At 43.6% G+C, this 72,089-nt stretch overlaps 3 pseudogenes; 2 read left to right on the top strand and 1 right to left on the bottom strand.

The window, feature by feature from the left end:
- Window positions 1–47,384: 47,384 nt before the first annotated feature.
- Window positions 47,385–47,503, bottom strand: LOC134948724 (5S ribosomal RNA; annotated as a pseudogene).
- A 3,258-nt stretch (window positions 47,504–50,761) lies between these two features.
- Window positions 50,762–50,880, top strand: LOC134946620 (5S ribosomal RNA; annotated as a pseudogene).
- Window positions 50,881–57,504: 6,624 nt separating this feature from the next.
- LOC134939481 (5S ribosomal RNA) lies at window positions 57,505–57,623 on the top strand (annotated as a pseudogene).
- Window positions 57,624–72,089: the final 14,466 nt, after the last annotated feature.

Below are 72,089 nucleotides of genomic sequence, written 5' to 3'. Positions count from 1 at the left end.
GAAAAAAAAATACCACGGTTAGGTGGTATATAATTATACAATTATGGATGGACGGACTGCCTGCCGAATGCCGACTGCCGACACAGAGGTAGCCACAGCCGTGAACTACCGCACTGTACTGTGTCTGCTGCTAATATAGACTGGTTGATAAAGAGATAGTATACAACAATATACTACTATACTGGTGGTCAGGCACTGGTCACCACTAGTCACACTGGCAGTGGCACTCCTGCAGCAAAAGTGTGCACTGTTTAATTTTAAATTAATATAATATTATGTACTCCTGGCTCCTGCTATAACAACCTGCAGTGCTCCCCAGTCTCCCCCACAATTATTATAAGCTTTTATACATTGATGTGCAGCACACTGGGCTGAGCTGAGTGCACACAGACTGAGTCACACTGTGTGACTGCTGTGTATCGTTTTTTTCAGGCAGAGAACGGATATAGCAGAGAACGGATATATTAAATAAAAGTTAACTTAACAACAACTGCACTGGTCACTGTGGTAAACTCTGTCTGCACAATCTCTCTCTCTCTCTCTCTCTTCTAATCTATTCTAATGGAGAGGACGCCAGCCACGTCCTCTCCCTATCAATCTCAATGCACGTGTGAAAATGGCGGCGACGCGCGGCTCCTTATATAGAATCCGAGTCTCGCGAGAATCCGACAGCGTCATGATGACGTTCGGGCGCGCTCGGGTTAACCGAGCAAGGCGGGAAGATCCGAGTCGCTCGGACCCGTGAAAAAAAAAGTGAAGTTCGTGCGGGTTCGGATTCAAAGAAACCGAACCCGCTCATCTCTATGAAAAACTCATGTTGATTTTTTGATCTGTTGTCATTTTAAATGTCGGTATTTTAACTGGGTCAATATTTTTAATGTCGTTATTTTGACCATGTCGTTATTTTGACCTTGTCGGTATTTTGACCATCGGTCAATGGTTGTCAGTATTTTCACCGTTGGGATTTTGATTGTAGGTAAATTGACTGCATCCTGTTTAAACAAGGGAGTGAGATGAGGTGGATTAATTTGCACTGTAGCTGCATTTTAAACACAGCTGTTGTGTGAAAATAGTAGGGATGAGCGGGTTCGGATCTCCGAGATCCATACCACCCTCCCCCCCAGTCCGGATCTGAGCCGGGATCAAAGTCTGGCTTGGGACTTCCCGCCAGACTCAGATCCCAGAACTAAGCAAAACGTCATCATCCCACTGTCGGATTCTCGCGGGGTTTGGATTCCATATATGGAGCTGCGTATCGCTGCAATTTTCACTCCGTACTTGGAGAGTGAGGGAGACAGACCTCTATCTCTCTGTGGGTGGTGGCGTTGGGTGGGTGGGGTCAGTGTGTGCTGTTTAGGGATGCTGTCCTGTGTGCTGTTAGAGGTGCTGTACAAGGGTGCTGTCCTGTGGTGCCCTGTGCTGTTAGGGGTACTGTACAGGGGTGCTTTCCTAGGGTGTCCTGTGCTGTTTGGGTTGCTGTACAGGGGTGTTGCTGTCATGTGCTGTCCTGTGCTGTACAGGGGTGCTGTCCTGTGGTGCCCTGTGCTAATTGGGGTGCTGTACAGGGGGCTGTCCTGGGGGTGTCCTGTGCTGTTAGGGGTGCTGTCCTGGGGTGCTGTCCTGTGGTGTCCTGTGCTGATAGGGGTGCTGTACAGGGGTGCTGTTGTCCTGTGCTGTACAGGGGTGCTGTCCTGTGCTGTGAGGGGCGCTGTCCTGTGTGCTGTAAAAATAAATGGGCACTGTCCTGTATGCTGTCAAATATAGGGGTACTGTAAAAATAAAGGAACACTGTGGCCCTGTCCTGTATGCTGTAAAAATATGGGGGTGCTTTCAAAATGAAGGAACACTGTGGCCCTGTCCTGTAAATAATATAGGGGTGCTGTAAAAATAAAGGACGCAGTGGCCCTGTTGGGTACTGTAAACCTAAAGGAACACTGTGGCCCTGTCCTATATGTTGTCAAAATATAGGGGTGCTGTAAAAATAAAGGAACGTTGTGGCCCTGTTGGGTATTGTAAAACTAAAGGAACACTGTGACCCTCTCCTATATGTTGTCAAAATATAGGGGTGCTATAAAAATAAAGGAATGCTGTGGCCCTGTTGGGTGCTGTAAAAATAAAGGAACGCTGTGGCCCTGTCAGTTATGCAGTCAAAATATATGGGTGCTGTAAAAATAAAGGGGCACTGTTCTGTTTGGTGTAAAAATTAAGGGGCACTGTTCAGTGCGCTGTAATAATAAAGGGGGACTGTTCTGTGAAATGGAGAACAAACATTTAGAGGAAAAAAAAGTAAAAGATCAGGAACCACTTCCTAGTACTAGTGCTGAAGCTGCTGCCACCAGTCATGACATTGACAATGCAATTCCATCAACGTTGTCTGCTATAGAGGGCATGTAAAATCCAAGAAGCAAAAATTACTAAAATAAACAAAAAAAAATTATCTGATGAGAAATGTAAAATTGGCAATATGCCATTCACGACAGGAAGTGCAAGGAAAGGCGAAGGCCTTGGCCTATGTACATGAATGGTGGTTCAGCTTCTCATGAATATGGAAGCCCTCCTCCCTCTCGAAAAATTAGAAAAATAAAGCTTGTTAAAGCACAGGAAAAAACAACTGTGCATTCAGAGATATCACAAATCCCCAAGGAGAAGCCAAGTGTGTCCACAGTTGTGATGTCTAGGCCTGACCTTCACAACACTGTATGGGAAGAGGAGGCTCCTACCACCATTTGCACACCCCTTGCAAGTGCTGGGAGGAGCACTGCCAGTCCAGTTGCTGATATTGAGATTGAGGATGTCACTGTAGTAGTACACCAAGATGAGGGGGATATTGGTGTAGCTGGTGCTGAGGGGGAAGTTGATGATGAGGATTCTGATGGTGATGTGGTTTGTTTGAATAAGGCACCAGTGGAGACAGTTGTTTGCAGAGCTGGCCTTAGGCACAGGCATCCTAGACAATTGCTAGGGCATTTGGAATGCCAAAGGGCATTCCAAGCCTAAGGCCAGTTGTATACTCCACAGCCTCCCCCCCTCTTCCCCCGGCACCTGTACACACCTGCCTCCTTGCACCTGGTCCTCCACTATATACTCCAGCAGTGGCACCCTCACACACCCACCTACAGGCACCTGTACACCCTCAAAAGGAGGAGGATGGATGCTGCCAGCAGCAGTACCTCTGGCTGGGCATGGCTCTGCTCCCTGCTTGTCCCGCCCGCCACTCCTGAGGTGTCCTGAGTGGAGCCCTGAGTGGAGCTTATGCTGAGCTGGAGAGCAGCTACACTCTAGCAGACACTGATCTGGAGCTCCAGCTGAATGGCAGATGGATGAGGTCAGGAGATCACTACCCAGGTGCGGGCTGCACAGGGAAGGGGGGGTTATGGAGTGTGCATGTGGGGGGACAGTGAGAGTAGGGTGTGTTGCGGGGGTAGATGATTATTGGGTGTATATGAGGGAACAGGGGGACTAGGTTATGTGTTGGGGTAGAGGGTTATATGTGAAAAGACTAGGGTTTGTGAGGTGGTGTTAGAAGTTTATGGGTTATATGTAAAGAGACAAAGGGATTAGGTTGTGTGAGTGGTAGAGGGATATGATGTGTATGTGGGAGGACAGCGGGTGCTGGGTATATTGGAGCTGAGGGATATTTGTTGTGTGTGGGGGGACATTGGGAGTAGGGTATGTAGTGAGGTAGAGGGGTATGCAGTTTATGTGTTAAGACATGAGAGTAGGTTTTGAAGGGATAGAGGGGTATGCAGTGTATGTAGGGGGGCAGGAGGAGTAGGGTGTGTATAGGGATATGGAGATAGAGGTTGAATATAGGGAGATAAGGGGACATATGTGAACTTTGGGAGATTATGGGGATGTATTGGATAAGGGGTGTTGGGGTTATATGGGGTTAACGGATAGGATACTGGGTCAGAGGCAGAACTAGCAGTGGTATAGCCGGTGCATTGCACCGGGACTCGCTGCAATGAAGGTGGTGGGATTATTAGCTAGGGGGCCCCAACAAAAATCTTGCCTAGGGCATCAACTTTGTTAGGGCCAGCTCTGGTTGTTGGCGATGGGATGAAAAAGCCCATTGTCATGACTTGGCAAAATACAAAAAAATCCACCTCTTTGGTTTGGAATTATTTCTTTGTGAGAATAAGGATGAGGCTGTAAACACTGAAGGGGGGAGGAATTGGAGGATGAGGATGACATCTTGCCTCTGTAGAGCCAGTTTGTGCAAGGAGAGATTAATTGCTTCTTTTTTGGTGGGGGCCCAAACAAATCAATCATTTCAGCCACAGTTGTGTGGCAGACCCTGTCGCTGAAATGCTTGGTTTGTTAAAGTGTGCATGTCCTGTTTATACAACAACATGTTGGCTGGGAGGGCCCAAGGACAATTCCATCTTGCACATCTTTTCTTTGTCTGCCACATGATTACAGGGGTGCTGCCCTATATAGGGTGCTGCCCATCTACCCTATCAGTCCAGGGGTGCTGCCCCACTGCCATTTAAGTCCAGGGGTGCTGCTGCCTGTCTGCTGTGCTGTGTCATTCTCCAGGGGTGCTGCCTATGCTGTATAAGTCCAGGGGTGTTTCCTATCTTTTGTTTAGGTCTAGGGGTGTTGCCTATCTGCTGTATAAGTCCAGAGGCGCTGCTTTATAATTCCAGGGGTTCTGCTGTACTTGATCCTAGGTTTAAAGTTTAAACTAAAGCCTAGAGCAGAATATGAAACTAGCTTCAACATCACCAGATTTGTGAAAACATGTAGCCGCAAAGGTGGAAATGGAAATTCCAAGTTTGACACAGTGTTTTCCAATAAAGTGGGGAGAGATCACATTTGTGGCCAAAGTCACTCAGACTCAGAAGAGACAGAATCATAATCCAGCAGAACATGACATGGCAACATCTCCTACTTCATTTTCTCTTGCATCTGCCGAAGAAAACTAGATTTTCCAAACACACCTATTCTATATATCTGCCATATAATTCCAGGGGTGCCCTTTCTGAACCCTCTCATCTCTAGTAGATATACAGATGGACCGTACCTTATCTTTGCCATTTCTCAGCCTAAACTGAGGTTTAGTCGCACCTAGGTGATAGTTTAGGTTGTTGAGTTTATTTGCAGACAGGCGCATTGAGGCACGGCTGCATACTCAGCATGCAATACATATCTCCACCACTGGGTGGCTAATGCTCCACTAATCCAGTACTTTAGAGCGAATAGTGGTGGATTGATCTACAAGCTCTGGCAAATGGTCAGTGATGACTGTAATGTTACTGTACTGTATACTGTACAGACAGACCAATGGTCAGATAGAGTCAATAAAAAAATAGTTTATACAGACGCAAACAAACATGTTAAAACAGTGGTCCATTGCCATGTTACTGTATGTGAGTGTTCAAGTCCTATAGATAAAGCAATATATAAAAATAGTGTATACAGATGCAACTAATGTATTAAAGCAATATTCTAGTTCATTGATGTTACAGATACTGTACTGGTCCAAGTCCCATATATCCCATGAGGTGTTGTGGCTGAGCAGTGAAGTGTACCACACCCCATGCTCAGAGACCTGGGTTTGATTCCCAAAGTGCAAATGCCTTTTTTGTTTACTGACAATTTATTATTTTTTTCCCCTTTAAATCTATTGTAATATAACTTCACATTCAATAGAAATATGCACACAGGTTCTACATGAATCAGAGCAATGATGTAAGAGCGTCTCATTCCACTATCTAAAATAGACAGCAGCTGTGAGGATTAGCGAGCTCTATGCACTGTATGGTACACATACAGTACTGTAGCAGGCCAGACTCAATCGCAGAGTGGGTTCACAAAATGGATACCAGTCTTGACCCACCACCTCATGGAAGCCCACAGCTATGGAGCGAGTGATGGCATCGGTTTTGCAAGAATCACAGCAATGCTGAAGGAGTGCCTCAATACACTAGTTAAAATATACACAGAGGCAATGAGGTCCCGTAGAATGAGCAATTAACAAAAATAGTGTATACATACGCAAATGAACATGTTAGATCTACAGCTATAGAATGTGTTAAAACTATGGTCCATTGACGTTAGGGATATACAGTACTATATTGTACAGAATGAGCATCCAAGTCCCATAACAGCATAAACAAAAACCAAGGGGAAGGGATCACTGCTTATATTTACACAGGACCTTGTGTATCTATCATGAAGTGTCATGGGCAAGTGGCGAAGTCTGACACTTCCCATGCTTAGATTCCCGGGTTTGATTCCCAAAGTGCTAATGCATGTTTATTTTTTCCTGACACTTTATTCATTTTTTAAATGTTAGCAGTGATCCCTTCTCATTGGTTTTGCTTATGCTATGCTGTGGGACTTGGACTCTCACATACAGTACAGCACAGATTCTCTAACATCAATTAACTACAGTCTATGGGACCTCATTGCCGCTGTGTAATTTAGATAGCGGAATGAGATGCTCATACTGCATCTCCCTGATTCATGTAAAACTTGTGTGCATATTTCTATTGATTGTGAAGGTATATTACAATAGATAAAAAAAAATGTAATAAAGTGACAGGAAAAAATAAACATTAATTCACACTTTGGGAATCGAACTCGGGACTCTAGGTATGAGAAGTGGCAGACTTCACCACTTGCCCACGACACCTCATGATATATACACAAGCTCATGTGTAAATGTAAGCAGTGATCCCTTCCATTGGTTTTTATTTATGCCGTTACGGGACTTGGATGCTCATACTGTACAATTACAGTATATCCCTAATGTCAATGGACCATAGTTTTAACATGTTCTATAGCAGTGGTTCTAACATGATTTATGTCTGTATACACTATTTATATTAATTGCTCATTCTACAGGAATTATAAACTCACATAACCCTAGCATCTGTATATACTATTTTAATTGATTGATTTATTGTTAATTTTTTGGGGTGAATTAATAATTTCTGCAGAACAGAGAATGAATAATTTATGCAGAACACGGTATTTAGCTACCACCTTCCCCCACCCTCTTCCCCCTTCCCTGGGAGCCTGCTCATTTCACAGGCAGGGAGGGAGGTCAGGTTACAATAAGTTTACAACATAGTACTGTATGTAAATGAAGATCCGATAGAGAACTGCAGTTGCTTTAATAGAGACATGAGCTCATGTGTAAATGTTAGCAGTGCTCCCTTTTCATTGGTTTTGCTTATGCTGTGCTATGAGACTTGGACGCTCATATACAGTACAGCACAGATTCTCTAATATCAATGAACTACAGTCTACGGGACCTCATTGCCGCTGTGTATTTTAGATAGCTGAATGAGAAGCTTCTACAGCATTGCCCTGATTCATGAAAACTTGTGTGCATATTTCTATTGAATGTGAAGGTATATTACAATAGATTTAAATAGATAGTGGCTCTCTCATCTATGCATATACGACCCAGTAAATTTCAATGTTGTGTTGGAACTTCAGCAGGATAGATATGTAACAATGCCACCGTGGGAAGCAGGCTGAGGGATAGACTTAAAACTGTATTAATTAGCTCAAATACACCCTTCCAAAAGTCAGGGAGCAAGGGACGGGACCAGAAAACATGAAATAAATGACCTACTTCCCTGCATTTCCACCAGCAATATTTAGAGCATGAGGGCCAAAAGGTGTGGTCTATCCAGGGTTAAGTATAGTCTGTGGAGCAGTTTAACATGCATCTCTGAGTGATTCAGACATCTGGACATATGAAAGGACATACGATATAAACTTTCACATTGCATGTCAGATAGTGAGACTTCTAGATCTCTCTCCCAACGCAACTGAGCGTTAGACTTTTGGGATGGAACTAGCTTTATAAGGTTATTATACCAAAAGGAGATATCCTTAGAGGACTGAGCAGGTGACATACAGGACAAAACAGACTGAGCTATAGGGCAGAGGGAGCACCGTGATCGGGGCAAACTATGATACCAGTGTCTTATTTGAAGATAATGAAATATTTCTTTATGTGGGAGAGAAAAACTTTCCTGTAACTGAGGAAATGGAATCAGAATATACCCGTCTAGGAGATCGCCTGAGGTTTGCATATGGCATGCGTGCCAGAGAGAAACATTAAGATTGGGTATTAGCTTAGTAACAGCTACCAAAGAGAGCTGCATATGGAGAAGTAAAACCAGGTAGTTTAGATAGTAAACAGTCTCATACCCGTATAGAGGAGGCTGTGGAGGGGAGAGAGGACTAATTTAATGGCCTAAGAATTTTGGAAGTCCATAGGAGATCCTCTAAGGAACCCAGGTGGACATGGATGGGGTCGCCAACCAGTATTTCAATTGAGCTACAAGGTAGGCTTCCTGGTAAGTAGCCAAATTAGGGAGAGGTAGACCCACCACGTGCTGAGGTAGAATCATTCTAGAACGAGCTATCTTAGGAGGATGGGACTTCCATAGATATCTAGTGAGTATAAGCCTACATTTATCTAGATAGCGGCTTGGGAAGATAAATTGTATAGTTCAGAACAGGTACATAAGTTTGGGCAATAAGGACATTTTAAAAGCAGCCAGTCGCCCCAACCGGGATATATCATATAAAAGCCAAGATGACATCAAGGACTGAAGAGAGTCAAGGAGGGGTGGTAAGTTCACTTCAAAAATGGAAGATGTAGAGGGAGGATGTGTATGCCCAAATTGAGAATAGAGTCAGACCTCCAATTGTATGGATACTAGGAGTGTAAAGTCGCTACAACAGGGTCAGGTAGATTAACCGGAAGGGCTTCGATTTTGGATGTGTTCAGTTTTTAATAGGATGCGTTACTAAATCGGGCCAATAAGTCATGAAGGTGAGGGAGAGAAGAGATGGGGTGTGTAACAAAGAGGAAAACATCGTCAGCAAAGAGACAGAGTTTATGAGAATTCATACCGCAAGTTAACCCAGGGAATTCCCCATCGGATCTAATTTTGTCCGCTAAAGATTCTACAACGAAGACAAAAATCAAGGGCGAAATGGGGCATCCTTGACGCGTACCATTGTATATTGGGAACGTGTCCGACAAGAAACCATTGCTGACCACTCATGCAGTAGGAGAACTATATAGCGCCAGAATGGATGGCAGAATCTGATTACAAAAGCCAAACAAAAACAGTATGCTTGTATAACCAGTTCAGTCTGTCGAATGCTTTTTCAGCGTCTAGGGTAAGCAGGAGAAAGCCATCCCAATTAGAAAAAGTGTCAATAAAGTTAAAAACTCTGCAAGTGTTGTCAGATGCCTGCCGGGCATGAACCCCACCTGATCTGGGTGTATCAAAGAGGGCAAATAAGCATTAAGGCGGGTCGCAATCAACTTAGCATATAGCTTAACATCACCATTAAGTAGGGCAATAGGGCGATAATTCTGACAGTGAGCCGGATCCTTAACCGGTTTGTGGATTGTGACCACCTGGGCCCCTAGCATTTCTGTGGGGAACGAACCCACACAAGTAACCATGTTAAACAAAGATACCATTGTGGAGGAAAGGCAATCACCAAAAATAACGTAAAAGTTGTTAATAAAGCCGTCAGGGCCAGGGGCTTTATTTTTAGCGAAGGATTTAATAGCAGCATCCACTTCAAGTCAGGACCAAAGGGCATTTAACGAATCTAGCTGGTCAACAGACAAGGAAGGTAAGTCAATGGAGTATAGGAAAGCTTGAATAGTATCAGGGGTGGGAAAAGGGGACTTATCCTGCGCTCCACAATGGATAGTCGCTTCAAAAGGTCCCAGAGTTATTTGCAAACTCATGCGAATGTCATGTAAAAGAAAAATATTTTATATACATAGTGAAGTACAGTTTTAATCGTATGTATAACACAAATTCATCAAAAAAATTCCTCAAGCATTAAAAAGATTCCATATATAATCCAATAGGATATATAGCAGCACTGGAAATTACAATAGTTTTAAAAACACAGTAAAGATTGAAATAGCAGCATATGGAACTGGGGTGGGGAGTGGTGAGGAAATTACCAGATAGTATGAACTGTATGCACAGTTCAAAGCCAGCTTGCGGGTTTAATTGGTGCAGGGAAACCCGGGAATCCCCTGTGCCTCGCTGTACTGGAATGGAACGTTCCTCTCCTGCTACCCTCCTCAGCGTCCTGTAATCACTGACTCTGGGACCTTTTGAAGCAACTATCCATTGTGGAGCGCAGGATAAGTCCCCTTTTCTCATATTTTTGTTCTTTGACATGTGTGGTGAAGGATTTGGGAACCTTCTTTGGAGAAGGGGGGTGCTATCCAGCAGCTTAGCCTTTGCGCACTGAGACCTTCCTTGTACTTTATTTGCACAGTATCAGGGGTGGGTTGGGGTGTAGAAAGGTCAGATTTCAGATTATATAAATGTGCATAATAGTTTGCAAACTGATTAGTGATATCAAGAGGATTTGCTAATTTGGAACCAGATGGGGAAACAACTAATTTAATCCTATTGCGGGCTTGTTGGGCTCGTAATTTGCGGGTTAAAGTCCGCCCAGGTCTATTTCCCACCAAATAGAATTTTTGTCATAATCTAGCAATGGCAACCTGAGTTTTAATGACTAGAAGTTTCTGTAATTGGCTGTGAATCCCAGAAAGTTCCTTATGTAGGGCCCTAGTAGGATGGTGCTTATTTCTGTCTTCGAGTTCCTTAAGTTTAGCTTCCAAATTCATTTGGAGTTGCATAGTTTTTTTTAAGTGTAGCCCCAGCCTGGATAGCTGAGCCACGGACTACCACTTTAAAAGTGCACCAGTAGGTCATTATAGAAGTATCAGAGGGGGGGTTTGTAGCCATATAAAGAGAGATACAATCAGAAATAGTCTTTTTCATTAATGGATCAGATAGGAGGTGAGAAGAAAGGCCCCACGGTTTGGGGGGCATAGAAATTTTAATGATGTCCCATCTCCAAGACAAAGGGGCATGGTCAGACCAAGATATGGGCAAAATGTGGTCTGATATGGGACAGAGAGCTGTAAGGTCCATTTATCGCATAAAACAAGGTCAATACAAGAGTAAGAATTATGGACTGGGGAAAAGAATGTATAATATCTACCAGATGGATTTTGGATATGCCAAACATCATACAGGTCAAACTCTGCTAGAAGATTACGGAATGCCAAGGAGGGACCAAATCATGATCTAGAAGCGTCAGGGCCAGTTGGCGTAGATTTATCTAATCTTGGGTCAATCACTAAATTAAAGTCCCCCAATAAAAGTAACTAGCCAACTCGGACCTTCTGTATCGTTAAGCAAAGTTTCCTAAGGAAAGCAACCTGATCTCTGGTCTTTTAGTACAGGGGGGCCAAGAGAGGAAAAGGGAGTCTCTTGTAGGGCAACGATATCGGCTCTTTGTTTATTAAAAGAGGACAATGCCAACCTATACTTATTAGGGGAGTTTCATTCTTTGACATTTAAGGAAAAGACTCATACCATGACATAGCAGTCAAATTACAATAGTTCAAGTGACATCCCAGGGAAGGGATGGGAAGGAAGAGGAAAGTAATAAACAGAGGGAAAGGTGGTGGAGAAAATTATAAAAGGGAAAAAAAACATAACGACCCAGTGTATCGGGTCTGCATTGCTACTGTAGGGGAAAAAAGATACAGTAGACTAAACATGGGGGAAATGGCATCAGCAATCCACCCAGGACCAGTCAAGATTAATTAAATATACATACAAGAAGAGTGATGCAGCACAGATTAGCGTAAACTATAAAAGTAGAATCGAACATGAAGTGTGACATCAAAACAGATCACAGAATACAACAGAGAAAATAATGAAAATAATAAAAATGTATCAAAAATAAACGCATATAGAACCAACATAGTAACTCGCGTAACTTGGTGAGAAATATTAGGTAGTCCAATAGACATAACTAGTAAGAAGATAAGAACACTCCAATAAGGCAGACCAAATAACATCATGGGAGAGAATTCAAGTGGTAAACCATTCCTGTCATAGCGCAGAACGCCTCTCGGGAGCAACAGTTAGCTTTACTGGAATGTTTCAATCAGCGAGCAATTTAACACCAGTGTCCAGGTCTGAAATAACAAATGAGGAGTTGTCATGATGGACTATCAATTTCACCAGGAATACCCACCGGTAGCGGATCTCCTGAGCTTGAAGGGCAGCGGTAATAGGAGCCAATAATCTTCTCCTAGACATAGTGAGAGCGGAGAAATCTGGAAAGAGTTGCAAACCGTGCAGAATATCGGACTCATCTGCATCTCAAGCTGCCTGAAGAATACGCTCTTTAGTGGTAAAATAGTGGACCCGTAGTAGTGTGTCCCTTGGAAAGGAAGTAGATAGGGACCTGGGTTTAGGAAAGCGATGTATCCGATCAATAAGCAGTTTACAAAACAGAGACATCACATAATCCAACAAATCCATATTGGCTACAGAGTCGGTAATTCCTCCAATTTTAATGTTATTTCTCCTAGAGCAGTCCTTCACATCTGCCACTTTGTTTTTGAAAGCCTCCAGCTCAGCCTGTTGATGGTCATGAGCAGAAATGAGATCATTGTGGGAAGCCACCAATTCCTCCATTTTACGCTCAAGATGGTCTGTCCGATCACCAATGGCTGACAGCTCGACCTTTACCTCACGTATAGCAGTGGTGAGATCCTGGGAGAGGTCCGACTTGAAAGCCGACAAAACTTGACAGAGAGTCTTCACAGTGAGAGAGTCACTGGAGTTAGGATCCACTCCCGGTACTGATAACAAATGTGACACATCACCCTGGCCAAGGCTGCTCGTAGAGACACAAGCAGGTATCCCGTGAGCCAGAGGCGGGGTACAAGTCATTTTCTGACTGGGGATAGACACCGGAGGGGGAAGTGCCCCTTTGGATTTTTTTAGGTGGCATGACAGTAGATAAGCAGGAGTTAAATGATCAAATAAACACAATAAGGCTGTAGAGGCTGAGGGCCTGTGGAAGTGGAGAAATGCTGGTTCTAAAGTGAAGCTAATTGGAGAGCAACGTATCACATCAGCTACTCACTGGTACACAGCATGCCACTAGAAGATCACATCCCCAGGGGTTAGTAATATGATAGGTGACACAGGGGACTGGTATAGCGTATGTATTCAGGCCCAGAGAGACAAGGAAGGGAACTGGTATAGCGTATGTATTCAGGCCCAGAGAGACAAGGAAGGTAGTATGTTAATCACAGGCACACAACACTGGTAATAGCACTGCTGATGGTAATTTGACCTGATGGCGGGTGAATAGTTGAGTGCTGCAGAAGGGCAGCTATAATATAGCATCTGCGACGAAGTGCCACCAGGCACCGGTCAGTACAATGGTACTGCCAACCTTGTGTGAGGTGCAGGCTAATTGGAAAGCACAAATCCTCAGCAGATTGAAGAACACCCAGGCAGTGAAGGCAGATGCTGCAGGAGTGTGTGGATGTCACAGGAGGGCTACAGGGTGATGGTGCCTAGTATTATTCCAGGGGGCTGATCCTGAGGTACCAAGTCTGGGAGACTCAGAGAGGCGCAGACAGCATGTGTGGAGGAGGTAGCCCCCGGGATTCCAGCATCCCAGCAAGTCTGTAGGCAGCAGTGGTGCAGGGAGGGGAAGGCGCACTGGCGCTGGTGACGGAGGGCACTCAGCAGCTCCCACTCCCAGCAGCAGTAAGCCGTCTGAGTTCCGTCCTAGCATTCCCCTCAAGCGTTGACCTGTGCTGGGTAAGGGAGCAGACTATGGGTCCTGAAAGTCAGTAAGGTGCTCACCAAGTCCCGCAATGTGGTCAGCGGAGCACAGCCTGCGGGTGGCGAATCAAGGTCCCGGCTTCACACTGTGTATAGGCCGCAACCTGCAGAGTCAGTGAAGCTGACTCCCGGCTCCACAGCAGAGATAACAACAGTTAGGTAGTGAGGAAAAGGTCAGTGGTTGGTTCAGAAGCAGTGAAAAGCGGGGTACCTGCAAGTAGATTACACTTTTAGGAGCAAAATAGCAGAAGCTGCAAACAGACACGTCCGCTCTCCACCGTATTCTAAGGGAGATTTGTGTTTCAGATATTATTCTAAGTGCATTACTGTGGCAGATTGTATTGTAAGGGAGATCTGTGTTTCAGATAGTATTCTACGGGCAATACTGCGGCAGATTGTATTCTAAGGGCATTACTGTGGCAGATTGTTTTCTAAGGGACGTTACTCTTGCAGAATTTATTCTAAGGGACGATACTGTGGCAGAATTTATTCTAAGGGATATTACTGCGGCCTAATGTGTTATAAGGTGCATTCCTGTGGCCTAATGTGTTTAATGTGCATTACTCTTGCATAATGTGTTATAAGGTCCATGACTGTGGCAGATCTCTTCTTTGTGACGTAATGTTAATATACTGCACTACTGTGATGTACAGTAACATGAATAAGGTGCTCTACTGTGTGACACAATGCGAATCAAGGGCAGTACTGTGACGTGACATGAATAAACTGCTCTACTGTGATGTGAATAAGATGGATTCAGGTGAGTGCTGCATCATCTGTCATAAAATCAATTTACTGTATACTGTAATGTACCATAATGGTATGGAAAAAACTAAGAGTGATAATAGACAAAAGCGCAGAAAAGGCAGCCCAACAAAACAAATACCGTGAAAAATTGTCTTTACAGTACACCTTAGACAAATCTTAAAACAGGCAGATGATAAAAGCTTCACAGGGTGCCACATAAATGAGTGAAGTACATATATCAAAAGCTAAGAATAAATTCCTTCTAATAATGTAGATGATCCTCACAGTCCTACAGTCCTCTGATCCCATATAATCAGCATATGGGGAGAGAACAAATATACATGTGTGGTAAAATCACTTTTTTTAATCACACACTTAAAAACAAATACATCCAAATAGATGTATGTGGGAGGGCCACATGAGGACCGCATGTCGATGTGTGTCATAATGTTTATAAGGGCAATGCTAATGTGTGTCACAATGTCTATAAAGGTAGTGTTCTGTCTAATACCCTGGACCTAATGTAATCAGTGTACTACTGTACTGTAGAAATACTAAAAGTGTACTGTACAGGTATGTCACATTTAAAAATTTGCCCCTTAAGTTTTTAAGACAGTAAAGCACTGTACACTATGCCCTCTTGAGTGATTAGGTGCAGGGTACTAGAATGAACAATTCCATTGATTGTGATGGCATAAAGATGCTGTCAATGTGCTGTACAGTATGCTGCCATTACTGTATACTATATACTGTACATACTTTTTTGCAGGGCTGGCAGAACATCGCCGTACAAGGCGGGAAAGGGGCCGCTAACGAGCTTGTAAGTATTGTCAAGTACAGTACAGTATTGTACAATTGTGATTTATACTGTATTTTCAATGTGGCCCGCCCCTCTACCCTGACCAGCCCACAGAGCCGGCCCTAACCAATCTGGTGCCCTAGGCAAGATTTTGGCTGGTGCCCCCTAGCACCACCGCTGGTTCCGCCTCTGACCTTGCACCTCTTTCCAAGCACCATCACCCCTCACCCATAGCAGTCCTTATTTTCATTTTTGTACCCCCTATACTGTATTTTAAATAGGAACAGTTCGCACATTTGGCGCACAGCCCAAAAAGGGGTGTGTTTTTGCTGGGAAGAGGCATGGCCACACAATAGTAACCCCAATTCCAATTACGCCACACAATACTGCAACTTTATTCACATTTGATCATGTGATAGTGTCCATAATTCATATTACATACCACAGTAGTATCACTTTACCTTAAACGTTACTCCTCACAGTAGAGCCCCTTATTCACATTACATCACACTGAATTGCTCCTTATTCACATTACACCACACCATATTGCTCTTTATTCACATTAGATGACACAGTAGTGCCCTTTCTATACGCAATGCCACATAGTAGAACACCTCATACACATAATGCCACACACATTAGTCATGCATTTATACACATAATTCCATGCAGTAATGCACCTTACACATGAGACACATTATTAATGTCCTTATAAACATCATGCACCTTACACATTATGCCAACCTTTATTAATGCCCTTTTACACATAACGTCCCTTACACATATGCCGTACATTATTAATGCCCTTATACACATAATGACACACATAGTGCCCCCTACACATTTGCTGCACATTATTAGTGCCCCTATACACATAATGACACACATACAGTAGTACCCTGTTACACATATGCCGCACATTATTAATGCCCTTATACACATAATGACACACAGTGCCACCTTCACATATGTTGCACATTATTAATGCATTTTTACATGACCTACATAATGATCCTTTCACATATTCTGAACACTACTGCACAACCAACCCACTCACATGCACACAGCACTTACACTGCCACTAACACTGTGACCTTTGCCTCTGCTTGGATACAGATGTGTCCTCAGAAATCTTGCCTCAATGCGAACGTCGGACACCTTTTTTTTATGAAAATGCATCTTATTTGCATTGCTATGTGGCTTGTATGCACAAGCAGCTTCTGCTGATTAAAATGATATGCAACATGCCTATATACTGTGTGAGACTGTGGCTGTATCTGCATATGAAATGCTACATACAGAATATAGGCATGCCGCATATCATTTTAATCAGCAGAATCTGCTGATGCCCCTAGGCCAGCCCAGATAACTCACTGCAATCTGGACAGGAGGGAGGGTGGGACACTTCCTGTGAGATCTGGAGGCCAGGAGGTGCAGTGCGGCAGTGAGGTCTTGTGGGTGGGCGGGTGGCTGGTTTAGTAGCATCACCTATGACTTCACATCATGCTGCACAGTGCGCCCAGCTTGAGCCAGGGGGAGGTGAGCAGGGGGAGCCGGGCAGCTTCTCGGCCTCCTGAGGACGCTTAACGCTGGCCGGCATATAAAAAATGAGGTTACTGGCCAATCCCAGGATTGAATCCCGGATAATTTTAGGTCAGGATCCCGCCGATCCCGATCCCAGGATTGGCCACTCTAGGTGAACCATTACGTTTATTAGAAACAGTACAGTACAGTATGTCACTACTGTCTGAATCTATTTGAAAGTGGTCAGGTCCAATGACAGTGTGCCACTCTTCCAGGTCTGTTATAGGCAATTACGGGACATGGCAGCAGCTGCGCTCAGCAGGATTCTTGTGGCATGCGCCAGCCTCTTCTGCTGTGCCATGTTCAGGTCTGGATACTGCGGAGTGTAAGCAGGGTTGGACTGGCCCACAGGAGTGCAGGGGAAACTCAGGTGGGCCCTACTGCCTGGGGGGCCCCACCTCCTCCTCTAGGGAAGAGGTTCTAGACTGTGCACTTCAAATTATACATTATGCATATGTGCATTATTAATCTGCTACATTATCATGCATGCACTAGCAATATTGACTGTATATATATCAAGGGCCCAGCCCATGCAGTCTAAAATGGTTAGGTAAACCAATGTTGTGGCTGGCCACACCCCTATGCATGGGCCCATACCACTGCATTCCCCTGTAGGCCCTTCATGCTCCAGTCCGACACTGGGTGCAAGGGGATGTGAGTTTCTCCCTGGAGTAACAGTGGATTTGTGAGGTGGATATAGGGCTTCAGGATGGTGTGGGAGGGCTGGCAATGCATGAAACAGCTTGTGGGCAGTGTGGGGTAGGAAAGAGAGATATTGTACTGCATACTGTACTGTACATACTGTACTGTATTTACAGTATATACTGTAGAAAAAATAAATACAAGATATACTGTATATAGTACTCTAGATACTGTACTGTATATTGTATATATTTCCTTTTTTTATATTTAATATATATTTACAGTTTTTTTTACTGTTTTAGTTTTTTTACTGTATATACTGTAGCAAAACAGATTCTGTTGTGCAAATATATACTGTACTATACTGTACATACTGTATATTTTATACTGTATAATTTATACACTACAGCATCACTTATGATACTGTTATTTATTTTATTCACAGTACTTCCGCCACCTGTCATTGTTACACTACTGTACATGTGTCCTGGATACTGTACAGTACATGTTACAAATTGACAGCTTCACTTACGGTACTGTTATTTTTTTTATTCACAGTACTGCCGCCACCTGCCCGCCTGCAGCTTCCCCCCAGGCCCAGAAAGCAGAGGAGGAGGAGGCACCAGGCCCCAGCTCAGCCGGTAAGCACACTACTCTCCGATTTCTGTCTCGCATCCCAGTGGTATTGTATAATGAGAATTCTGGTGCGACTTTCATAACTTGGGCTCCCGGCGGTCGAGATCCTGGTGCCATAATCCACACACCTGAAAATGGCAGTGACGATGGCTCGAATTGGGTGGGAGACCGGCTCCATGATCCCGACAGACAGGATCCTGATCATAAGGACGCCGGATGAAGTGAGTATACAGCCAGGGAATGGGGAGTTAGGTTTAGGCACCACCAGGGTTAACTTAGGGTAAAGCACCAAGGGGTTGGTTTAGGTTTAAGCTGCAGGAGGTATCGTCATGTGTCATGAGAGCGTGTGGTCACACAAAACTAGGGGAGTAGCTACATGACAATAGGGTCATGGCCACTTTATGCCACACACCATAATGCCCCTCACACATACACATTATGCCAAACACAGTAATGCCTTACATATTATACCACACACCGCTAATGCCTATTACCTATTATGCCACACACAGTTATGCCAATGACACCATTTTATTTCCCACACACAAAAATGCCCCTTATAAATTATGCACCAGTGGAGGGCTGATGGTACTGCATACAGATGGGTCCACAGTTATCTTGGCTAGTTTGCTGCGCCTATGCACAACATGATTTAATAACATAAACCCTTCATCAGCTGCAATACAATACAGAGAACAATACAGCAGGGGATTAAGTCATTACAGCAGGGGATTAAGTCTGACTGTCTAGTCTAAATTAATCCTATTAAAGGTAAAGATAAACATGGACCAATCTGTACCACCACAAAATGTCTTAATGGTACCCCGTACCACCCTGTACCACCCTTCTTTCAGCACTGGGTACTATACTGTACTTAAAGAACCCCTGTTGGGATTTTCGCATTTGGGATTTTTGCATTCGTGATGCCATCATCAGGATACTGAGCACCGGCATCCTGAATGTGGGGGTTATGATAGGGAGCAAGTAGGGTTAGGGTTAGGCTGCGGGCATTGGTGGTAAGGTTTAGGCACCACCAGGGGGGACTTAGGGATAAGCACCAAGGGGGGAGGTTTAGGCTGCAGGAGGGTAGGTTTTTGGTTAGGGGGGTACTATACTTAACGAACCCCTTTGGGGATTTTCACATTTGATATTTTCGCATTTGGGGTGCCATCGTCGGTATAGTGAGCGCCGGCATCCCAAATGCCGGCATATCTTATGATATTTTATGATTTCTTTTTATGCATTATTTACAGTAATGTCTTTCATTGTACGGTATCTTATGTTATAGTGTTATTTTTCCACAGTACCACGTGCCCTACCCACCCAGTAGCATGCCCCATCCACCTATGAGCAGGAACTGGGAAGCTCCAGAAGTGGTAATCATTATTATTGTTACAGACACTAGTTTCCTACAGTATTACTGCAATTTTTTTAATTTTACAATACTTGTTATCTTTTACACACAGATCGCCTCGTTATTGATACGGTGGCAGAGGAGGAGCCTTCAGGCCAGCCTGGTAAGTATTGTAATCTACAGTACTTTACTGTACTATATTGTACATTGTGTATAAATAGCTTGGGTTTGCGTGACCAGTGGTCAGGATTCTAGCAGCCAAGTGACCGACAGTGGCATCCTGATTGCAGAAATCCCAACAGGGCAATGTACAGTATCCAAACCCTCCTCCACTACCTCCTAATCCTTAATTCAAACTCTGATTCCGGCCTCTGCATTCTGAATGCCGGGATCCTGACAGCTGGTATTTTAAATGCAGGTACAGTACGTCCCCTAACAACAGTAATTTTTACAGTATTCCTATTTAGAATGTCTCTCTGCCTGCTGTACTCTACTTCCTGTACCACTGTACTACTGTAAATTACTGTACAATAATATAGTACTGTAAATAACTATGTAATATTTACCTTGTCTTTGTTTGTTTATAATATTTTTTTTTATTTCACACAGAAATCATCATGGAGGCAGAGGCGGCGCGGAGGAGGAGACCTCACCCCAGCCCAGTAATTAATCTACAGTACTATACATGTTTTACCAACGGGTTGGGTTTGCGTGACCACTGGTCATGTTTCTAGTGGTCAGGTGACCGAAAGCGGCATCCTGATTGCAGAAATCCAAACAGGGTGAGGTAATTTAATTTAAGCAACCTAACCCCCTTCCACTAACCCCTAACCCTCCATTCATCCTTTGATTCCGTCCTCTGCATTCTGAATGCCGGGATCCTGACAGCTGGTACAGTATTTCAAATATAGGTACATTTTGTCCCCTACCAATTCTGCTCCTATTAAGAATGTCTCTCTGCCTCCTGTACTCTACTTCCTGTAGCACTGTACTACTGTAAAGTACTGTATTTTGTTTGTACTTTCTTTTTCCACTCAGTAATCATCAGTGATGCTGAAGAGGTGGAGGAAGAGGAGGTGGAGATGGTGTCACCCCAGCTCGGTAAGTAATCTACAGACCTATACTCTACTGTACATTGTGTTCTACCTATGGTTTGGGTTCCCATCACTAGCTGCCAGGTAACCATCAGCGGCATCCTGAACGCAGAAATCCCAACAGGGTGAGGTACTGTAAGTATCTGAATGACGGGATACCGACAGCCGGTATTTCAAATACAGGTACAGTACGTCCCCTACCAATGGACAATAAATCTGCTCCTATTAAGAATGTCTCTCTGCCTCCTGTACTCTTCTTCCAGTAGCACTGGACTACTGTACAGTACTGGACAATACTGCAGTAACTGTACTGTATCTTACTTGAAACTACAGTACTTGTGTAAACCACACCGGCCTACACTAGCACAGCAATCCTGTACGTACAGTATTTAGGGTTTCCTATCTGTAAACAGTAATAAGTACTGTAAGTAACGATGTACAATTTGCCTTGTCTTTTTTGGTTTAAGATATTTTTTTTATTTTCCACACAGAAATCATTGTCATCGATGATGATGATGAGGAGGAGGAAGATGAAGAGGAGGAGGCAATGAAGCAGGAGACGGAGGAGACAGAGACGCCCCCATCCAGTGTTCCCCCATCCCTCCACAGTAAGTACAGTACAATACTGTAGAATTTGGAAATAGAAATACTGTACACAGTGTAAACAAAGTGCAATGTACAGTACTGTACTGTATGCATATTTTATCTTTTTGGGGGCTATTCTGTGTTTTTTATTTTTAGCCTGTTGGGTTTTATTTAGTAACAGTATGTACAGTACATAATTATTATTTTATTAAATGTACTGTTTACTGGGATAAGCGAGCTTGGTGCACCATATGATCCATCAGACTCAGGGGCGTAGCCAGAACTTTGTGGGCCCCATGGCAACATTTTGAAGGGGCCCCCATCCCAATGCTTCTACTGACGCACTTATCTGCAGCAGTTAATTTTATTCCCTATAATAGTGTCCTACAGTAGTTCATTTTCTGAACCATTGTAGAGCCTTATTTAATGTTATGCCGCATAGTAGTGCCCTTGTTTCTTTTATGAATCATAGTTGTGCTTAAGTTCCCCTACAGTATGTAACATTTCAGAGCTGCCAGTACACATTATGCCAGCATTGCCCTGATACTTGCAAAACCTATGCTGTCACTGCCTCCATAGCTGAGGGCTTCCACAAGGCGCAGGGTCACATGCGGCAGCCATTTTTTAAACTTGCTATGCGATCGAGTCTGGTGTATCGTTATGTGCATAGAGATTGCGTATCCCTATTGCCCCAGTGTAATATAACTAGGGTATTTAGATGTTCCTTCAGCATTGCCCTGATTCGTGCAAAACCAATGCCATTGCTGGCTCCATAGCTGCGGGCTTCCACGAGGCACAGGGTCACAGGCGGCAGCCATTTTGTCAACTTGCTATGTGATCGAGTCTGGTGTATCGAAATGTGCATAGAGCTCGCTTATCCCTATTGCCCTGTGCAATTTAACTAGGGTATTGAGATGTTCCTTCAACATTGCCATGTTTCTTGCAAAAACTATGCCGTTGCTTGTTCCATGGCTGTGGGCTTCCATGAGGGGCAGGGTCACGGGCGGCAGCCAAGTCAATTGAGTCTGGCCTGTTACAGTACTGTATGTGTACCGTACGGTGCATAGAGCTTGCTTATCCTCATAGCTTAGATTGTAAGCTCTCACGAGTAGGGCCCTCTTCCCTCATGTGCTTATCCTTTTCTTACTTTAATAATCCTCAACTGCCCAAATCAAGCAGTTTTTTGGCCACCTGGAACTTCTCTGTCATTTACTGGTGTAGTTATGCTTAGTTACCCTGTACTTGTCCTAAATTGTCATCAACTGTAAGTCACTGTTTTCCTGTTTTGATTATGTGCATATGTACTCTGTAATTGGGTGCTGCGGAACCCTTGTGGCGCCATATAAATAAAGGATAATAATAATAATAATAATAATAGCCGCTGTGTATTATAGATAGCGGAATCATACGCTACTACAGCATTGCCCTGATTCATGTAAAACTTGTGTGCATATTTCTATTGAATGTGAAGTTATATTACAATAGATAAAATAAAAAACGAGATTTATGGTAAGAACTTACCTTTGTTAAATCTCTTTCTGCGAGGTACACTAGGCTCCACAAGGATTGGACAATGGGGTGTAGAGTAGGATCTTGATCCGAGGCACCAACAGGCTCAAAGCTTTGACTGTTCCCAGAATGCACAGCACCGCCTCCTCTATAACCCCGCCTCCCTGCACAGGAGCACAGTTTTTAGTTAAACAGCCCAATGCAGTAGCAGGAACAGAGACGACAACGGTTAGTAGCCACATACACCACACTCTCACGACAAGAGAAGTGTCAGCGGCTAATGCCATACCAACCCAAAGAAGCGAAGTGCGTCAGGGTGGGCGCCTTGTGGAGCCCAGTGTACCTCGCAGAAAGAGATTTAACAAAGGTAAGTTCTTAACATAAATATCTCGTTTTCTGCTGCGGGGTACACTGGGCTCCACAAGGATTGGACAATGGGGATGTCCTAAAGCAGTTCCTTATTGGAGGGGACGCACTGTAGCGGGCACAAGAACCCGGCGTCCAAAGGAAGCATCCTTGGAAGCGTCAGTATCGAAGGCATAGAACCTTATGAACGTGTTCCCGGAGGACCACGTAGCCGCCTTGCACAATTGTTCAAGGGTCGCACCACGTTGGGCCGCCCAAGAAGGTCCAACAGACCGAGTAGAATGGGCCGTAATGTGAGCAGGAGCTGACAGACCAGCCTTCACATAAGCATGTGCAATCACCATTCTAATCCATCTGGACAGGGTCTGCTTGTGAGCAGGCCAGCCACGTTTGTGAAATCCAAACAAAACAAAGAGAGAATCAGATTTTCGAATAAAAGCAGATCTCTTCACGTAGATACGGAGAGCCCGTACCACATCCAAAGACCGCTCTTTGGGAGACAAATCAGGAGAGACAAAGGTCGGAACCACAATCTCCTGATTAAGGTGGAACGAAGAAACCACCTTAGGTAAATATCCGGGACGAGTCCTAAGAACCACCTGGCCACGGTGAAAAATAAGATATGGGAAACTACAAGACAAGGCACCCAGATCCGAAACTCTTCTAGCAGAGGCAATAGCCAGCAAGAACACCACCTTAAGGGAAAGCCACTTAAGGTCAGCTGAACCCAGGGGTTCAAACGGAGGCTCCTGCAACGCCTCCAAAACCACCGACAAGTCCCAAGGAGCCACAGGCGGGACATAGGGAGGTTGGATACGCAACACACCCTGAGTGAAAGTATGAACATCAGGTAAAGTCGCAATTTTTCTCTGAAACCACACCGACAAGGCCGAAATATGAACCTTGAGGGAGGCCAGACGCAGGCCTAAATCTAGGCCCTGCTGCAGAAAAGCCAAAAGTTTGGCTGTACTAAACTTGGAAGCGTCATAATTATTAGATGCGCAACAAACAAAGTAGGAATGCCAGACCCTATAGTAAATCCGCGCAGAAGCCGGTTTCCGGGCCTGCAACATAGTTTTAATGACCTCTTCAGAAAAACCCTTAGCCCTCAAGACGGAAGCTTCAAGAGCCATGCCGTCAAAGACAGCCGGGCTAGGTCCTGGTAGACACAGGGACCCTGAACGAGGAGGTCTGGGCGTTGTGAAAGCAGAAGGGGAGGCTCTGACGATAGGCCTTGCAGGTCTGAGAACAAGGGCTGTCTGGGCCTCACCGGAGCTATGAGAAGCAGAATTCCTTTTTCTTGCTTGAACTTCCGAATTACCCAGGGCAGGAGTGACACCGGAGGGAACACGTACAGCAGCCGAAACCTCCACGGCACCGCCAGCGCATCCACGAATGCTGCTTGAGGATCCCTTGTTCTAGCTCTGAAGACCGGAACCTTGTGATTGTGTCGAGACGCCATCAGATCTACATCTGGAAGACCCCACTTTTCAACTAGGAGTTGAAACACTTCTGGATGGAAGCTCCACTCGCCGGCATGCACGTCCTGATGACTGAGAAAGTCCGCTTCCCAATTCAGGACTCCCAGAATGAATATTGCCGATATGGCAGGTAGATGGCATTCTGCCCAACGTAGAATCCGTGAGACTTCCTTCATTGCCAAACGGCTTCGAGTGCCGCCTTGATGATTTATGTAAGCCACTGTGGTGGTGTTGTCCGACTGTATTTGAACAGGACGGTTCTGAATTAAATGCTGGGCCAGGTTCAACGCATTGAAGACCGCCCGCAATTCCAGAATGTTGATCGAGAGGAGAGATTCCTCCTTGGTCCACCAACTCTGAAGGGAGTGTTGCTCCAGCACCGCACCCCAACCTCTTAGACTGGCATCTGTCGTCAACAGTACCCAGTTGGATATCCAGAAGGGACGGCCCCTGCACAACTGTTGGTCCTGGAGCCACCAAAGTAGCGACAGACGGACCTCCGGAGTCAATGAGATCATGTGAGACATGATCCGGGGAGGCAGGCCATCCCACTTGGCTAGAATCAGCCTCTGGAGGGGGCGAGAATGGAATTGAGCATACTCCACCATGTGGAATGCTGAGACCATGAGGCCCAGTACCTGCATCGCCGAATGTATCAACACTTGCGGACGAGAAAGGAAGCAACGAATCTAGTCCTGAAGCTTCAGGACTTTCTCCTGAGACAAGAACAACTGCTGGTTGTGAGTGTCCAATAGCGCTCCCAGGGGCACCATGCTCTGAGCAGGGACCAGGGAGGATTTCTTCCAGTTGATGAGCCACCCGTAGGCTTGTAGAAACCGGACCATCATATCCAGATGACACAGGAGAAGTTCTGGGGAATTTGCCAGGATTAACAAGTCATCCAGGTACAGCACTATCCTGACCCCTTGACAGCGTGTGTACCACCGTCATCACCACCATTACTTTGGTGAAAACTCGCGGAGCCGTTATTAAACCAAAAGGTAATGCCCGAAACTGGTAATGAAGGTTGCCAATAGCAAACCTCAGGTATTGCTGATGTGACGCTGCTATAGGAATATGCAGGTAAGCATCCTGTATATCCAGGGAGACCATGTAGCCCCCAGGTTCCAAGGCCAGAACTATAGAGTGAAGGGATTCCATACGGAACTTGGAAACCTTCACAAACTTGTTCAATGCCTTGAGGTTGAGAATGGGCCGGGAGGACCCATTCGGTTTCGGGACTAGAAACAGCGGAGAATAGTACCCCCAGCCCCTCTGAGCAAGAGGCACCTGTACTACAACTCCTGTATCCAGGAGGGTCTGTACCACTGAATGCAGAGTGTTTGCCTTTGTCTGGTCCGATGGGACGTCTGTCTGGCAAAATCGATGAGGGGGTCGGTTTTTGAAGGCTATGGCATAACCTCGAGTGGCGACTTCCCATACCCAGGCATCTGAAGTGTTCTTCAACCATTCCTGGGTATACCCTAGAAGCCGGCCCTGTCATGCTGCAGGCTTATCGGTTTTGGAAGCTGGCTGACAGGCAGCCCAGGCTCTTTTGGGCTTCGGCTTACCAGGTTTGGAAGTGCGGGACTGCTTATGGTACACCTGAACTTTTGCTTTACCTGAAGGGCAAACAACGTACCTTTAACCTTCGACACAGAAGGAGCGGTATTTGGTAGACAGGCAGATTTGGCAGTAGCCAAGTCAGCTACTATCTTATTTAAGTCCTCCCCAAACAGAATATCTCCCTTGAAAAGGAGTACCTCCAGGGTTTTTCTAGAGTCCAGATCCACAAACTAGGATCTCAGCCACAATATCCGGCGAGCCAGGACTGACGTAGTAGAGGCCTTGGCTGCTAGGATACCGGCATCCGAAGCCGCCTCTTTAATATAGTGAGAAGCTGTGACAATATATGACAAGCATTGTCTAGCATGGTCAGAGGAGATTTCAGTATCTAACTCCAAGGCCCACGCTTCAATAGCCTCGGCAGCCCATGTAGCTGCAATAGTGGGCTTTTGTGCAGCAACCGTGAGGGTGTAAATTGCTTTCAGACAACCCTCCACACGCTTATCCATAGGCTCTTTTAGAGACGTGACGGTAGTGACAGGCAGAGGTGAGGAATCCACCATCCTGGCCACATGTGAGTCCACTGGAGGAGGCATTTCCCAATTCTTAGACAGCTCTGGCGCGAGGGGATAGTGAGCCAGCATCTTCTTGTGAGGCACAAACTTCGTACCCGGGTTTTCCCAGGGTTCCTGACGTATATCCACTAGGTGGTCAGAGTGAGGTAAAACTTGTTTAACCACCTTCTGATGCTTGAACCTAGCTGGTTTCTTAGTAGGGACGGATGGCTCGGGATCATCTGTAATCTGTAGAATTAACTTAATAGCCTCCAAAAGATCAGGAACATCCACATGTGAACTACCCTCCCCAACAGCCGTATCTGAGTCAGAACCTGTGGGGCAGTATACGTGCCGTCTTCATCAGACGAGGTGTCAGTGACAGCAGTGGATTGTGAGGAGACAAGCGCTCGCTTAGTAGTCAGGGACTGGTTCAACTTCTTTAACTGAGCAGATAAATCGTCCGGCCTTGGCGGGTTAGCTGCAGGGACCACATACGGTTGTACCGGCATTGGGGGTCCCATAGGGGGTGTTAGCTTATGAACTAGCATATGCAGAAGTGTGGAAAAAGCGGCCCACGGTGGGTCAGTATGTGCCTCCGTGTCTACAGTCCCACTGGGGGGCAAGAAGCCCCCAGAACCAGAGCCCATAGCTGCTATATTCTCCTCATATGGGTCTGTGGCTACAGCAACACTGGCAGTGTGTTCAGCCCCAGAACCATTACCCTCAGAAGCTGACATGATATAACTGGCAGTATGAGGTAACACAGTACAATTATCAGCAGCACTATATCTCTAAACCCAAACCCCTGTGCAGTGTAGTCAACACCAGCAGAGATAAAGGAGAGATATGGTGACTAAATCACAGAGAAAAATACGTAATACAGTATATCTTTGTGAAAATCTTATATTAGATAAAACCTGACACACCAAGACCCCACAGGTTACAGAATATAGGGATAGCAGGTTGAGTGAAAGACACAAAATGGACACAACTCAGCTATCAAATGCACACACAGATAGTCACAGTTTGTACAATGCAGAGGTTATTACTAACAATAATACTGCACTGGACTAGCTTACACAGCTATATAACAAATGATATAACAGTACACAGTAAGAACTGGATGTATATCACAGGGTAATTGTACTAGAAAACCCTGACTAAATGCACTCTTTCTTACTAACACTGACTAAAAAAGGCAGGTAGAATACTAAAGTGTCATGTACAGTCACAGCACTGACAACCAGGCGACTTTACATAGGAGGATTTGCCCAAGCAGTCCCAGGAACAGTGAGCTGAGGGATAATGGCGCCGCAGACACTGACAGGGAGTGAGGAAAAGACAGATATGCAGCTCCAGGGCGGGAACACTTGCTAGAAATGGCGCCCTGGGGCTGGGGGAGGGGCTTCAGGTCTAAGCCTTATCCCCTCTGCTGGCAAAACCACTGGGTACTGTGAGCGATATAAGAATTGGTTTATAGAGAAAACCTGACCTGCGCCCATGCCCTGGTGATCTAGTGGGATCGCCTGTATCCACAGTGTCCACCACCAGTGCGCGCGGCCCGCCTCCCACTGACCGTGCCAGATCGCGATAAAGACCGGGTCCCACAAGTGGGACCCACTTACCACCTCCCAAAGTGCGTCCACGCGATCCTGGAGAGTCCCAGCCGTGTGTGTCTAACGTGAAGAAAACCGGAGCCTCCGCTGTAGGTACTCGGCAACCAGGGCTCGGTAGTGTACAGCGCTGCTGGGGAGAGCTGGAGCTGCAGCAGTGAATGTCACAAGACATTTACCACCGCTGCTGCCCTTGAAGTCTTCACTTTTTACCTCATAAAAAGCTTTTCTTAGGGCTGCCTGGAGCAGCCCCTCTGTTCAGTGCCTGCTTACTGCAGCACCAACTTACAAAACTGAGCTCCTGTGCAGGGAGGCGGGGTTATAGAGGTGGCGGCACTGTGCATTCTGGGAACAGTCAAAGCTTTGAGCCTGTTGGTGCCTCGGATCAAGATCCTACTCTACACCCCATTGTCCAATCCTTGTGGAGCCCAGTGTACCCCGCAGCAGAAAAATAATGAAGTGTCAGGAACAATAAACATGTATTCGCCCTTTGGGAATCGAACCAGGAACTCTAAGCATGAGAAGCGGCACACTTCACCATTCGGACATGACGCCTCATGACAAATACATAAGCTCATGTGTAAATGTAAGCAGTGATCCCTTCATATTGGTTTTGATTATGCAGTAATGGCTACAGGATTTGGAAGCTCGCATAACCCTAACATCAATGGACCATACCTGTAACACTTTCATTTGCGTCTGTTTACACTACTAATTTTATTTGTTTGTTTGTCTGCGGGATTTGGATGCTCACATATCCCTAACGTCAATGGACTATACTGTAGCTTTACCATGTTCATTTGTATCTGTATATACTGTACTATTTGCTCCTGTATATACTGTGCTACATACAGTACTATATACTGTATTTGAAATACTGTTGCATACTGTAGCGCAATGAGACGCTCCAGTAAAGTAGTTCTTGAGCTGTAGTTCAGTATTGTATTTTAATAGAGACCACTTGCATGCACAATGGTGACTTTGGTGAATGATTGCAGGTATTACACTCAAAGGTAATGCCAAACGCTCTGTGCTCCTCCCTACGACTAGTCAAGCCCCCTTGCGCCCAGGCACACTGCGTATTCGTGATCAATGCCTCAGCCAGCAAAGATAAGGGAGGCTCCATCTGTATCTTCTAGTGTGCACTGTGTACCCAGCATTAGAGAGAGGTTCTTCTCAATTATTTTATGTTATGGACTCAAATGAATGGCTCCAATTAGTCAACCTTAATTTTTATTTATTAATGTTCCACATTTTGGGATCATTTAAAAAATGCACATTTGTTGTACAGGTTTTTTTTCCTTTATTTTATAAATGTTTTCTCCTTAATTATTGTACAATGTATGGACTGCGTATGGTTATTGCAAGACCTTGCAGTATTAGAAGAACAGAGTTTCAGTGATCTTGTATTGCATCAGCTTTCCATTGCACTGCAGCACTAAATTGGCCAGGCGCTCCTGTGAGGCACAAACGGTTACTGAATATGGGCCCATTATGGAGTCTCATGGTGGCTTACAGCCAGGAAGATGTCTGGATTGCCATACTGGTGGCACAGAGGTTATCATTGCTTTCTCCCACAGACCTACTTGTAATATGAAATGAGTTTGGACTAGAGTGGTAAACTCCACTAGGGCAAGGGCTCAATAACAAAAAATTTACTGCACAGTCCTGTTTAGTACCTTACCGGACACACCCGAACTCAACTTGCCCGATCCGGGGCTGCTGTGGGGGCTCACGAGGGGCTGCTAAAACATCTAAGGAGCTGCTTTATTTAAAAATAAAATATGAATAAAATAAACAAGACACACAGGTATGCTCACATACGTATATACAAAGAATTGGCGCTCCACGGTACACACACACCTCCAATTAGATTCAGACGGCTGCTCACCAGTTGTGGGCGGGCAGCCCCAACAATGGATCAAAAATGTTATGTAAAAAAGAAATGGGAGCGCTGAATGAGTCTAATATATAAATTTATTAATAAAATAGTGTTTTATTAAACACATTGATAAAAATAAAATTCATGAAATAGCCTAATAAAACATTGAAACAATATAATAATGAAAAATCACAAAGTGTATATTAATAAATATTACTGCAATATATCTCCTGAACCAATATATGTAAAGAAAGTCTTGTGGACCTTGATTAAAAATTGCAATGATGCTTCATAATTTTCAGCCTTGCGTCCACGAACTGAAATACATGTAAGTGGGAGACTGTTAAGAGGTACCTCTGTTAGGAATCACTGTTGAAATGTACGGTCTCTCCTCTCCTTATGCACATACAAGCCTCATTAGTGTCAGAGACGGCTCAATTGAGCCAAGCGGGCAGTGTCCCAGTGTTGGAAATACGGACACCGGCGCTGTATTGATGTATAATAAATAGATGGTGATGGTATAAAGAAATCAATTATTCTTGTAGTGTGTCATCTGATGGAGGAGCCTCTCCGTTGAGAGCACTGTACTGAGCCGGGTATGCAGCGGCTCGATGCAGTGGAAGTACAGCTGGTCACGCCGCTGGTGAAATATCCGTTTGGTTGCGGCTATACTTCTCCGCTGTGAGCGCTGCACCGATCTGGGTGTGCAACGGCACAGTGTAGTGAGAAGGCAGATTGTCACGCCGCTGGTGAAATGTCCGTTTGGTTGCGGCTGTGCTCCACTCAGTATACACAGCTCAAAAAGTGTCAGGAGAATGTGGCAGTCAGGTGGAATCCTTCAATGGAACCCAAAAAGTGTCCGGTGCACATCTCTAGAAAATACGTATGTGTCCTTTTACATCTAGCCTTAATACACCATGCAGCGGGAGATGGGGTCAGGCATCTTTTTTTGCTGAAAAAGTGTCTTAGATGCAGCAGAATGCAAATAGGACACCCCAGGAAGCGGGATGCAGTCAATTTACCTCCAATCAAAATCCTGACGGTGAAAATCCCGACAGCAATTGACCGACGGTCAAAATCCCGACAAGGTCAAAATCCCGACATGGACAAAATAGCAGTGAGCCATGCGAGGGGACGCGGTACACTTATATGGGGTCCATGACGACCTATGTTGACATACACACAAAAAAACAATTAAAAACGCATGTCGGTATTTTGACTTGTCGGCATTTTAAATGTCGGTATTTTGTCCATGTCGGGATTTTGACCTTGTCAGGATTTTGACCGTCGGTCAATTGCTGTTGGGATTTCGACCGTCGGGATTTTGATTGGCGGTATTTCATACCAAATCCCCAGGAAGCTGTGCCGATCAATTTTATATGTGACAGTTTTAACAGAGGAGGGGGACCATGTGCAGACTCCTCTCTATGACGCAGTAGGCTTTGACATTGTGTCGTAGGCTACTGCAAATGTGCAGGGCTCTGGAAACATGGTGCCTGCAATGTTCTGGAGACTAATTACTATGGTGAATGCATGGCAGACATTTTGGCGGTGATATTTGCTTGGATGCAGCACCCGATGTGGGACTCCAGAAAGGTAAGTATAAAAGCGTGGGTACAGTGTGTGTGGTGTCCCCCTTTCCCCCCGTACACATTGAACCTATTATAGAAACACCAATATACACTTGTATATCTGTATGAGCCTGAGTATCTACAGGTGAAACAAAGAAAATTAGAATATCATGCAAAAGTTCATTTATTGCAGTAATTCAACTTAAAAGGTGAAACTAATATATTATATAGACTCATTACATGCAAAGTGAGATATTTCAAGCCTTTATTTGTTATAATTTTGATGAATGTGGCTTACATCTTAAGAAAACCCAAAATCCAGGATCTCAGAAAATTAGAATATTACATAAAATCAATAAAAAAAGGATTTTAAACACAGAAATGTCGGCCCCCTGGAAAGTATAATCATGGATATGTATTCAGTACTTGGTTTGGGTACCTTTTGCATGAATTACTGCCTCAATATGGCGTGGCATGGATTCTATCAGTCTGTGGCACTGCTGAGGTGTTATGGAAGACCAGGATGCTTCAATAGCGGCCTTCAGCTCTTCTGCATTGTTCGGTCTCATGTCTCTCATCTTTCTCTTGGCAATGCCCCATTTATTCTCTAGGGGGTTCAGGTCAGGCAAGTTTGCTGGCCAGTTCAGCACAGTAATCCCACGGTCATTGAACCAGGTTTTGGTACTTTCCGCAGTGTGGGCAGGTGCCAAGTCCTGCTGAAAAATGAAGTCAATAGAACTTGGCATGGAAAAAAAGCCACAGCTGCTGCATTGTAGCACTTTGTATATAGATTCAGAGACTTAGTTGCACTCAGACATACAAGTGTCACATAACAAATTAATCAGCACAGTCTCTTGATGTATCCTAGTCACATTGCGATCAAGACACATTTTAGGATAAACAAATGCCCAATGCTAACAGAGTCTCATGGGACCTGATTATAGAGAGGCTATTTGGCGCAACTATATGAAATGATGTATAACAACACATCTTTATGTAAAAGCCACAGTAGGCGTCTCGTTTGAATTTCTGGGCAAAGGACAATGCCTGCTCAATAATAGTGTTAAAATTGCGTACACACTATTGAATAACTGGGTCCTGTTTATTGCATACTGTGTATGAACGATTGTTTCAGCATTTCGGCGATAAACTGGAGAAATCATGGTCACAAATAAGCTCCATGGATGATCGGCCAGCCAAAATAGAAAATCTTCCAATATTGTGCAATTCTGTCCATTCTCCATAATCTAATCATTTTTCCCACATTTTTTATGACTATGTCATCCTCCTTTTGGGTGCACATATGTAAATTCAGTGTGGCGTGGCATAAAATGAGTTGCTTTAAAAAAACCACTTAGTGTGTAGCTCAGCTATTGGGGTCTTTGACTTTCTGAAAAAGTGCTTGAATGTTGAGAAAAAAAAAATGATCTAGCTTTATTCTTCCATAAATACTCTGCTTATTTCTATCTTCTGTATAAGTAAATTTCTAAAAAAAAAATAGAATTAACAGTTGTGTAATGAATAATCAACATGTAATGACATCATAAATCATATCAATCTATGACAATATACACCTGTACATGTTCAAACTCGAACAAAAACACTACATGATAAATGTATCCCTGTGTCTGTCCATTTGGATGCCCCTGGTCTATATAATTTTCTTGAGTGCTTTTATTTATGGCCTACTACCATGCAGATTAAATACTGAAATATAGAAAAAAGCTTAATACAAGAAATATCTTTGAAAACTAAAGCTCAATGATTAATTTTATAATGATATTAATGCACATCTTGATATAATTTTGTCAATTTATTTAAGAATTTGTATTATTGTCCAGATTTATTATTTTTTACGAACACTGGTTGATGAGTGACCATATCATACAGCCCATTAAGAACATTTGCAATCTGGCAGGACCATTATGCAACAGGTCAGTGGCATCAAGAGGTGGGTGTGGGGGGTGCGGTCTGTACCCGGATGTCACCCTTCAATGGGGTGACACCAAAATGAGCCGCAATCCCACACCCCCAATGGCGGAACTTGCGCTGGTGTAATCAGACACATTACGCTGATACACTGCTCTGTCAGCCACCTGTGAGACGAGAGGACCCAGGGTCAGGAGGACGGAGTCACGGAGGTCAGGAGGAGAGGCAATGGGGACCTCCCCTGTTATCACGCCCCGGATCCTCCCCTCTTCCTCCCGAGTGCCGGCAGATTGATGGCGTCTGCAATCATTGGGAGCCTAGTTCAGCGTGCAGGGCCCATGCTGCTTCCTGGAATGGTGTGAATGGTGAGTCTCTGTATAGGATAGAGATTACGTTACTGCCTCACTCTGCAGATTACTGCACTGTTTGCTCACACTCAGAGTGGAAGGTGATGCTCTGCAGGATCAGCAATATTATGTAATGTTCTGCTATGAGTTCCCGGGCTGACTTTATTTCAGTGTATAGGCTTCCTGCTGCTGCCTGTGATATTTAGCAACACTATCATCCAGTTGCCAATATATTCTTTATTGTTCATTGATTTTTTTTCCCGTTATATATCTGTATGTTGTATTAAAAAAAAAAAAAGAGAGAGAGACAAGTAGGGTATGGGAGTAAAAATAAGGGAAAAGCACTGGAAATAAAAGAAAAAATGTGACATCATATTTAATGCATATTAAAGTAGCTAAATACAGTATAAGGCTAAAGCCATAGAAGGTAGTTAACATTAACAGTCCAGCAGTGGTTCCAAACCTTTTTGAAATACAGTTACTCACACACAGCATGTAGCGTAAGAGTGGTGAAGATAGATAGATAGATAGATAGATAGATAGATAGATAGATAGATAGATAGATAGATAGGTGAATGTTGGCACTTTCCTTGGGCCCACACACACACACACACACACACACACACACACATGCATACCGCATATTTTATATTTAGTTTTTTCTGTTCTGTATTACATTGGAATTCTCTAAGTTCCATACGCACTGGTATACTTATCTACAGAAATGTACCCAGTTAAACCATAACTAAAGCAACCTGGCAGTTATGTGGTGGGAACTAACATAAGTTCCAGTACAAGATTTATTAGTGTCCAATGGATTATACTACAATGTGCCCCTCCAACCCATCTCATTATTACACATTCTTATACAAATTTATTGCCACGAAAAATACACAGAGAGCATATAAAGGCATTAGCACTGATTATACGTTCCACGGCGGTCAGGAGACTGACACTGGGAGTTAAACAGACGGGATCCCGGCGGCGAACACAGCGTGTCCCCTTGCGGGGACGGTATACTGACCGCCGGGATCCCGTCCGACGGTCAATTGACTGCCTCCCGAATTATGACATTAATAAGGATTCCATGTGGTGTGATACGGGAGGAGGTTCATGGGGGGGGGGGGGTGACACCATGAGTTACCACACCGGGTGACACCAACCCTAGTGGCGCCTCTGCAATAGGTAACACATATCCTGTGTATCAATGCCTATTTCCCTATAGATTGTAAGCTTGCAAACAGGGCTGTCCAACCTCTATTTCTGTCTGTTATTCCCCAGTTCTGTTCTATTAATGTTGTTCAAATTGTAAAGTGCAACAGAATATGCTGCGCTATATAAGAAACTTGTTAATAAAAAAATATTACGTATTATGTATTTCAGTAGTTAAGAAGACATCAGTGCAGTTGCACGCAAAATTCGGCCTAATTAATTTTCATATGCGAACCTGATGGTTTGCATTCAAATACGATGTTTGGGGGTCTGCACGGATGCAAGACCTGCTTTGCGCATGTGTAAAATGGGTCTTGCATTGTTGCTCGCAGCCCCGTGATTGAAATGTTGTAGCTTTTTGGGGACAGAGTGGTAGTGGGACCATTCTGCAAAAGGGTGGCATGTTTCATGACGGGTTCAGGGTCTCCTGGAACCGGGTGTCTGGATTCAAAGGCCAACCTGAGTAAGCTTCAACTCACGCAGGCTGGCCGGTGCCTAAAACCATCGCAAATCACGACCTATGGTCGCGAAGGTGATCCGAGGCTGTGTCCTCACATGCAGCACTCAGATCCTTGCTAATGCAAACAGGAGGCGTCTATCTTCTACATTATCAGTATCTCCTACATTATCTACTGCATTGGCTTCCTTGTGGCTGTGCAGTTCCTTACTAATAAGAATCAGACCAATTGTCACAGCTAATCCCTTTACATTTGTGGAAAATGTGTGAATACAATCAGTCTAGTTGATGACATTAATAAGCCAAGTGAACTAAACACTTTAGCTAGGCTACGTCTTCTGTGAAAGGGAAATGGGCTATCACAAGAGCATATAGAATAGATTATATATTCCCTACATTGTAGGATTTGTTTTGCAAATCCCTTTTGCTGCCACAGACTAGACTTTGCTTAACAAGACATTATTACTGGCTTTTAAACAAGTTACAAAAATACTAAACTAAAATCCAATAAAAACCTTGAGGTTTTGTTGCTGCGCGCACTGTATTAAAATGTTTAATAGAGGTCTATGTATGAATGTGTCCTCTCTTAGCTATGCTTTCACCCATGTTCCTTTTATAAAGTTTTGAGGTTTGAAAAAAAAACACAAACATATTGGGCCTGAGTTGGGAGCAAAGCAAGAAAGGAACTAGTAATGTGGACAAACCATAATGCACTGCAAGGGGTGCAAATACATATATTATAGCTTGAACACACCAATCTCAATCCTAAATGTACAGTATATGCACATGTTACATTTGCCCCACCTGCAGAGCAACATGGTTTGCTAAGGTGCACAGGTACTTGCTCTTTTTGTTTTGCTTTCCTCCCAACTTAGAATCAGGCCCCTTGTGTTTGAATCACAAAGATTATGGTGGCTTCTAATTAAAAATGGTGGGAGGTGTGCCTGTAAAGTTGCCCTATTGACTCCTGTATGGTAAATGTAATGAGCCCCATATTGCTTTTATCATAATCTTTATGTTCCTTAGTTATTTATTAACAGTTATTAATATAGCACCAGTATATTCTGTTGTGCTTAAGAATCAAGAACACAGCAATAAAATAAGACTGGGCTTAAAGTGGTCCTGGGGAGGTGGTGGAAGTAATTTCCCCCACCAACCAAATTAGATGGAGCCAGGGACAGTGCTAGGATTTAGGCATTCTCATGGTTGCTAAAATGGGTGTGGTCTCACAAGGAAGGGGCGTTGTCACACAATAGTATCCTCAATCCAAATTACACCCCACAGTAGAACAAACTTATTCACATTACACCGCATGTAGTGCCCCTGATTCATATTACACAACATAGTAGTGCCCCTTATTCACATTATGACACACAGTAGTGCCCTTTATTCATCACTCAGTAGTGACCCTTATGCACAATGCACACAGTATTAATGCCCCTTACACATAATGCTCACAATAGTAGGGCTCCATATACATAGTCCCTTCGGTAGTGCCGCTTATACACATAATGCTCACAGAAGTGACACTTATAATGGGTGTAGTATGTTATGCTGGTGGCCGGGATCCTGGCACCCAGCATACCAGTGCCGGGATCCTGACCGCCAGCAGGCCAGCAGCTTGGCAAGCGCAAATGAGCCCCTTGTGCGCTCGCTGCACTCACCTTGCTGTGGGCACGGTTGTGCGCTATACATGCCATGCTATTTATTCTCCCTCCAGGGGGGGGGGGGGCGTGGACCCCGAAGAGGGAGAAAGAGGGAGAATAGTTGTCGGTATGCTGGATATCGGGATTCCGGCACCGGTATACTGGGCGCTGGGATCCCAACATCCGGCATACTGAATACCACTGGCTTACAATCATATTGCAAATGGTAGTGCCCCTTATACACATAATGCCCACAGTAGTGCCCATTATACACATATCTGCATCTGTTACTCCAGCAGCTCACTGCCCAGGTCCCTCCAGCAGCTTCCCCACCTCTCTGTGTCCCTCCAGCCCCCTCTTACCTTTTCTTCAGCATGTGCAGTACCTGCTCCTCTTTGTGGCTCTTCTTCACTTCAGCAACGGTGACAGCATGACAACACATATGCCGTGTCCGAAAAATAAGCCGCTGGGACCTGAAGAGGGAATGAATGCTGTCTGAAAGACACAGAGTGTGTTGGTACCAGGGAGGGCAGGCTGCAGGCAGAGGACCATGGAGCGGCCAGGACTGACAGATCCCTGTTTCCCCCCACCACTTTAACCACTTGTGTTAACAGACAGACAGACAGAGGGGTAAATTTACAATCTATTAGTAAATAGGAATTACAGTAGTACATGAGGTTAAATGCTACATATTGTATACTGATTCAGCCAGATTGCAAGGGCAGAACATTCTTAGCAGGCTGTATGATCCAGTCATACAGCATTGATGGCAGTACTTTTGGCCTGGGGGTGATGAATGTGTCCAGAAATAGAGAGCTCTGCTGTGTTGAATATGATTAAGGCAGTCTGTTTGAAACGGTGTCCTGTTAGCTCCTACGCGTGTCGACCTTTCTAGGTCTAGACTCCCTGAGGAAGACTGCTGATGAACAGGAACAGGTCACGTGACCGCGAGGTGCAGGAAAGTGAAAGTGAAACCGGACGAAAAGCTGCAAGACTGACAAGGAAGCAAGGTGACAGCGGAAGTTGGGAATCGAGCACAGAAGAATAAGGTAAGGGCTCTGTAAGTGGGGAGGTGCACTGCGGACAGTCCCGCTCCGGGACTCGAAGTCAGTGACACTTTTCCCCCCCAGAGACACGACCGCACTCCTCGGATCTGGCCGGCGGCAGACGCCTGTCTACACGGGCGCCTTCCGCAGCCACAGACCGAGTCAGAGAGCGGCGAGTCCAGAGCCAAAAATTACCTATCTCCTGCAACTCATCCCTCCCGCATAGCCACCTGGGGTACCCCTTCATTTGCTAGCACCGTCAGAAGATCACCTCACCCCCCCTGCCTCTCAAGACAGGATCAAGCTGCTGCAACAGACTTTTTGACCGTGACCCCCGTATATTACTGAACGAGCTCCTCTGGGACTGTGTTGTATATACCCCTCCACACATTGTGGTAGTAGTTTGAGCACAATTAAACGAGGTGGGACGCCACACTCTATTGTACTGGACTGCGGACCAAAGTATACATATGTATAGATTTCTTTCATATGCATATATATATACACTCTTTCATTAATGTATTAATTTCCTATTTTTTCACATCTTTCTCCACTTATTCTCTCTTTCTGTCATTTTGTTTTAGAATAAATACACTTATTCTTCATATATACAGCGTATACTTGTCATTTAGTATTACAACCATTACCACCACATATTCAGGCGCAATTGTGTACCCTTATGTTATATATCTTTAAAGAGGTATTGGGTTTAACCTCCACCACAATTTTGCTGCCACAGCGTTTATCCACACAAGTAGAGCGCTGGATACAATTTGTTCATAATTCTGGTACATTATAAGCTTGCTTGAAGAGATATATTTATTATGGTGTGCCATCAATAGCAGCTGGTGTGGGGGTTGTCAGTCCACTAGATAGATAAACTATAAAGAAAAATATACCAACACTTTGCTATTAAAAAAAAGGTAAGAGATGGATGGTTAGAAATAATATACCAATAATTTATGAAAACAAATACTGATTAAAAAAATGCCATCACAGGCACCAAAGCTGGGAGTGAATCTTAGCTTATCAAAATTGCGAACGAAAGATTAGCAAAATTGCGAATAGACACTTCTTAGCAGTTTCTGAGTAGCTCCAAACTTACTCGGCATCTGCGATCAGTTCAGTGCTTGTCGTTCCTGGTTTGACGTCACATACACACCCAGCGTTCGCCCAGACACTCCCCCGTTTCTTCAGACACTCCCGCGTTTTTCCCAGAAACTGTAGCGTTTTTTCGCACACACCCATAAAACGGCTTGTTTCCGCACAGAAACACCCACTTCCTGTCAATCACACTACGATCACCAGAACGAAGAAAAAACCTCGTAATGCCGTGAGTAAAATACCTAACTGCATAGCAAATTTACTTGGCGCAGTCGCACTGCGGACATTGTGCATGCGCATTAGCGACTAATCGCTCCGTTGCGAGAAAAAAATGACGAGCAAACAACTCGGAATGACCCCCATGGTAACTAAACAAAAGAATACTACAGTAGTATTATTAATTGAGCTTTATATATTATTGATTGCTTCTGTGGCTTTTTAATTTCAACAATTTAATCTTTGTTTTTTTAATAAATTATTGGTATATTATTTCTAACCGTCCATCTCTAAGCTTTGTTTTACAGCTAAGCACTGGTATGTTTTCTTTTTGCTTGAAAAGATGATTAATTGTATCTGAATTTATCAGGAAACACTTGAAGGTAGGCTAGAGGCAGAGGCGTAGCTAGGGTTCTTGGAGCCCAGGGGCAAGATGGAAAATGGCGCCGCCCCCCCCCCCCCCAAAAAAAAAAAAAAAAAGGAAAAGAAGCATGTGTGCGCGCCGAAGGTGCGCACACTGAAAAAATGGGCGTGGCCATGCCCCAGAAGTGGTGTGGCCACTGAAAATGGCCCACAGTGCCAGCTACATTGCCCCACAGTGCCAGATACATGCCCCACAGTGCCAGATACATGCCCCACAGTGCCAGATACATGCCCCACAGTGCCAGATACATGCCCCACTGTGTCAGTTACATTGCCCCACAGTGCCAGTTACATTGCCAGATACATTTCCCCACAGTGCCAGTTACATTGCCAGATACATTGCCCCACAGTGCTAGTTACATTGCCCCACAGTGCCAGTTTCATTGCCCCACAGTGCCAGATACATGCCCCACAGTGCCAGATACATGCCCCACTGTGCCAGATACATTGACCCACTGTGCCAGATACATTGCCCCACAGTGCCAGATACATTGCCCCACAGTGCCAGATACATGCCCCACTGTGCCAGATACATTGCCCCACAGTGCCAGATACATGCCCCACAGTGCCAGTTACATTGCCCCACAGTGCCAGATACATTGCCCCACAGTGCCATATACATTGCCCCACAGTGCCAGATACATTGCCCACTGTGCCAGATACATGCCCCACTGTGCCAGATACATTGCCCCACAGTGCCAGTTACATTGCCCCACAGTGGCAGTTACATTGCCCCACAGTGCCAGATACATTGCCCCACTGTACCAGATACATTGCCCCACAGTGCCAGATACATGCCCCACAGTGCCAGTTACATTGCCCCACAGTGCCAGATACATTGCCCCACAGTGCCATATACATTGCCCCACAGTGCCAGATACATTGCCCCACTGTGCCAGATACATGCCCCACTGTGCCAGATACATTGCCCCACAGTGCCAGTTACATTGCCCCACAGTGGCAGTTACATTGCCCCACAGTGCCAGATACATTGCCCCACTGTACCAGATACATGCCCCACTGTGCCGGATACATTGCCCCACAGTGCCAGTTACATTGCCCCACAGTGCCAGTTACATTGCCCCACAGTGCCAGATACATGCCCCACAGTGCCAGATACATGCCCACAGTGCCAGTTACATTGCCCCACAGTGCCAGATACATTGCCCCACTGTGCCAGATACATTGCCTCACAGTGCCAGATACATTGCCCCACTGTGCCAGATACATGCCCCACTGTGCCAGATACATTGCCCCACAGTGCCAGATACACTGCCCCACAGTGCCAGATACATACCCCACAGTGCCAGATACATGCCCCACAGTGCCAGATACATTGCCCCACAGTGCCAGTTACATTGCCAGATACATTTCCCCATAGTGCCAGTTACATTGCCAGATACATTGCCCCACTGTGCCAGTTACATTGCCCCACAGTGCCAGTTACATTGCCCCACAGTGCCAGATACATGCCCCACAGTGCCAGATACATGTACCACAGTGCCAGTTACATTGCCAGTTACATTGCCCCACAGTGCCAGTTACATTGCCCCACAGTTCCAGTTACATTGCCCCACAGTGCCAGATACATGCCCCACAGTGCCAGATACATTGCCCCACTGTGCCAGATACATTGCCCCACAGTGCCAGATACATTGCCCCACTGTGCCAGATACATGCCCCACTGTGCCAGATACATTGCCCCACAGTGCCAGATACATTGCCCCACAGTGCCAGATACATTGCCCCACAGTGCCAGATACATGCCCCACAGTGCCAGATACATTGCCTCACAGTGCCAGTTACATTGCCAAATACATTTCCCCACAGTGCCAGTTACATTGCCAGATACATTGCCCCACTGTAACAGTTACATTGCCCCACAGTGCAAGTTACATTGCCCCACAGTCCCAGATACATGCCCCACTGTGCCAGATACATTGCTCCACAGTGCCAGTTACATTGCCCCACAGTGCCAGATACATGCCCCACAGTGCCAGATACATGTCCCACAGTGCCAGTTACATTGCCAGATACATTTCCCCACAGTGCCAGTTACATTGCCAGATACATTGCCCCACAGTGGCAGTTACATTGCCCCACAGTGCCAGTTACATTGCCCCACAGTGCCAGATACATGCCCCACTGTGCCAGATACATTGCCCCACTGTGCCAGATACATTGCCCCACAGTGCCAGATACATTGCCCCACTGTGCCAGATACATGCCCCACTGTGCCATATACATTGCCCCACAGTGCCAGATACATGCCCCACAGTGCCAGTTGCATTGCCCCATTGTGCCCCACTGTGCCAGATACATGCCCCACTGTGCCAGATACATGCCCCACTGTGCCAGTTACATGCTCCACTGTGCAGCACCTCCCCCCCGTCACTCACCGCCTGTTGTGTCTGTGAGGGGAGGAGAGCGCAGCGCAGCGCCTCTCCTTCCCCTCACCGCTCCAGGTCTCCGGCGGCTGTGTGGCGCCAGTTCGCCAGCCAATCAGCGCTCGCGGACCAGCAGCCAATCAGGAGCCGGTCCGCAAGCTCTGATTGGCTAACGCCAGAGACCAGACACACGCAGCGCTGCTGGCAGCGCTGGTAGTGCTCTAGCGGCGGTGAGGGGAAGGAGAGATGCTGTGCTCTCCTCCCCTCACATTTCGGCGTGATGGGGGCGAGTGGGGCATGATGCCCTGGCCGCTGGTGGCGCCCCCCTCTCCTGGGCCTGCCAAGGCGCCCAGGGCACGTGCCCCACTCGCCCTACCCTTGTTACGCCTCTGGCTAGAGGGTAGTCTTGTGTGAGGAAGGGCATTCCACAGAAAGGCTACAGCACAAAAAAATCCTGTAACTGGGATTAGGATCAGATATTGGGGGTCATTCCGAGTTGTTTGCTCGTTATTTTTTTCTCGCAACGGAGCGATTAGTCGCTAATGCGCATGCGCAATGTCCGCAGTGCGACTGCGCCAAGTAAATTTGCTATGCAGTTAGGTATTTTACTCACGGCATTACGAGGTTTTTTCTTTGTTCTGGTGATCGTACTGTGATTGACAGGAAGTGGGTGTTTCTGGGCGGAAACTGGTAGTTTTATGGGTGTGTGCGAAAAAACGCTACCGTTTCTGGGAGAAACGGAGGAGTGTCTGGGCGAACGCTGGGTGTGTTTGTGACGTCAAACCAGGAACGACAAGCACTGAACTGATCGCAGATGCCGAGTAAGTCTGGAGCTACTCCGAAACTGCTAAGAAGTGTCTATTCGCAATTCTGCTAATCTTTCGTTCGCAATTTTGATAAGCTAAGATTCACTCCCAGTAGGCGGCGGCTTAGCGTGTGCAAAGCTGCTAAAAGCAGCTTGTGAGCGAACAACTCGGAATGACATTGCACAGTTAGGAGATAAGGAGTTGAGATGGGAGATGAGGGAGACAAGGGGTTGTATTTACTACAGTAAATGTCAATTTTGTAGTCGATTGAAGTCAATTTGAATTGACAAATCAAATTTACTTTTTATTTCACTGTCCAAATTGCTTACTTACCAACATTCGATATCAAAATCAAATTTGATGTGAGTCAAGTTTGACTAGTGTTTTTTTTTCAGTTGTTGATGTCCACTTCAAATTCGAGCATAAAATCACCTATAAACCAACTACCAAACCAAATCAAATTGAATAAAAATCGCCTAACAACGTCATGTCCAAACTGCGTTCCTCCAGCTGTTGTGAAAGTACATCTCGCAGCATGCCCTGACAGTTTTGCTGTCAGAGAATGCTAACGCTGTGTCAGTGCATGCTGGGATGTGTAGTTTCTCAACAGCTGGAGGGCCGCAGTTTGGACATGCCTGGCCTAACACTTCCTAATAGCCCAAACATACCACATTCACTGTAGACATCATAAACACATTATAGAGACACAGGCATGCACCAAAGCAAACTGAAAGGGAATTTTGTGGAGTGAGATGACTGTTTGCCAAGACAGAGGGGAATTCAATTAAGAGAGTAAAAAGCGAGTGCTGGGAGTTTTGTCTTGTTGATGTATTGTCATTTTGAAGTTTGTCATATATTTGGTCTAGTCTCGTTTATTACATTTGTCTTTGTCAGTTATTCTGTGTATGTGTCTGTGAAGTATGTTTTTTTTTTTGTTTTAAGTTTGTTAGTGTAGTTTGTGTTTTTTATGTTATATTTGTTATGGAGGCTGGTAGGAGTAGGGCAAGGAGAAGAGAGTGAGGTGGAGAAGAAAAAGGTTGTTTGGAGTAGGGGTTCCATTTTTATAGTCACTGCTGCTTTCACAGTTTTGTGTTCAGTTTTTGTTCAATTTTCAAATCATACTGACTGTTCGTAAAATAGGGGATGCCGTAGTCATCTATATAAAAGTACTGATGTTTGGTCGATATCGGTTCTGGTTGTTATTCTTTTTTTAGTAAATTTATACAGTCTTTCGCCTTCGATTTGCAAAATCAAATGAAAATCTACTAAAAACTAAAAACAAAAACCTAATATCGACCTTTAGTAAATATATCCCAAGATAAGAGATCTATATTAATGAAGTCTTGTTTATAGCCTTGCATTTTAATAGAAGAATTTTATATTAAGTCCATTAACATGCAGGCAAACAATGTAAGAATAGAGCAGCAGAAGAATGTTTTGCGAGGCAAATAACTAGCTGCTGTATTCAAGACAGATTTTAAGGGTGAAATGTATTTACGGTAATACCAGTAAAGATGTTATTACAATAGTTAATGTGGGAAATGATGAGTAAAATTGAATAAAAGGTTTAGCAGTATTTTGTGTGATATATAGTATGTGCGTATCTTGGAAATCTTAACATACATGGACTAAATTAAGAGACCATTAAAGAAGTTTCCCTTTTTCTTTTAATAAATGGTCAGAATCTACAATGGTAAAGAAATTAATATTTTATTTTATATTAAATGACATAGGTAACCACCACAAACACCAAGTTACAGTCAGTCCAGTACTTGGCTTTTTTAATAATGTTATAAGGTGCCTAGGGGCATATTTATTAACTGCAAAAATTATGGGGACTGCTAAATTATGAAATGTTCTAAGCTCTGAAAAGTTACACCTTCCGGAGCTTGGCTCCATTAGTTAACACAGTCTTTAGTTGGTATTAGCCATTGTAGCCTATCGGTTACATTTTCTAAATGTTATGGTTACTTACCCCATGCAGATTCACAGTCTGATGACTGTACACGCACAAAAAGAATTTTGGGTTTGAACCCCATACTGTAGTTAATTAACTGAATAAGTGATCAATTTACAATTTAGACTTTGGAACCCATGTTATAATTATTGGACATAAATTGCATAGGTAAATACATATGCCACCTAGTTTTAGGCTATTAGGATAGAGATAGCTAATTGGGCTATCAATTCATCTGAAAGGGAAGAGGATGTATATAAAATAATAGTTGAATTTGCCTTGTGAAAATTATTTTCAAACATTATTTAATATAATAATGGAAAGATAAAATTGCTTTATTTCCCATACTGTTTCTAGTCTTGTGCAACATTTATTTGCTGAGAACCTTAATATCTATATAAATGATTCAGGAAAGCATTATGCACATTGGCACACATCTAATGAAAAACATACATCATTTTATTTGGAAAGTAAATTAAATAGATGAAAATAATAAAATAATACAAAAATGGTAATAAATAAAAAATTGGGCACGTCTGCTTCCCAAAAATATGAGCATGATTGTTCTGAGCTGTTATTAACGCATAATTTCAAAAAAGTTCAATGTTCTGCATTTTTTTAATGTTCTGACAAAAACAAAGCTTTCGTTATAATAAAATAGCAACACTTACACTCTATAGCTAGCCTCACGGCTTGCAGTTCATTTAATTTCTGGCAAAGGTAAAGCCATCAATGGATGGATCCATCTAACTGATCTTTTGATCTCTGTTCATGCACAGTTTGCAGATTTTGGCGAGCTCTGTCTGCATTTGCACTTGCTTCTGATTCAGACTCAGGCCCCTAGTCTGCAGTATTGCAATCAACTTGGTCAAATATTATTTTTCTTGACAGGTGCGTTACACAATATTTGCTTTTACAGAAAAAAAGGTTTAAAAAAAATGAATGGATAAAAAAAAAAGTCTGCGGGCTGGATGAAATGAAGTCTGAGTTGGCCGGAGGTGTGGGTTCCCGGCTGAACTCGGATTAATTTATTTTTACAAGAGGCAATCGTTTACAATGCATGGTTTTGCTTTGTATATGTATGCTGCTTAAAAAACATGTCTGAGTTTGGCTGGTAACCCGCACCTCATGCCAACTCGGACTTCATTACATCCTGCCCTTTATATCCTCTGAATGACAAGATTTACCTAAGCTTTATGGTTTCTTCTTACTAATAAAAGACAATTACCACTATCGCTCATACTGTAGTTCATCTTTACCGCTTACGAGTAATGCAAAGTTAGCCTGTTAAACACAAAACCTTCCTGCAGTAATTGACAACTAAAAGCAATGACCATACACAGTCAGATCTGGCCCTAGGCATAGGCCACTAGGCAAATGCGTTGGGCCACAAGCAGCTTCTGCTGATTAAAATGATAGGCAACATGCCTATATTCTGTGTGTGACTGCGGTTGTATCTGCATATGAAATGCTATGATACATTGTATTCCTGGAAATCACTGTAATGTAGGATTTCGTATGTAGATTCAGTCACAGTCACACACAGACTATAGGCATGCTGCATTTCATTTTATATGGAAAGGAGGGAATACCGCACAGGATATAGTAGATGTCAGAGAGTGATTTTCTAAATACCAAAATCGAATGATTGAAAGAAAACGCTGTTTTCTAATTCTGATGTTATTGGCGGTGCACCCTGAGTCAGTATGGGAACATGAGACAATAAGGAGAAAAGAAGACTCTTTTGTGGGCGCACTCTTAACTTTAAACAATATATAGATTAGTCAGAATAGATTAAAAATCAAATTTAATGGTTTCACAAAATTAAGATAGTCAGTGGTTCATGAAGAAAATAACAGTCAAAAAGTGACAATATATTCAAATAGCACGAAGTGCTGATACGAGATAGAAACTGAATTCCGGCTGACGGAATAAGTTCTGAGTATTATAAGCAATAGCTTAAATATTAGACGGTACGTTCCAATGGTAAGCAAATCCCTGTTCTGTGTTCCATGTCAGAATAAACAAATGATACAGTCTTGATACTGATTTATCTTATGGGTAGTATATATATCTCATAACCAGCCAATTTATGAAAGGAAAGAAAAAGAGTGGGAAATGAGATGGCAGTGTGAATCTTCTGTCAGTGTTAGACACTGTGCGTGCTAAACCAATAAGCTCTACTAAACTGAGTCTTCCTCAATGGTCACCCACTTGAGTACTGACCCAGCCCAACACTGATTAGCTACTGAGATCGGACGGCTTCGGGCGTTTCCAGTGTGGTATGATAGTAGAGAGAATGAACAATGATTGGAAGCTCTGGAATCACTGATGAGAGTTCACGAATTTACACAGTTATTCAGGACAGATGACAGAGATAAGCCAATAGGGGAAACCAGATGGATCTGCTGCCAATGTTAGACAGGGACGTGGCCCTGAATCAATGGTGAGAGTCCATGAAATGGAGGAAAGGGGGAAAGTAAGTAAGCAATGATACCAGTCTAGTTTGACTGATGAGAATTCTTTCACAAAGAATCTAATTTATGGCAGTAGTGGAATAGAATGCAATATTAATATTCTGAAATTGGCTGGATTATTGATAAGTGCCAGGTAAGGTCTAGTCTCTGTGAGTGTAGTTATCTATTAAATAGTAATCAAAAAAAATGCCCAAGTTCAGGATGTCTGAGATAAAGAAACAGAGACAGATGAAAGAAGATAACAATGTAACCGACAGACTGTATAGAAGTATCCAACTGTGGGATGTTTGTAATAAAGAAACAGAACCAGATGGCAGAGAAACTGTAACAAAATTACAAAGGTGTCTCCTGACTTGGAAAGGCCTAATAGGGTTCAGAGTAAATCATTGCCAATATCATAATACATGTATAATAGATAATAAACTTTGATAATAGCGAAAATCAATAAATATTGTGATATTAATGTAAATGATAAAGGCTTGAGAAACACCTTATTGCCTAAAAGTCTGTTAGTATAGCCTGATTCCAAAGTGGTAATGATAAATGAAATAAATCCGATAAACTGTTGCTCACACGAGCAAATTAAATCAAATGTCTAACCAGTGTGGGCCACAATCTGCTGATATCCACCATACAACAAAATTATTGTGATGAAGGTGTAGAAAAACTGATATTACCCGCGCTGGGTGTAAGGGTGGAATATCCCCTTATACAGTACTGTAGCCCGTCTCGATCAGTGAGGGAGTGCAGGTGCCGCCGGCCTGGTGGAGGCCCTGTCGGGTACAAGAAGCCGTCCGCTGCTCCGATCAGTTCAGAGACGAGGAAGTCGGGAGAGGCGCTGAACACAGGCAGGTATAGGAGGACGTCCGTTGCTCCGGTCAGCCAGGAAGAAGAGGGGTGATGTCGGAAGACGCGTTTCACCCGTCCGCCGGGCTTGATCACTTCCTGTTGAGGTCTGGATCCCAGCGGTTTTTAAAGGCAGGCTGATCTGGATCTTCCAATCAAAGAGGGGGTGTGTCCCTTGATTAGCTGCTGGAATCATGAGGCTCGGATACTCCGGATGAGTCATAGGTTGCACTGAATCAATTGTTGTTTAACAGGGAGAGTCATAGCGCATATGGGGAATAAAAGAGATAAAAGAAAAAGGGGGTTTAAAACACAACCAGAATAGTAATCTTATCCTTTAACTAGGATTTATCTATTAATAAATCATATCCAAAAATGCTGAAATTGGATGGTGATGACTACAAATAATTTATTTGACACTGCAAGTGTGTATAATAACCAAATGAATTGATGAATCAACAATGAAATACATAAACAAAAGAGATAGGATTAGTAGAAGCCTATCAGTTTGATCCAAAATGAAGGAAAAATAATAATGCGGTTTGTTGTAAATAGGGCAGCGTAATCAGAAGACATGAATGATGCTGCTTATTTGATTAATGAACCTTGTATAAACGACAGATAATTGCGGGCAGTGTCTCAATATAATGATTATAGAGGAGAAAATAGACCGGGAGGGAAAAGGTAGGCAGAGAGGGAGTCTTGCTAATTGGTTATAACTGAAAGCTGTAGGGGTTTATTATATACTTTTAGTCATGGAGACTGATCAGCCGGGGCCTGAATGAAGCCAAGAGCGAAGATCTGTTAATAAACATATATAATGAGATAGTTACGAGTAGGTGCGCTCGTGGTCACAATGTCTGATAAAGCTGTGTACCAAATATATCCAGTAGTGCGATCACGTGTGATAATCAGACGCATGTGTTGTGATATGCACTTGCACAAATATAATTCTTATAATTCTTGATTCAGTGCAACCTATGACTCATCCTGAGTATCCGAGCCTCATGATTCCAGCAGCTAATCAAGGGACACACCCCCTCTTTGATTGGAAGATTCAGATCAGCCTGCCTTTATAAACCGCTGGGATCCAGACCTCAACAGAAAGTGATCAAGCCCGGCGGACGGGTGAAATGCGTCTTCCGACATCACCCCTCTTCTTCCTGGCTGACCGGAGCAACGGACGTCCTCCTATACCTGCCTGTGTTCTGCGCCTCTCCCGACTTCCTCGTCTCTGAACTGATCGGAGCAGCGGACGGCTTCTTGTACCCGACAGGGCCTCCACCAGGCCGACGGCACCTGCACTCCCTCACTGATCGAGATGGGCTACAGTAATGTATAAGGGGATATTCCACCCTTACACCCAGCGCGGGTAATATCAGTTTTTCTACACCTTCATCACAATAATTTTGTTGTATGGTGGATATCAGCAGATTGTGGCCCGCACTGGTTGGACATTTGATTTAATTTGCTCGTGTGAGCAACAGTTTATCGGATTTATTTCATTTATCATTACCACTTTGGAATCAGGCTATACTGGCAGATTTTTAGGCAATACAGTGTTTCTCCAGCCTTTATCGTTTACATAAATATCAGCAATATTTATTGATTTTCGCTATTATCAAAGTGTATTATCTATTATACATGTATTATGATATTGGCAATGATTTACTCTGAACCCTATTAGGCCTTTCCAAGTCAGGAGACACCTTTGTAATTTTGTTACAGTTTCTCTGCCATCTGGTTCTGTTTCTTTATTACAAACATCCCACAATTGGATACTTCTATACAGTCAGTCGGTTACATTGTTATCTTCTTTCATCTGTCTCTGTTTCTTTATCTCAGACATCCTGAACTTGGGCATTTTTTTTGATTACTATGTAATAGATAACTATACTCACAGAGACTACACCTTACCTGGCACTTATCAATAATCCAGCCAATTTCAGAATATTAATATTGCATTCTATTCCACTACTGCCATAAATTAGATTCTTTGTGAAAGAATTCTCATCAGTCAAACTAGACTGGTATCATTGCTTACTTACTTTCCCCCTTTCCTACATTTCATGGACTCTCACCATTGATTCAGGGCCACGTCCCTGTCTAACATTGGCAGCAGATCCATCTGGTTTCCCCTATTGGCTTATCTCTGTCATCTGTCCTGAATAACTGTGTTTATTCGTGAACTCTCATCAGTGATTCCAGAGCTTCCAATCATTGTTCATTCTCTCTACTATCATACCACACTGGAAACGCCCGAAGCCGTCCGATCTCGGAAGCTAATCAGTGTTGGCCTGGGTCAGTACTCAAGTGGGTGACCATTGAGGAAGACTCAGTTTAGTAGAGCTTATTGGTTTAGCACGCACAGTGTCTAACACTGACAGAAGATTCACACTGCCATCTCATTTCCCACTCTTTTTCTTTCCTTTCATAAATTGGCTGGATATGAGATATATATATACTACCCATAAGATAAATCAGTATCCAGACTGTATCATTTGTTTATTCTGACATGGAACACAGAACAGGGATTTGCTTACCATTGGAATGTACCGTCTAATATTTAAGCTATTGCTTATAATACTTAGAACTTATTCCGTCAGCTGGAATTCAGTTTCTATCTCGTATCAGCACTTCGTGCTATTTGAATATATTGTCACTTTTTGACTGTTATTTTCTTCATGAACCACTGACTATCTTAATTTTGTGAAACCATTCAAATTTGATTTTTAATCTATTCTGACTAATCTATATATTGTTTAAATTTAAGAGTGCGCCCACAAAAGAGTCTTCTTTTCTCCTTATTGTCTCATGTTCCCATACTGACTCAGGGTGCACCGCCAAATAACATCAGAATTAGAAAACAGCGTTTTCTTTCAATCATTCGATTTTGGTATTTAGAAAATCACTCTCTGACATCTACTATATCCTGTGCGGTATTCCCTCCTTTCCATGTTAAGTACTTTTATGCTGAGTAGATTCTCAGCTTTTTAATACCTTGCACGGTCATACAATCCAACTCTTTATTAGGATCTCTTTCCTACCCATTTCTTTCTCTCAGTGGTTCTATGAGAACTGTTACACTTCCTACAATTGTTTTTAATGCTCACAACCTTACCGAATACTATGACTACATTTTCATTAAAGACAGCACTTATATCTAAACGCAGAAATTTAGATGAATACGGCGATATTTTTTCAGACACCTTTCAGAACCTAGCTACTCCCAAAGATTGGAGATCTGATCTTTCTAAATTACAAAAAAACCTACAAAAAAGGATTAGACTCCTGTGGGACATCACTACCTTAGAGAACTATCATAAAACTAAAATCTCACCTAGAGGTTTACGACCCCGTGTTTTCCCTTCCTTTCCCCTGGCCACAGAGAATTTAAAGGCTGAGTGGGAAGCGGCTTTACTGAAATGCTCCCATGAGTTGACCCTGATACTTATTAAACATGACAATTTAGTTTTAGATCAAGTTGAAAAGAGTATTGAGGAACTAGGCAAAACATTAGAGACCTGGGAGAAGGACCTCACCTTTCAAAATACATTTGATAATTACAAAAAGGAACTAGATACGTATGAAACCTCTATAATAGAACGGAAACGCAATAAGTTCCACAGAGATAAAAGTGATTTCTCCCAAGAAAATATATTCCGTTGGAATTTTTACACCCCAAGAGGTAGAGGAGGACCCACAAGGGAGGACATCAGTTCGTCCGAAAGAAAATCCTCATACAGTGAAGACTCCTCTACAGAACATTTGGAAGGAGCCTCACTGACATCCAAACGCTACAATAGTGAGGATCCTTTTTTAGGGAAAGGTCAACGTTCAAGAGGCAGAAACAAATATCGAGGAAGACAAGACGAGGGGGGGGGAAACACCGACAAAAACAATCGCGATTGGGATCCCCAAAGGACCTCACATTACCCCATACAGAAAACCAGGAAGTATTGACCACAGATAGGTTACAAATCATTAATCTTAGTACCAGAATCTTAACGGAAGATCAGGTGGAAGTCCTAAGTAAAGGACTCTCATTCTCACCCACATTACCATTCAATAGGTTTATATGGGAAAAAGATCTCAGGCTCTTTGGCCGTAAATTATTATTAAAAAAATTCTTTGCCAAATCTAGCAATAAGGATATTATGGACACATCATTACCTATGATCACTGGATCAACAACGATTACCTCCTCTTTGGAGGAACCATCCACTTCAACGTCTCTCAATACACCCCTATCTGAAGAGGAAGTAATGGCAATCCAGGCCTTGAAAGAATTATACATGGAATCACCCTCGAATATGTCACCTGTACAGAATACCAGACCTACATGCAAGGTTAAGTCCACCTTCTTTCCACCAGACAATAACAGTCCGGAGATTAAGGTCTTTTTAGATCTGGTATCGAGAGAATTTGATGATATCCAAACTAATTCCAAGAAAAGATGCGTCACTAAAAACCTTAAATACAGAGAGAGACATGCCCTCAAAGAAATCCAATCGTGGAAGGATATAGTTATCAAGCCCTCCGATAAAGGGGGCAATATTGTGATATGGCCTATCTCCATGTACGAAGAAGAAGCATGAAGACAACTCCTGGATACCTCGTGCTACCTGAGATTACCACTCAATCCGACAGTTAAATTTCATAAACAGTACATGCATATGATTGAAGAAGCCTCAGCTCTTGGAACCATTACACAACAAGAGGTCAAATATCTCACAGTTTCCAATCCCAGAGTCCCCACGTTTTATCTTTTACCAAAAGTACACAAGAACATCAAGAAACCACCGGGGAGACCCATTGTCTTGGGGAATGGGGGATTGTTGGAGATACCTAGCAAGTTCTTGGACTTACATCTCAGGGAACATGTTTTGACACTACCCTCCTATTTAAGAGATACGTCTAATTTGTTACGAAAATTACATGATATCTGTCTGGACGGGGACTGCATTTTAGTCACCTTAGATGTCGAGGCCCTTTATAGCAGCATCTCCCATCAACAAGGAGTACAAGCAACCAAGTTCTTTCTGGACATGAAAGAAAATAATGATTTCAATGATTTTCTTTGTGAAATGTTGAGTTTCGTACTAAACAAGAATTTCTTCCCATTTGGTGACCAATTCTTCCAGCAGATCTGAGGGACAGCGATGGGAGTGGCTTGTGCTCCCACGTATGCTAATCTGTTCCTCGGCTGGTGGGAACAAACTATTGTGTTCAGTGACGAGAATCAGGAATACACACAACACATTCTTAATTGGCTTAGATTCATAGATGATATTCTTGTGATCTGGGACAGCGATGAACAACTTTTACTTGATTTTATAAACCTACTGAACGACAATAATCTCAATATTTTTTTGACCCATACAATAAGCAAGGAAAAGGTATCCTTCCTAGACCTCAACATTTACAAAACTGCCAACGGAACTCTGGCTACGGAGCTATATCGAAAAGATACAGCTACCTACAGTATTTTGTACCAGACCAGTTCACATTTTCCGCCAACTGTCGAGAATATTCCCAAAGGGGGATTTCTCATTCTTAGACGCAATTGTACAGAAGATGCTGTATACAAACAGAAAAGTCATGAACTTGCGACACGGCTACAAGCCCGGGGTTACAGCAAACGTGCTTTGAAGAGAGCTCAAAAAGCTGTTCTCAAAACAAAGAGGGATGCCCTGATCTTCCAAGACAAATTGAAGGAGAAAGGAGATGATGCTAAAATTCGCTTTGTAGGTACCTTCTGCCCAGAATGGCGTCAGATAAAAAATGCAATTCATAAACATCTACCGGTTCTGCACCTCGATACAGACCTATCACCCTTATTTGATTCTACGCTCCAAATCAGCTGGAGGACAGCAAACAACGTGAAGGATATGCTCGTTCAGAGCCACTTTACACGTGATCTCACTAAATCCAGTAACATAAAAGGGTCTTTTCCCTGTGGGCAATGTAAAGCCTGCCCTCAGATCCAGATTACAGACAAGGTCACAGATAGATTGGGACGTGATATCTCAATACAACATTTCTTTAACTGTAATACAGAAGGAATGGTCTACTGTTTAATAGTGATGAGCGGATTCGGTTTTACTCGGTTTTACTCGGTTTTACTCGGTTCTCAAAACGGCATCTTATTGGCTCACGGATGTCACGTGTTTTGGATAGCCAATAAGATGCCGTTTTGAGAACCGAGTAAAACCGAGTAAAACCGAGTAAAACCGAACCTCGCTCATCACTACTGTTTAATTTGTAGCTGCAATCAACGCTACATCAGTATGACCACGAGGAAATTCAAAACCCGAATCTTGGAACACATGGGAACCATCAGAAATGCCTCATCTGATTTACTGAAAGGCAAAAAATTGACATCAGTAGCAAGGCATTTCCATGCTAAACACCATGATTCTCCCTGTGAAATGCGAGCGTTCGGTCTTGACAGAGTTCACTTAGGCATACGTGGGGGTGACCTAAGTAAAGAACTTATCAAAAAAGAAAGTGAACGGACTTTCAAGCTGGGAAGACTAAAACCATCAGGCCTAAATGAGTACATTAACTATAGTGTATTTTTATGAACACTGACTTTATATTTTGACACATTTAGCCTAATATCGACATCCCTTACACTTTTGCAAACCTGCACATTGGTTTACGGTTTTATTATCCTACATTCACTAGGACATCCAGAAGTAGCACTTCTATATACTCACTCCTTCTCACTGGGCATCCCTTCTAGTTATAATATAATACATCATTTTTCACCCCATATTTCTTGCACTTAGCATCACTCTGTACGCTATTCCCTACATTTTGCTTTTCTCCATTCACTACTCAACACATGGTCAGCCTACCCCTCATATCTTCCCAGCACATCACCAGCAATTTACACCTTCCCTATCCTATTTATGCACATGTATTAAGGTCATTTAGGTTGTCCCTATATCCTCTAGATGTGCACATATTCAAATGCATATACATAAGAATTATATTTGTGCAAGTGCATATCACAACACATGCGTCTGATTATCACACGTGATCGCACCACTGGATATATTTGGTACACAGCTTTATCAGACATTGTGACCACGAGCGCACCTACTCGTAACTATCTCATTATATATGTTTATTAACAGATCTTCGCTCTTGGCTTCATTCAGGCCCCAGCTGATCAGTCTCCATGACTAAAAGTATATACTAAACCCCTACAGCTTTCAGTTATAACCAATTAGCAAGACTCCCTCTCTGCCTACCTTTTCCCTCCCGGTCTATTTTCTCCTCTATAATCATTATATTGAGACACTGCCCGCAATTATCTGTCATTTATACAAGGTTCATTAATCAAATAAGCAGCATCATTCATGTCTTCTGATTACGCTGCCCTATTTACAACAAACCGCATTATTATTTTTCCTTCATTTTGGATGAAACTGATAGGCTTCTACTAATCCTATCTCTTTTGTTTATGTATTTCATGGTTGATTCATCAATTCATTTGGTCATTATACACACTTGCAGTGTCAAATAAATTATTTGTAGTCATCACCATCCAATTTCAGCATTTTTGGATATGATTTATTAATAGATAAATCCTAGTTAAAGGATGAGTTTACTATTCTGGTTGTGTTTTAAACCCCCTTTTTCTTTTATCTCTTTTATTCCCCATATGCGCTATGACTCTCCCTGTTAAACAACAATTGATTCAGTGCAACCTATGACTCATCCGGAGTATACGAGCCTCATGATTCCAGCAGCTAATCAAGGGACACACCCCCTCTTTGATTGGAAGATCCAGATCAGCCTGCCTTTAAAAACTGCTGGGATCCAGACCTCAACAGGAAGTGATCAAGCCCGGCGGACGGGTGAAACGCGTCTTCCGACATCACCCCTCTTCTTCCTGGCTGACCGGAGCAATGGACGTCCTCCTATACCTGCCTGTGTTCTGCGCCTCTCCCGACTTCCTCGTCTCTGAACTGATCGGAGCAGCGGACGGCTTCTTGTACCCGACAGGGCCTCCACCAGGCCGGCGGCACCTGCACTCCCTCACTGATCGAGACGGGCTACAGTACTGTATAAGGGGATATTCCACCCTTACACCCAGCGCGGGTAATATCAGTTTTTCTACACCTTCATCACAATAATTTTGTTGTATGGTGGATATCAGCAGATTGTGGCCCGCACTGGTTGGACATTTGATTTAATTTGCTCGTGTGAGCAACAGTTTATCGGATTTATTTCATTTATCATTACCACTTTGGAATCAGACTATACTGGCAGACTTTTAGGCAATAAGGTGTTTCTCCAGCCTTTATCATTTACATAAATATCAGCAATATTTATTGATTTTTGCTATTATCAAAGTTTATTATCTATTATACATGTATTATAATATTGGCAATGATTTACTCTGAACCCTATTAGGCCTTTCCAAGTCAGGAGACACCTTTGTAATTTTGTTACAGTTTCTCTGCCATCTGGTTCTGTTTCTTTATTACAAACATCCCACAGTTGGATACTTCTATACAGTCTGTCGGTTACATTGTTATCTTCTTTCATGTGTCTCTGTTTCTTTATCTCAGACATCCTGAACTTGGGCATTTTCTTTGATCACTATTTAATAGATAACTATACTCACAGAGACTACACCTTACCTGGCACTTATCAATAATCCAGCCAATTTCAGAATATTAATATTGCATTCTATTCCACTACTGCCATAAATTAGATTCTTTGTGAAAGAATTCTCATCAGTCAAACTAGACTGGTATCATTGCTTACTTACTTTCCCCCTTTCCTCCATTTCATGGACTCTCACCATTGATTCAGGGCCACGTCCCTGTCTAACATTGGCAGCAGATCCATCTGGTTTCCCCTATTGGCTTATCTCTGTCATCTGTCCTGAATAACTGTGTAAATTCGTGAACTCTCATCAGTGATTCCAGAACTACCAATCATTGTTCATTCTCTCTACTATCATACCACACTGGAAACGCCCGAAGCCGTCCGATCTCGGAAGCTAATCAGTGTTGGGCTGGGTCAGTACTCAAGTGGGTGACCATTGAGGAAGACTCAGTTTAGTAGAGCTTATTGGTTTAGCACGCACAGTGTCTAACACTGACAGAAGATTCATACTGCCATCTCATTTCCCACTCTTTTTCTTTCCTTTCATAAATTGGCTGGACATGAGATATATATACTACCCATAAGATAAATCAGTATCCAGACTGTATCATTTGTTTATTCTGACATGGAACACAGAACAGGGATTTGCTTACCATTGGAACGTACCGTCTAATATTTAAGCTATTGCTTATAATACTCAGAACTTATTCCATCAGCCGGAATTCAGTTTCTATCTCGTATCAGCACTTCGTGCTATTTGAATATATTGTCACTTTTTGACTGTTATTTTCTTCATGAACCACTGACTATCTTAATTTTGTGAAACCATTAAAATTTGATTTTTAATCTATTCTGACTAATCTATATATTGTTTAAAGTTAAGAGTGCGCCCACAAAAGAGTCTTCTTTTCTCCTTATTGTCTCATGCATTTCATTTTAATCAGCAGAAGCTGCTTGTGCATCCTAGCCACATAGTAATGCAAATAAGATGCATTTTCATCAAAAAAGGCGCCCGACGTTAGTAGAGCTGCCAGCTGATTCACGCCAGGCATCTCCTGCTGCAAGGCTTATTGAGGTAAGATGTATGAGGACACATCTGTATCCAAGCAGAGGCAGAGGTCACAGTTTTAGCGGCCATGTGAGTGATGTGTGCAGGTGGGTTGTTTGTGCAATAGTGTTCAGCATATGCGTAATGGGCATTATGTGTGTCATGTATAAATTCATTAATAATGTGCTGCAAAAATGTGTAAGGGGCACTATGTGTGTCATTATGTGTATAAGTGCACTAATAATGTGCGGCATATGTGTAAGGGACATTATGTGTATAAAGGCATTAACAATGTGTGGCATATGTGTTAGGGGCATTATGTGTGTCAGTATGCATATAAGTGCACTAATAGTGTGTGGCATATGTGAAAGGGACATTATGTGTGTCATTATGTGTATAAGGGCATTAATAATGTGTGGCATATATATATAAGGGACATGATGTGTATAAGGGCATTAATAAAGGTTGGAATAATGTGTAAGGCACATTATTTTATAAGGAAATTAATAATATGTGTCATATGTGTAAGGGGCAGTACTGTGTTGTATTATGTGTATAAATGCATTACTAATGTGTATAAGGTGCTCTACTGTGTGGCATAACATACAAAAAGGTCACTACTGTGTGGTCTAATGTGGATAAAGAGCAATATGGTGTTGTATAATGTGAATAAGGAGCAATTCAGTGTGATGTAATGTGACTAAGGAGCACTACTATAAGGAGTGACGTATATAAGGTAAAGTGGTACTACTGTGTGATGTAAAGTGAATTAGGGACACTATCACATGATAAAATGTGAAGAAAATTACACTACTGTGTGATGTAATTTGAATTGTGGGTATTATTGTGTGGTCATGCCCCTTCCCCAGCAAGAACACACCCCTTTTTGGGCTGTGCACTGCATCTGGGAAGAGAGAGATGGAAGGAACAGTGGGTGATGAGCTGGGAGAGAGAATAGGCAGAGAGTGAGAAAGATGGAAACAATAGAGGGAGACAGTGGAGAGATACAGGTATGTGAGGAATAGGGAAGATGGGCAGAGAGAGATATGGAAGGGTGGGGAAAAGATAGGAGAAAAAACCTGTAGCGCCATGCACACTAGCTAATTACTCAGAAAATGATGCATCCAAAATACTAGTAGACTTGCTGCTGCTGCTGCTATTATTATTATTATTATCCTTAATTTATATGGTGCCATATGGGATTTGCAGTGCCCAATTACAGAATAAACAAATAAGCAAAACATGAAGATAGTGACTTACAATTAAATACAATATAGGACAAGTACAGGATATATAAACATAGCTGCATTAGTAAATGGCAGTGAAATAAGAATCAGGTAGCAGAAAACTGAGGCATTTGGTGCCATCAAAGGGAGTATTGAAAAGAAGATAGGTTAAGTAAGAGACGTAAAGGCACATGAGGGAAAAGGGCCATGTTCATGAAAGCTTACATTCTAAAGGGGATGGGCACAGGCAGAGGTGACACAGATGGGGTAGAAAGTGAACATGGGCCATAGAGGGCTTAGGATGAGAGACGTCAGGGTTTGATGAAGAAGTGTGGCTTGAGAGCCCGTTTGAAGTTTTGTAGAGAGGTGGAGAGACTGAGGGGGAGAGGTAGGGAATTCCGGAGAAAGGGAGCAGCACATGCAAAATCTTGGAGGTAGGAGTGGGAGGAAGTAATCAGTAGGCAGGAGAGGCAGAGTGCATTAGGAGAGCAAAGAGGATGGGTGGGAGTGTAAAGGGAGATAAGGTCAGAGATGTAACAGGGAGAGGAGTGGGTGAGGGCTTTGTAAGTGAGTGTGACAAGCTTGAAATGGATTCTTATGGGGAAGGGGAGCTAATGAAGGACTAGTAAGAGAGAGGAGGTGGATGTAGTGCGTTTGGTGAGGAAGATGATCCGGGCAGCAGCATTGAGGATAGATTGGAGTGGAGAGAGGTATGTGTTTGGGATGCCAGTCAGGAGGAGATTACAGTAGTCTAGTCTGGAGATGACCAATGAGTGGATAAGGGTCTTAGTGGCATCTTGGGTGAGAAAGCCTCCAGAATATAGTGATAAAGAAATGCAACTTAAAAATCTGAAACCATATTTTCATAAGTAAGCAATTCAGTTTTTGCTTTGATATTGTTTTGTTCTATTGTTTATGCCAAGTAGGATACCAAGGTGACACTATGAGATCCCATAACATTTATTATAATGTGCACATCAGAAAGTATAGTAGAAAGTATAGTCCAGAATTTTGTTTCTGCCAGTTTTATCTGTGTCATATTTAGAACTTGCAAGTTAGAGATATCATCACCTCTTCAGGTTTTCGCCTTTATTCAACCACTCTACATTAATCAAGCATGGACAAAAGTGGAATATGAGACTTTACCTACTATTTAAAGTTAATGTTTTTTACTGCAATACTAATTTATGTGTGAAATGTAGATTTGCAAGTGTTATTGCAGCCTGGAGCTCCCCCAAATCAAATCAATGTCCAAGATTGTAAAATGAGAAAAAGACAAAAACTAATAAATCAGTAGTACTTGAGTGTATGCAATGGGCCACAAGTCCAAAAGTAGATGCCTCTAGCAATGTTTAGCAAACTGTGCATGTGCTCTACCTTGACAGAGGTTCTATACTGTACCTGGCAGGCTCTCAATGTCCATAAAAGCAGCTATCTTGTCACTGCATACATCAAGGCATGTACCCAGGCTTCTTCCGTGCTATTATGAGGCATGCATATGACAAAGGGATGCCGCTTTACGTGTTGTGGGCATGTACTCAGACTTTAGTGCTATTACTAGGAAGGATTATCCGGTTTCTGATGGATTTTGTGCACCCAGCATGGGGTAGGTGTACTAATGATGGTTGAGGCTGCGTATGGAAAAATAGTGAGTGGCATGTCTACTGTATGTGCATGAAGCGGATTCTCAAGTTATCTTTAGGTAGTAAATCTGGTAGCTGTGGACTTCCAAATTCGCAGGCAGCTGTGCATGCGACTGAGAATCAGGCCTATATGTATGCCTATATAAAGTTCACTATGGTATGCCGGCGGTCGGGCTCCCGGCAACCAGCATACTGGCTCCGGGATCCCGACCGCCGGCTTACAGACAGTGTGGCGAGCGCAAATGAGCCCCTTGCAGGCTCGCTGCGCTCACCATGCTAAGGGCACGGTGGCGCGCTACGCGCGCCACGTGTGCCACGCTATTTTATTCTCCCTCCAGGGGGGTCGTGGACCCCCACGAGGGAGAATAATTGTCGGTATGCCGGCTGTCGGGATCCTGGCACCGGTATACTGTGCGCTGGGATCCTGTCAGTCGGCATACTGAAGACCACCCCCTATATGGTATGGCTATTTGTATGTGTGTGTGTATATATATATATATATATACACAAAATATGTATTTGGATATGGAGAAGAAATTGGTACTCTTGTTGAAAAAAACAAATCCATAGGATAGTGACACAGTACTGTAGTACAAAATAAAACTTTTACCCAAATCAATTGCAGTGATTATTTGAAAGAGAAATAGACATTTAAAAGACACACAACTTAATGTCACAATTCAAAATATAATCACAATGAATTGCCTTATATGTGTCAAGTGGTTCAGATATGCAAATCAGAGTAACCATTGTGGTAGTCTTGTTGGATCACACTGCAATTACACTGCCCCCTCAATTAAACATCATTAGCATGAGGTGGGGCTAATTGCTTATGGTGAGGGTATTGCAATGTCTGTCCCGCTGTCATGCCCCACCTGTACAGAAAAATGATTTGAACCACAGATAGTGTGGTATTCATAAGAAAAAAACTGTGATGATTATAACATAAAATAGGTTAGAATTGTTCAAGAACTGCACTTAAAGTCAAATTTGAGTGAAGAAAATTGAAACTAAACTAAACTCATTCTATACACAGGTACTGTACCATAGATTTTTGAGACAGACGTAAAATGTAAAAACTTTAAAATTATGCAATTTTTTCTTTTCTTTATTCATCTATCAGCTAATTCATTATTGAACCAGTCCACCTTGCCAAAAGAAGATAATTAGTAAGTATAATGAAATGTTACATGCATGGCCTTATAAAAGGTGCTTCCACACCCCTGGACTGTCAAGTGTACGCAGGGGAGGATTGGGTTGGAAAACCAGCCCAGGAAATTTATGGAAGCAGTCCAAATTGGGGTGCGGTCTGATGAGGGGGTGGGGTCTGTTGAGGGGTGCGGGCATATGGCCTGACTGCAAGCAATGTATGCGGCCTTCCTTGCGTCTTTTGCTGCAGTTGTGTCTGAGACCAGGAAGAGATTAGGAACTAAAAGTGACCTTGTAAAATTTTGTAGAAGTGGCCTGACATGGACTGCACAAGAGGTATAACATAGAGTGTAGCCATGGCAGCATCACTAGATGGCTAAGTTGCTGTACTGCAGAGATGAAATAACAGAATGAATGGGGACAATGCGGCGTACTGAGTGCTGTGGGCTTACTGTCATGTGGGGGGTGGGGTCACATGACAACACATAAAACAGGCCCCACACATATGTCGGCCTACTGGGAATCTTCCTGGCAAGTCCTATGGCCAATCCGCCCCTGGGTGTACAAATATAAAGTGTATTTACTGTGATGTAATTTTGTACATTTGTTAAATGTAGTGATTGGCATAACAACTATATAAGTGTATAAATACTACTCTGCATTGTGCTATCAAGCAATGTATTTGAGAAAAAAAATCTTTTTGTGTAGACATTAAAAAAAAATAATATATATATATATATATATATATATATATATATATATATAAAGGACGTGGCAATATAGTTTAGGTTTGACTATGTTTATCCAATTTGACCCTTTTCAAGCCTACTCAACCAGGTTCAAAGTAGTTTACACATGTTGGGTTTGGTTCACATATGTACATACATGTTCTCTTATGTACAGTAAAAACATTCTCAAACACATTCATGTTAAATTTCAAATGTTTTTTTTTATTACAGTGTGTGCATCAAATAGCAAATTTCAGGGACAGTAGTGTTCACAATTAAAATTAATAGTATTTACAATACATTATTATTATTGAAAAATATTATTTTGACTTCCGGTTCTGGGTTTGATGGAGTAGGGAGGCTGAGGCCAGAGCTCCGTCCCCATCAACCTCTAAACGTACCTTTTAAATGTTATTTCTACCCTCCACGCATCCCTGGATCACACCCGCGGCTACTGTGATCACCATGGATCCCTGCGGCTGTGGTGACACATCATGCATCTGGCGGAGAGTAAGCAGAAAGTTCCCAATGCACTGTCACAACAGCTGAAAAAAGGGGTGTCAAGCCTTATAATAGTATGTAACAATAAAAAAGGGTATTGAATCAGTACTCCGAGTTGTTTATCTAATTGATATGCACACAGTGAATCAATATATACACAATTTATTAAAAACAGCACAAATTAAAAAATAAATATATATCACACATTATATAAAAGCACAGTAGGCTGAAAATCATATATTAAATCTGCTTTTTAGGACTATGTCCACATTTAGGATCCTGGACTTAGGCAGAGTGGGGTTTATTCTCTAATAGATATATGAAGTGCACATAATTAGCTGGTGTTACCCATTAGATGATGCTTTCACATGGTTCCAGGAGATGGATACTTAATAATTCACCTGTGTAGACTTTGCTTGGATCCAAATGTCACTGGAGGTGCCAAGATGTAAAATAGGAGAAATATCCCAATCAGTGTTGATGAAAAAAGTCCTTATCTGGATCCAATTTGCAGTGGTGTAAAGTTCTAAGTCCTTGCAGCAGTGATAAGCGATGCGCTGCTGGTAACATGGTGCCATACTTGGAACCTAATGTGGTCTCCCCTGTCTCCAAGAAAACGGCCACAGAATCACAGAGTGCCCCTGCATCCCAGGTATGTCACCCTCCAGATGTACAGTACAAGTGACACATGGGGAGGTGGTGGAGGCGATTAAATCCACCATGGCCCCCCTCCTCTTCCGGGCAGTGAGGGATATCACTAAACAAATGCAGTACCTCATGCAGTGGGTTACACAGGCTGAGACTCAATTATATGCTGCCACACAGGACATAGAAGGGCTCTAACTACTGATAATTATCAAATATGGAACAAATTGGATGACGTTGAAAATCGATCCATAAGAAATAATGTCAGACTGACGGGATTGCCTGAATCAGTGAAAGGTACCGCACTGGCTTATTTTGTACGTAATAGTTGCCCTTCTCTTCTCGGGATTGAACAGGACTGCCATGACCTGGTTATTGAGAGAGTTCTCTGTGTAGGGCATATCCCTACTCCTAATAAGCCTTGACAATAGGTGACTCTTTTCATTGCTTAAAATATTTGCATAAGGTGGCATTCTGGTCTGCCTCACACAGAGTTAAAAGTCTGCAGTGGAAGGGACATCTTCATTTTCCAGGACTATTCTGTGGAGCTGACTAGGGCCCGAAAATCTTTTTCCCCTATATGCTCACAACTTGTAGCAGGGGGCCTCAAGTTTAGTGTGGAATGCTCTGCACATTTATGTCTGTATAATGGATCCTTTCATAAGGATTTTTGGCCCCTGTAGATGCTTACCTATGTGAACTGTCACAATCTGCACCATATAATATCAGTAACCCCCCCCACCCCACCCCTCGGTGGACACCTAAAGTGCTATTATGACTGTCCTTGTTTTTCTCAGTTTCTGGTGGAAGAGGCACCTCTAAACTTGTTTATGTGATTTGAACTGTGTTGCTCTTACTCATTCTCTATAGCCCTTCCTTCAGAGGAGCATCTGTTTATGTGTGCTCTTTTCACTCGTCCTTTGCTTTGTTACTTACTTTCCTTTTATGTAAAGTTTCATGGATTTGTTGCATCCTATGCTGCCTAAATGATGCCTTTTCATCTGCTATTGACACTCACTATTTTTTTAGGGGAGCACCACTAAATACATTCTTCCACACTCACACTTTTTTATGTACATACAAGTGAAACATTACCTTTTGTTGATATCTCTTCCAATGTCTGCCTTCCAGGCTACCAGTACCGACCCCAACCCACTTCAATTGCTGTTGAACCACTGTGTTAGAGGATCTTTCCACATCAGATAGGTTTATTCCATTCTGACTTCTGCACCTGCTGAGGTCAAATGGAATTAACTCCTCTTACAATGGAAAATAGATCTTTCGACATTCACAGATTCGTCACAGATTAGTAAACATTATGATTCCACTATGAAGATCCCTGGCTCAACATATCTGCAGGATGTACACCTACGCACTATACGGAGAGCATATGTTTCACCAGCTCAACATGCCAGATTTAATCTCTCTGAAACAGGGAAATGCCCCAAATGTTGCGTGCTATATGCCTACTTTTATCACATATTCTGTGATGTGGTCGAATCCGGCAATTCTGGAATAAAGTTATAGCCTTTATTAACTAATAGCTACCCGTCAAAGTTGTTTCTGATCCTTTGGCCTGTTTATGTGCCAATTTTATTGATTGGGATCTGGGTCCCTCATGTAAATGTTTTATTCCATTTCCAGTGGTGCAGGTAGAAAAAATGTCTTCATGGTGCTGTGTGCGCGTGCAATATGGGCGTGACCACATGCTATCATGGGCGTGGTCACTGAAATGGGGTGTGTCAACATGACGCCCCCATTTCTCGTCACTCTGAGAACATTAATTTCCATTCCACAAACACCTTACATATATGGTGGAACCTCTGAAGAAATGTATCCTCCCTGGTTAGACAGCGTTTTCAGTTGGTATTCACTATTCATGTAGGAAATCACATGGACTGGAAGATGCCTGTTTGTGTAGGAATATAATCAAAGTCATCATCATACAATAGAGAATCAACCAGATTCATGCCACCTGTGTCACCTTCTACCCCCTGCGTCTCCCAGCCACACCATAATCTCCCCTCTGCATTTCTCAGCTACACTATCATCTTCCATGCATCTCCCAGCCACATCATCATCATCCCCCTGCTCCTTTCAGCCTGCCCCCTTTAATTCTGTGTCTCTCAGCCTGCCCCCTATTCACTCAGGGTCTCTCAACTTGACCCCCTTCACTGTGACTCTCAGCCTGCGTCCCTCCTCCTTCACTCTGTGTCTCTCAGCCTGCGTCCCCTCCTTCACTCTGCATCTCTCACTGAGTCAGTCACATTGCACCTTGTGGGGAGGGGACATGGCCATTCGAGGAATTATTCACTCCCCTCAGTCGGCACTGATACTGATTTTTTGCCTGCCTCTGCCTTCCAGCACCACCACATCCAATGCTGCCCAGCTACCAGGGTCCTCTGCTGTGCACCAGCTGAGGGAGCATGATGACATCACTGTCATGCTCCAAGCAGCACTGAAACAGGAGGAGGTGCTGCTGCCACCAAGCAAGTTGAGATTAACGCTGGCCTCAGATACGGCGCTAGTGCTCATCCGCCGTCACTACTAATACCAGACCCTGTTTGCCGCCTGGAGCTGGAGGAGCTGATCTATGGTTGGAGGGTAATGGGTGTCCCCTTTGAGGCGCATATAGGGAGAACACGCTCTCCAGCTCCCCAACTTACCTTGATATGCTGCTCTGTCATCGTGGGCGGCTTGGTTCGGCTGGCTCCTCTTCAATGTGCAGTGGCGCAACATCATGACATCACACTGCAGTGTCTGTCAAAAAAACTTTATTGTGCCGCAGTGCAGGCAGTCAGGGCTCCACTCTGCTCCTGCCTCCACGCTCCCTCTTGAAGTTTGGCCCAGTTTCATGTCAGACATGAAATTGAAACAAACTGTATCTTGCCGGCAGTAAGGTGGTTACGTGGTATGGCGTACCAGCTACTAACTTCTTAATGGTACGCCGTACCGCCCAGTACCGCCTTACTTTCACCACTGTCCATTTCTCACTGTGTTGGTTACGGTATCTAAACAAATAATCATTACTCGCTAGTTTTCTAAATCATCTCCTTCACTTAAGAGGTTTATGGGAAATTATTGCAAATTCTTTATTTTGACAGGAAAACTGTCCCCCCTTGTTGCTTTTCTCTGATTTTCATTTCTTTATTACAATTTAGACAATTGTTGTTCTATGCTCGTACAATAGACATTGCTTTTTTGACATTCCTGTTATTTTACCAATGTCGGTATCGATTACATAATACTTTGAGCACTTCCCTTCCTAATGCTGTTAACTGCAATGATCTACAGATGTAGCCACCTTTATCTTGACTGTTTCTCCGCCGAGACGGGCGTTTAGTCACGCTAAGGCGATAGCTGAGTTTAATCACAGGTAGGCGCGTTGAGGCGATCTAGATACTCATCATGCATTACACATCTCCACCACTGTGTGGCTAATGCTCCACTAATCCAGTACTTTCGATCGTACAGTATAGCGGCGGATTGATCTACAGCTCTGGCAATACTGTAGGCGTAACGGGAGGCGGTGGAAAAAGATGGTGACCTACAGTATGTAGAGTACTGTACTGTATTGTATGGAGTACTGTACTGTATGTGTATGGAGACACAACTACAGTAATTGTGTAAAAGGAAGAATGTACAGGACAATGTATAAACACCGTGCTTTTAAAATACATGAGCGTCTGAGTTCGCTAATGCATAATGGGAATGGAGGGCTAGCAGGAGGCGGTGGAAAATACCGTGCTTTACAAATGCGAGCGTCCGAGTCCTCTAAGGCATAAACCAACACCAATGGGGTGGGGGCCGGGTGCTGTGTGCAGTACTTTCACACATGAAATTGGGAATCTCTCATGAGGCATTGTGGGCTAGGGGTGAAGGCTCCCACCTCCCACGCTGGGGGTCCAGGGTTCGAGACCTGATGTGCTTTCTTTTTTTATTTTTTTATTGTAATAATACACTGTATTATTTTATTTACATTGTAAGACAGTCAATGGAAAGGTGCACACAAGTTACATATAAATCAGAGTACATCTGCAGGAGCGATTCTTTACGCTAAATGCACCTAAACAGCGGGAATGAAATGAGTGTATTCTGACGCTACTAACTGAGCAAAACAGTACTGTAGATCTTCAGCGTTTGTGTATTGCACAGGACCTGAATTCCCTCCCTGTGCAGGCTCCCAGGGGGGAAGGGCGATGGGGGTAGGGGGAGACGATGGAAAATACTGTGCCTTTGAAATGCAATTACATGAGCGTCCGAGTCCACTACGGCATACTGTAAACCAACACCAATGGGAAGTAAGTGCCAACCTTTTTTTTTTATGTGTTCCCGTGACATTCATTTTAAAAAATTATTTTTTCTCTCTAATACATCCAATGGAAGGATGAACACAGGTTTCACATAAATCAAAGTACATCTGCAGGAGCGATTCTTTATGCTAAATGCAACTGCACAGCGGCAATGAGTAGGAATGAGTGTATTCTGACGCTACTAAGTGAGCAAAACAGTACTACAGTATACAGTAGATATTCGGCGTTTGTGTATTGCACATGACCTGAATTCCCTCACTGTCTCTTGCATGATCTGTGCAGGCTCCCAGGGGGGAAGGGCAACAGGCTAGCAGGAGGCGGTGGAAAATACCGTGCTTTACAAATGCGAGCGTCCGAGTCCTCTAAGGCATAAACCAACACCAATGGGGTGGGGGCCGGGCGCTGTGTGCAGTACTTTCACACATGAAATTGGGAATCTCTCATGAGGCGTCGTGGGCTAGGGGTGAAGGCTCCCACCTCCCACGCTGGGGGTCCAGGGTTCGAGACCTGATGTGCTTTCTTTTTTTTTTTTTTTTATTGTAATAATACACTGTATTATTTTATTTACATTGTAAGACAGTCAATGGAAAGGTGCACACAAGTTACATATAAATCAGAGTACATCTGCAGGAGCGATTCTTTACGCTAAATGCAACTGCACAGCGGCAATGAAATGAGTGTATTCTGACGTACTGTACTGTACATCTTCGGTATTTGTGTATTGCATAGGACCTGTGCAGGCTCCCAGGAGGGAAAGGCGTAGGGCAAGACAGTGGAAAATACCGTGGTCAAAGAAAGGGCATATTCAAAACTAAGGGAATCACAATGAACATTAACTACGTTGAATGCCTGGAACGCACAATGTCTGAGACGCACGACGTCTGTGACGCTCATTGAGCATAAGGACGGTGTCATGGCTGCTGTACGGGACTGTCCTTATGCTCTGGGTGAGCTGCGTCTCCTCGTTTGCTGGCGGGACAGAACTCTCGCCAGCAACGAGGAGAAAATGAGGGCATACCGGAGGGCCAGCAGGGACATCCTCCGGAGGTATAACCGGAGGAGAACAGTGAGGTCACTCCAGAGGAGATGGAGTGACCTCGTCAGGAGGACCCCAAGACGCCTGCAGGCCATAAGGGATTGTAAGTACAGTACATTACTGTAGATTACTGTACTTTAAGTTACTGTAGTTACAGGTACAGTACATTATAGCAGGGGCTGCTGTAGCAGCAGGTATCCGGTCTATACAGCACTGTATTTGTGGTAAACAAATGGTTAAACAAGGACCAAACATTAACCCGGGTCAAAAGGTCAATTTGTTTTTTGGTGTCGACCTAGATGGTGCGGCTTTTGAAATTGGTTGACACCAGTTACTGTAGGTTGACATGGTCGTTAAGTTGACATGGAAGAAGATCGACATGAGTTTTACAAAAACAATTATTACTTTTTTAAACTTGTATATATACAGTAGTTCTTTACAATCCACGTGGTCTACGATTGTGCAGTGTACAGTATCATGCAGTGTACAGTATATGCAGTGTATCACAGTGTATCGTGCTGCGTAATTGCAGCGTGTCATGCAGTGTACATTCAGTATATGGTATTGTGCAGTGAGTGTAATGCATAGTGAATCACATCGTGCAGTGTACTGTATACACATGTGGTACTGTAATTGCAGTTTTTTGTGCAGTGTACATTGTATCATATTTTGCAGGGAAATGTTGTCGTATCACGCAGTGCATACAGTATGCAGTGTCGTGCAGTGCATTGTGTGGTTTAATTGCAGTGTGTCATGCAGTGTACCTGCAGCGTATTGTGCAGTGTACTGTATCACATAGTGCAGTGCGTATGCAGAGTCGTGCAGTGCATCGTGTGGTGTAATTGCAGTGTACCTGCAGCGTATTGTGCAGTGTATCGTACATTATCATTCAGTGTAACGTGCAGCTGTAATTGCAGTCTCCTGCCTCCCACGCTGAGAGTACCGATTTTTATACACAAAGTTCAAGTACAGTAACTATTTTTTTAGTAGATTTGTGTTTCAGATAGTACAGTGTTCTAAGGGACGTTACTGTGGCAGAAATTATTCTAAGGGATGTTACAGTGGCCTAATGTGTTCTGACGTGCATTACTCTTGCAAAATGTGTTATAAGGTTCATGACTGTGGCAGATCTCTACTTTGTGACGTAATGTGGATATACTACTGCACTACTGTGACGTACAGTACAGTAACGTGAATAAGGTGCTCTACTGTTTGACACAACGTGAATCAAGGACAGTACTGTGACGTGAATAAACTGCACTACTGTGTGACACAACGTGAATCAAGGACAGTACTGTGACGTGAATAAACTGCACTACTGTGACATGACGTGAATTGCGGTCGAATTCCGGCAGGAATACGGAAAAAATGGACACGGGATCTCCCATCTTTTTAGAACCAGCACCGGGCTCTGCGCCTGGTCCTGGTGCAAAAAATAAGGGGGACAAAAAAGCGTAGGGGTTCCCCGTATTTTTTGAACCAGCACTGGGCTCCACTAGCTGGACAGATAATGCACAGCCGGGGGACACTTTTATACCGGTCCCTGCGGCCGTGGCATTAAATACCCAACTAGTCACCCCTGGCCGGGGTACCCTGGAGGAGTGGGGACCCCTTAAATCAAGGGGACCCCCCCTCCAGCCACTCGATTATCTCTATCGCCCCTGTGTATTGTAGCTAGGGGATTGTGACGCTCCTTCAGCATTGCCCCGTAGCCTGCAAAATCTGTGCTGTTATTTGCTCCATAGCTGAGTGCCTCCTAGGAGCTAGGAGTCACAGGCGGTAGCCATTTCAATTGAGTCTGCCCTGCTATAGAATTGCATGTGTACCGTACGGTGCATAGAACCTTTACAGTATGAACTCTCCTGCAGCTTGGGGGACAAAAAGCATAGGGGTTCCACCTATTTTTTTAACCAGCACCGGGCTTCACTAGCTGGACAGATAATGCACAGCCGGGGGACACTTTTATACCGGTCCCTGCGGCCATGGAATTAAATACCCAACTAGTCACCCCTGGCCGGGGTACCCTGGAGGAGTGGGGACCCCTTAAATCAAGGGGACACCCCCTCCAGCCACTCGATTATCCCTATCGCCCCTGTGTATTGTAGCTAGGGGATTGTGACGCTCCTTCAGCATTGCCCCATAGCCTGCAAAATCTGTGCTGTTACTTGCTCCATAGCTGAGTGCCTCCTAGGAGCTACTGTAGGAGTCACAGGCGGTAGCCATTTCAATTGAGTCTGCCCTGCTATAGAATTGTATGTGTACCGTACGGTGCATAGAACCTTTACAGTAGAAACTCTCCTGCAGCTTTGGCCTGCTTTATGTAAAACTTGTGTTTTGTCAGTTTGCTATGCGATCGAGCCCGGTGTAACGTACTGTAATGTGCATAGACCTCGCTTATCTCTGTGTATTTTGGCTCTGGGATTGTGACGCTCCTTCAGCATCCCCCCGTAGCCTGCACAACTTATGCCATTTCTCACTCCATACCCGACTGCTGCCTGCCACGAGGTGGGGGTTCAGGGGTAGTGGTCATTTTGACAGTGTGCTATGCGATTGAGTCCGGTGTACCGTAATACTGTATGCAATCCTACAGTAGCTTATCCCCATCGCCCCTGTGTATTTTGGCTAGGGGATTGTGACGC

This window comes from Pseudophryne corroboree, chromosome 1 (genome assembly GCF_028390025.1).
Source record: "Pseudophryne corroboree isolate aPseCor3 chromosome 1, aPseCor3.hap2, whole genome shotgun sequence".
NCBI lineage: Eukaryota > Metazoa > Chordata > Amphibia > Anura > Myobatrachidae > Pseudophryne > Pseudophryne corroboree.
The sequence above is the reverse complement of the archived record's forward strand: the minus strand, read 5'-3'. Positions and strand labels throughout refer to the sequence as shown.